Source organism: Oppia nitens, unplaced genomic scaffold, assembly GCF_028296485.1.
Source record: "Oppia nitens isolate AA-2021 unplaced genomic scaffold, nextdenovo-longstitch-racon4-pilon3 scaffold3_pilon_pilon_pilon, whole genome shotgun sequence".
Lineage (NCBI taxonomy): Eukaryota > Metazoa > Arthropoda > Arachnida > Sarcoptiformes > Oppiidae > Oppia > Oppia nitens.
In genome coordinates, this window is record NW_026533221.1 from 2,802,437 (window position 1) to 2,862,000 (window position 59,564).

A 59,564-nucleotide genomic window follows, 5' to 3' on the forward strand; every position below is an offset into this window, starting at 1 on the left:
CAGAAAAATTCAAACAAAATATTGGTATAATTTTTTTTAGATCTACTTAATGACTTCTAAACTATTTTCTAAACTATTACTTTACCTTTTTAAAAGGCCCTAAAATAATAGATATATAGAGTAACATATAATATATAAATAAAATTAAAAAAAAAGTTTCTTTTAATATAAACGTTTTCACCGATGAAAAGATTCATTAGTTTTTTTTGGAGCGCAAACTTTTTTTTTATATTTTAGTTTTATTTGATTACAGCAATCGTTTTCTCAATTGTTTTATATTTTTATTAATTTAATGACCACTACTTTATGGTCTTTCTAACACTTAAATATCGGGTCTCACATATATAATATATATGCCAAACACCACAACAACAACAAAAATTCAGTGAACTAATCGCTAATAAAGCTTTCAATCCTCTTTGTGTTAACTAAGCAAACTGAATACATACACACTAACACCACACACACACACTATATGGCACAATAAGGCATATGTATGAACAGTACGATGAAAAGTATGAATTCCTATGAATGACTATACATTTAATTCCGAGAAACCCATCAGAGAGTAGTATGTGTTTGGATTGTTGTATATGTTTGGGTCTATTTGTATGGCTCTCTGTTGGGCTCTCTCTTTCTCTCCCTCTCTTTAACAACAAAAAATTCATTAGTTATTTTTGTGTGAAAGCATTTTATGCATTCATTTTACGCGTATTGTGACCCAAATTGAAAATTAATTTTTGGCAAAATCTATTATTATTAAGAGAGAGAGAAAGAGAGAGAGAGAGAGAGATTCATATCTATTATGCGTGAAAATTGATAGTATTAATGAAAAATGGTAATAATGCACAACTATTTAACTATAAATAACTACTAATTATTAATCTCATATTGAATAAGTTAAATGTGCTAAATAACTTTTGATACCCAGAATATATATATATTATTTATCTAATAAACCTTGCTAATTTTATTAGAATCTTGAAGTTAATAAAATAATTATTAATATATGTAATTGAAAAAATAAATAAATTCATGTAAACAAATTATATAGATTAATTTAAATTACCAATTAAGTTAACTAATGGTCATTAATTGGATAATTTTTATAAATAAAAATCACAGATTTTTAAAAACTTTTTTTGTGTATACTTTCGGTCACTTTACTCGTAAGCTCGAAAAATAGGCCACACTTTTAACGATATATGTAGTATTGGGAGTTCAACTCTTTTTAAACAAACAAATTGATTACAAACAAAAACAAAACAAAATAACCAAAAGAGCAACAAAAAAATCAAAGAATCCGATGGCGTTTGCAAACCATTTGGTCCGTCTATCAGTCCAGTTGTCTGAACCTAATCACGATTTCTCCCAATCCTAGACCCATATGTGTTAGGCTATTATTTCAGACAACACTGAAAAAAGAGAGGAATCGGCACTTTTTTTCTTTTAATCTAAACGCTATAATAACATATTTTTTAATTGGTATATAATTACTTATTTTATTTTTTTTGTTTCTTTAAACTATTTTAGGATCTGTTGCGTGAATGTCAGCTCCAGATTGAGCGCATAATGTCATCTCATTTATCAGCTGACATCAAGAGTGCCAACTCTGAAAACTATCCGCAAAAGTTTACAGATACCAGAGTTAACAATATAGCCAATACCGGGCCGACGACAACAGAGATGGTGTACCCAATGAAACATCAAACATATATCGATACCGACGACTGTTCACTTAATAATAATAATAATGAGAAATCAATGGCTGAAGTCCGGGATATTCACTATTGAAAGGCATCGTGTGATCAGACATTTCAACAAATAAAAAAAAGAGGAAGAAAACAATTAATTTAATTTTCAATTTTTTTGTTGGTTGAATCGCAGCTCAATTTTGTTTGTTTGTTTTAATGATATATCTATATCTGGGATTTGTGCCAATAATTTCAATATTATTATTATTATTATTATTATTATATAATATATATTTATCAAATATATATATAAGACATCGACAAAAAAATATCAACGAAATTATCGTTTGAAGACATCGACGAAAAATTCCGGAAATTAGACACTAATATAACCAAACAATTCATATCATATTTCAAGTCATACTTTCAAGTAAATATAATTTCATGATTTTGTTTTATATACATATATTTTAAAATGTAAAAAACATACATACATACAAACACATACTTTTTTTTATTAAAAAAAATTGTAATCAAATTGTATGAATATTTTAAACAAAAAATACCATTACTTGAAACAAAAATCACACATACAATCAATATAACTAATGCACATAGAAATAGATTGAAACAAAATATTGCTAATCTAAGCACATTAATTAAAATTATATATTGATATAATAATTTAGGGACAAAATTGTTGAATAAGTTCATTGAAAAAAAAGCACAAGAAAAATGTTATATTTAAAAAAAATGTTTAAACAAAAAATATCGCAACTAGATAAAATTAAAGTTGACGATTTAAAAAAGATAGTAAAAAAATATTTTTTTTTTTTTTAAATAATTTTGTTGTGTAGAAGAAAACAAAAAGTTAACTGTAATGGACAAGAAAATTGTTTTGTATAAACAAACAAACAAAAAAAGATTTGATAAATTGATTCAATCAATTAATTTGATTTTTGTATGATATGAAAAATATGGTATAGAGAGAGAGAGAGAAAAAGAGAGATAGAGAGAAAAAATGATGAGTTATTTTATTTTTATTATTTTTTTTTTGATATGTTATATCCATATATAAATATATATGAATGAGATAATGCAGAGCTAGTCAGCCCTCAGACGCCTAAACCTAATATAAATGACACGAAAAAAATAAGAGAAAAATTAAATGAAAAAATAAACTCAATTTAATATTTCCGCTGTCAATGTGTGCACACAATTGAGAGGACATACAGACCATAATGAAGTCTATTCATTCATTCATTCATTTTTTTGTATTTAATTAATTAATTAATTATATTTTTTAAAAACCAAATAATTTTCGGCAAACATTCATTCAATTTTAGATAATTTTCGATACTATTTGCTCCACTATTCTTGCCCCCAATCCTCCACCCCTCCCTACCCCCCAACTAATAAAACAAACACATATATACACACAAACATTTGTTGTCATAAAAAAACTACTGTAAAATAATCTCTGAAAATATTTGTTTTTTGTCAGTTTGTTTTATAACTGCTATTAAATTGTATAAATAGTTTATTTATAGTTTTTTTCTTTCTTTCTTTTTTTTAAAGAGAAAGCGATAATTTAAATTTAATTAATTAATTGACACAATAGTAGACTGTTGTAATATCAAAGATTTTTTTTAAAACAAAAAATGTTTTTATAAATAAGACATTATTTTTTTGGAAAAATAAATAAATAACAAATTTGTTATAATATAGTTATAGATAGAGAAAAAATAATATTTTTGAAACACATTCCTTGAGTGAACAAAAAAAAATAGTTACTAAAAATGAGGTCTTGTTTTGGTCTGAAAATAATGATTATTATATTGCAGTCAATATAAGTCAGTCAGTCTTACATACGGTTTGTTCCCATATAATGGAGTTTTAACTATAAGGAGAAACTTATGGTGCAAATCGTGTAAAACTGTGTGAAAGGGTCACAAAAAATACACTTTTAATAAAAATAATTATTATTAATAATAATATTTTTGTAATAATGATAATGTTTTTTTATCAGATTTTTTTTAAGAAACTATTTTTATATATTTTATAAGAGAAAATAAATTTTATTATTATAAATATTATGCCATTTGTAAATGTATTCAATTTTTTCAACATTGAATGAAAAATTGATTTAAAATTCACTTTAAGTCAATGAAAATAATTAAAATAAATAATAGTATTTTTTGATGTGTAAATTGTTTAGATAAGAGACTAAATGTTTTAATTTGAGAGCTAAAAGAAATCTAATATTTGATAATAAAATTAGTTGAACACATTGTCATAACTTTTCGTTCAATTTTTTAAAATAAAATATAATTTTTATAAATATATGTATTTTATTAATAATATTAATATTCTTTATTATTGATATATAAAAAAATGTATAATTTAAATATAAATATATATATAAATATAAATATGTTATTATAAAACTTATGTGATTTTACTTTTTTTTTAATTAATTTGTATAATAAAAAATTCAATTTATTTTTTCAAAATAACTTCAATAACTAAAATAATTTTTTTCAAACACCAACCACTACCACTTCAGTCATTAGCACATCTATCGGTTCGGCGACAAAGCAATCACTACCACTTCAGACATTAGCATAAAAATAAATAAATAATAGTTTTGAAAGAGTTTTCAAAATATCTAATAAAGAATAAATTAATATTACTATAAATATATCTAAACAAAAGTTTAAGCAAAAAAAGTGTAAATTGGGGGGTATGACCATTGATAACGATCATCAGTCAGCTCCCAGTCGACCTTTAAGGATATACCACTTATGAATACGACTACTATTACCCGACACATATCTTGCACTCGTTGACCGGTAATCTTTAATCTATCGTCACTCTGGTTATGGATTTCATTGACGACATTCATATATTTGATATCCCGATCGTCATTAATGATCACATTTTTGTTGTTATTTATTTTTAAAATCACCGCTTAGTTGTCATTATTTAGTTTTAATTACAATTATCACTAAATTCAATGAAATTAATTAACTATTTTATATATTAAATTTTATATTAAATTGAAGTTTATTAATATTGAACACAACATTTGGCGAAACTGTCAGAAATATGTTTGGACTATAAAACAGATCACTAAATAATTAGCAAACTATCGATTAATAGATTTAATTAAATTAGTTATTATTGTTAACTACTTATTATTCAAATATAATCTGAATTTTAAAACATTTTTTTAATTAAAACTTTTTTTTAACGACAAATGCTATCATTAGATGTCATGACATATGTATTAATACTTTATAAGTAATTCATGTGTTGTTTGGTTTTGAAACCCAACACAACATTGCATTGCATTTGTGTTTCAATTGATTACTATATTAACCGTTAAATAATAGTTTAAATAGCAATCAATTAATTGAATTGTTTTTCAATCTATTAATCAATTATTATTATATTTTAAACAAACAATTGAATCATTTATTTGTTAAATAAGTTTTGAATGACATTTGATTTTTATTGTCTGAATGTTGACATCAAGTGATGAAACACTGAATGAAGTGGTGGTGAGTGTTGTGTTTGACACTCAAAGACAGGCAACCATTGCCTACAAGACATTGATTGTCGACAAAGAAGTCCGAAGTGATGGTGTGATTGTCGACAGAGATATCAAAGTTGACAACAATTTACTGACAATTGAAGTGAAGAGCAATCGATTGAAACGATTGAGAGTTTGTGTCAAATCATTGCTTCAGTCGTTGGACTTAATCATTGAAACGATAGACAAGTTTGACATCAAAGATAAAACCGAAGACAAAGCAAACAATGAGTGATTGGTTGCCGACATCCGATACAAGCAGTGGTCATCCGAACGGCCAGAACGGGGACTCGCGTTCACCGAATCCGAGTCCAAACACCGGTCGTTGTATTTATGGTTTTGTATTGTTTTTGGTCTCAATTTTGATGTTTTTGTTGTACTTCTTGTACGCCATAATCACAACACAAGTGTTTCAAAGCATAGGTTTGACTTATTTTGAGCGCAAGTATTGGTCGCTCGCAATCCCGACACAGATATTGGTCTCAATTGTGATGTTTGCTGTCTGTCTCTACCCATCGGTTAACTATCTGTTCACTCCATCACTGAATCACTGCAACACTTTGTTTGACTCAAACACTCGCAACACATCATCAGTGAAGACATCATCGATGGACACAATGGAGACAAAAGAAGAGAAAAGTCATCGCAAAGCTATTCCTCCGATTCAAGACTTGAAACCAGACTTTGTTTCACAACAATTATATTTAAACTAATTGTCGATTCAATTAATATTAAATTTTTTTATATGAATTACAGCAAAGTTTTAAGTTATGTTAACTAATTAGAAATAGTTTAATAAAAAAAAATTATTGATTGAAATGTTTGTAAAAAATTATTAACAAATTGTTAATACAGTCTGTTTAGTGAAAACATATTTTAGATCCAAAACATTACAAATAATTATTTTATGAATTCACGCGATATTTATCCATCCATTTGAATGATTTTTATTGAATTCAAATTCAATACAATTTTCTACATTTAGTTCTAAACTATATTTAAACTAAAAGAAAAAATATTATCAAATAATTGTTTAATAAGACAACAATTTGTGTATTAATGTGTAAAATATTCTTAACTTTTTATTTATTCAATTGTTATTTGATTTAATTTTGTTAATCAAAACTAAGATAATGATCACAACAACAACTGTACAGTTGATATGTTTGATTCAATTAGTCGTATGGATGGTCAGTGCCGACACAAACAGCACATCTCAATATGACATAAAGTTATGCAATTTATTGTACGGTAATTACCGGGTATTTGAAGCTTTTTTCTACAAGAAAGGCTTAGCAGTACTGTTGGAGGACAGAAACGCCGTCCGACCGGATGATCCGTTCAGTAATAAGAAATACTATTATTATATCGAAGACTTGGATACATCACAACTGGAAACTGGAGGTCTGGTTAGGTTTACAAAGATGTATGAGTTGGCAGAGAAAAACATATGGAGAAAGCGATTAATCGGTAATAACTTGTTTTGGATGAAACACTTCTTCTGGATGCGAACTAATGAAAAATATGAAACTAAAATTGATGGCAAACAAAGAATTCTTGTCGGATTGAATCAGACAATAGTATGTATTTATATCTAAGAAATTACAGTAAATTTATATATTTATTTAATATTGTTGTCATTGTGTCTTATATTTAGTCTGATGGCAAAACATTGTTAAGTACTCATCTGTTTGTTATATACGATGTCGAAGGAATTAAATATCCGGATCCGTGGTATTATAAAGAGATCAATACAGACATCTATAAGTACATACCGGGCGAAGATCCCATGAATTTGATGACATTGTTTACTAAGTTTCCGCAAAAAGATTTAGTCGATCGCATACATTCGATACTTGTGCTGCCAGTCCTTCCCGATGTGCTACCTGTGCGACTATTTGTTTATTATATGGGTAAAACAAACTATAGAAATATTATGGTTTATTAAAATAATGATAATAGCAATAACATTGTGTGTTGTGTTTGATTTTTTTTCCAGAGAAGCCACCAAAGAGCCAGGAAAATGTCGGTAATAATTGGAATTATTTTAAGAGACACGTAATGGAGGCCAAGTATGTTGACTATGGGACGCGCCGGGAGATAGACTGGAACTATCTGCCAGTAAACGACAGCTCCAATTGTGTGGACAATGAGATCGTCAACGCAACGGCTCTTCTCAGCGATGAATACGAAAAGGTTGGAAATCAGTATTCATTTAAACTGATTGAGTTCCGCGACGACAAGTATGTCATTAAGTATGGACACCAAAACAAGACATATGCCGGAAATACATTAATGGAAATCAAACGCGGATTTGTTTATCAACTGTTCAATTGTCCGGTACCCTCGCCGCCGCGTCCAACATTCCCATCAATATAGCATCTTTTGATACCCGACCCATATCGAGCCGAAATCTTTAAGTTGTCGTCACTCTGGTTATGGATCTCATTGACGACATTCATATACTTGATATACCGATAACAATAAAGATCACATTTTTTTCTACTTATTTTTAAAACACCGCTTATTATCATTTATTTAGACATAATTACAAATACAACTAAATTCTATGATTATCTAATAATTTAATTCATTATACTGTAACTTAGCTACTATTACATTATACTGTATATCAAAAAAAAAGTTGATTAATAACATTATTTTAATACTTGTATTTAGATATAAATAGAGTTTTATAATACTTTATTTTATGTTATTATTTTATAAATTAGAAATAACAATTTTTTACATAAATATATTTATATTAAACATTATTTTATATATAAATTTTTATACTATCCATGGATACAACAGGTATATATACCCAACAGATATCGAGCACTCGTTGACCGGAAATCTTTAAGTTATAGTCACTCTGGTTGTGAATCTCATTGACGACATTCATATACTTGATATCCCGATCCCAATATTGATAATAATTTTTAAAATCTTATTTTTAAAGCATTGCTTAATTGTCATTATGTAGTTTTAAATACAAATATCACTAAATTGTATAAATGAATGTAATAATTACTTATTTTAAAGATATCATATCAAAGTTTTTAATAACATTATATTATTGAATATTTTATATATAATTTATATACTTGTATTTTATATATATATACCGTTTATTATTATTAATGTAGACTAATTATTACTTATTAGTGTATTAATTTACAACTAAAAAAAATTATTTTGTCGGTTCAAAGCTTATAACTGGGACTTAGTATGTCCACCGAAGTTGACCAGTGGACGCTATTTCCGAAATTTTATTATAACTATAAATAACTATTTGTTGGGTTAGCAACTATAAAAACTTATAAATACTGTAACTATTTCAATTATTTTTAAAATATAAGCATTAAATTGTAAAATATTGTACAAATATATTTAAAAACAAAAAGTAATAGTTATATAATTGATATAAAATGTGTAAACTGTTATCAACTCATATTACTTTTTTAACAATAGAAATAATTAGTTTATTTGTACATCATTTTTGTAGATATGCTGAAAACAAGTGAAATGTTGGAAATCAGTTGGAAATATTTATAAGAAAATAAATAACTATTTCAATAACTATTTGGTTTTTTTTGGCAACTATATACAACTATTTAATACAGTTTAAATAACTAATAATCAATGCTTTAATTATTATTTATAACTTTTGTTTAACTAGTATTTTATCGATAAGAGATATATTTCATATGTAAATTGTATAATACTTTATTTTAAATTAAATTAAACACGACTTAGAAACAAAAAAAAACTTTATTCACAACAAATTTTAACTTTATTTGAATTAACATTTAGAAGAAGTTTTTTTTAAGTTTAACTGTAATTTTCACAATAAATGTTATTATAATTAGAAGTTAAATTATTGTGTTTTTTTAAAAATAAAATATAGTTTTCTAATAAGATCATGGTTAATTATATAATTATTTATAATAGATAAAATAAATAGCAATGATAAATAATATATAACATATTAAACTAAATATGTTACAGTATGTTAATAGAAATCAAAACTGTTTTTGCATAAATTATTATTTATAAAACACTAATATATATTACTTTTAGCGTAAAATTGTTATAAAATGTTGTAATTTTTGGGTAAGTTTACTAACAATTGTTTCGCTAAATTTTAAATAATATTTTCAAATAAAAAACCAAACAATTAATCATTTAATGAACGGTACTTTTCTTTACATTAAATTATGTCAGATATGTACTGTATTTGTTAAACAATTAATTGAAACCAAATATTTTATATTTATATTTAGTTTAGAAAATAACAATTAGAAAATTATTAACTAATGGTAGAAATAATGAAAAAAAAATTATATAACATATTATTGCATTGATTTGATTGACTAGTTATTGAATTAAAGAATATTTTTACTTTGATATATTCAACATACAGTATATATATAACTTTAAGTATAGGTTTGGCGATAAATACAATGATTGTTATATTTTTGTTATAATGTTAAATATATGGATAATATTGAGGACTCTTTTATGTTTCAAAGCAATACATATATACAGACAATTGAATTAGTTTTTGATGGTTGCGCTCACAGAATATATTTGAATAGCAATTTCTAAAAGTAAAATAACAATAAAAAAAAGTTTATATTTGATTGCATTGTATGTGTTATTGCTATTCATTCATAATATAAAAATTATATACAGTATTATTGGTATTCAAAACTATGTGTTAGTGTTAGCGATTTTAACATCACATTTACCAATATATTATGATCTCTCTCTCTCTCTCTCTCTCTCTCTCTCTCTCTCTCTCTCTCTCTCTCTCTCTCTAAGTTACGATGCGATCCATTTAACGCCTTTTCTGACCGCATCTCTTAAAACTAGTCAAAGGGCGGACCAAATAATAATAAAAATATAAAAAGTTTAAGATAAGTGAGTGAGTGAGTGAGTGAGTGAGTGAGTGAGTGAGTGAGTGAGTGAGTGTGTGTGTGTGTGTGTGTGTGTGTGTGTGTGTGTGTGTGTGTGTGTGTGTGTGTGTGTGTGTGTGTGTGTGTGTGTGTGTGTGTGTGTGTGTGTGTGTGTGTGTGTGTGTGTGTGTGTGTGTGTGTGAGAGAGAGAGAGAGAGAGAGAGAGAGAGAGAGAGAGAGAGAGAGAGAGAGAGAGATGAGAGCTTAAGTGTTCACTTCTTCCGCCAACATTGTGTACATTATCTTTCGCTCCAATGATTGTTTAAAACATTTTTTTTTTTGAAAGAGAGACCCAATACTACAGTATTGTTATTGTAATATAGTATATGTGGTGAACACACATACTGTATACTACTATATATCACAAATGCAGGTGTGAGGAGATGTATTAAAAACCACTGTCTATCTAATACTACTACTAATACAATATTTAACATAAGACATACCAAACATAGACTGCACACATTTATATACTATAGTTTAGACCGCATTTGTGACCAGTATTTTGTTGGCTCCGATTTCAACTAATTTTTTTTGTAACACTTATTATTGCATCAAATGGTAATGCATTTACAAGAATACCATTTACTTTAAATACATATATAAATTATATACAATGAAATGGTCACTAAAGCGTGAATATCCACTCACCAGAGATTTACACATTTTTTCGGGGAAAGAGAGAGAGAGACCTCCCATTGCTTATCGCTAACACTTCCATCATTGCAATCCAATCCTAGATGAAGAAGAAGATACAATTTTACCACTAAAAAACCCACACAAAGATATATATATATAATTTTTGTTGATTTTTTTATGAGAAACCTGTTTTAGCAAAAAAAAAATTCCTAACCATTTAATAGGAGACAAGAAAAGTCGGCTCTCATCTCATCAATTGTATTGCATATGAATTGATTGACCCCTTGATTGAGTGAGTGATGGACTGATAAAGTGATGGCATATGGGATGAGCACCTAATTGTCTTATTAGAGGCCCGTGTATTAACATGTTATTACATGTCTTTATTTAGCTACAGGTGTGCCTATTTATAGTAGATGTAGTAGTTTTTAGTACTCTATGGTTTTGTTATACAATTGTTCTCAAACCCATAATAACAATAATAATGTTAACAATTATTTGTTGGCAATAAAAAAGGTGTTTCAATAAAGCAAAACAAACCGATTCAATATATTATTTAATTAAATAATTTTATTTTGTGTGCCAACACCTTTGAATTAGTATTTTATTATATTTTATAAATGATTAATAATTTAACTTTAATTTTTGTGATTAGGGAAATAAAAATTCAGTGCATATTATTGTTAAGTACAGTATATATTAATATATGCGTTTAAGTATTGATTTAATTGTTTGATTTAATAATATGATACTTAATGCGATAATGATGTAGTGATTTATTGCAGTAATTAATAATTTGTCTCTTTTGAATATTACATAAAATATATTGTTATAAAATTAAATATTATTCAGATTATTACATTTTAATATATATAATATATATTAGAATTATTAGTAATAAATACATAAATTAAAATAAATTAGTAGTAAATAAATAAATTTATTATAATTAAGAAAACTATTAGTTTTAAATATAAATATAATATTTTAGTATTTGTAACAATAATATTAGTTATTAGTAACTATTACTTACTTAACTTTTACCTTTTTTTACTGTTAGCTATTACTTAACTTATTACTTAATATTAATTATTATAGTTAGCTATAAATTGTTACAAAATAAATTTATTAACTTTTCTATTATAAATTATTTTTTGTTGACTAGTTTTTATTGTAATTTTACTAACATTACTGATAACTAGAAAAAAGTTAATAGAAATTTGTTGTTGTTAATAATTATTGTCAATCATTAGATAATTTTAAAAAAGCAAATGTAAAAAATAAATTAATGTTTATTAAAAAAAAAATATTTTACAACCAATTATCACATTTGTTAAGCAAAGTTTGTCAAGAGTTTTATTGATTAAACAACTCTATAAGAGAGAGAGAGAGAGAGAGAGAGAGAGAGAGAGAGAGAGAGAGAGAGAGAGAGAGAGAGAGAGAGAGAGAAAATTAACTTATTATATAAATACACAACGCTTGGCATTTGTAGTCTGTGGTTGTACTGTACCAGTAATATAGGAGTTGTTATTATATATACAAAATGTACAAATGTATAGACAATGTTTAACTCAAATATTTATAAAAGTGTTGTTAAGAGCATAACATAACATAACATTTACAATAAACACCAACAAAACTGAGAGATACAGAAAACCCATGTATGATGTGTTGTTCTGTTCAATGGGTCGGACATTCAATAATTATTTTTATGAGTTTAAAATTTTTTTTTTATTTGAAACCCGCATTACATTAATTGAAATGCTTGTGTAATGTGTTGTGTGTGTGTTTGACGAGTGGCTAACAAAAATGCACTCAATTTTCTCTCACTTTATTTTTATGTCTTCAAACTATATTTTGCTTTAAAACCAATCACTGGTTGACTTAAAGGTTAATAGCATAGGTATATAATAAAAAACTATTAACAAAAAGCGCAAATTGAAAATAAATTTATAATGTAATGTGCGATCACCTGAAAAATGGTGCTTCAATTAAATAAAGGGAAAGGTCTTTCTCTAATAGGAGGGCCCAACATATATAAGCTTTAATAATGTATTGATATATAAAAAAGTCCATTTCGTTGATTGATTAATACATTTTGAAGTACTACACAACTAACTCTCTACAGGTATTGCTTTCCAAATGCACTTAATGTTAATCTATGTTTAGACATATGAAAGCAAAAACATTGAGAGTGTTAAGTGGTTTTTTGCAAAGCGCTATACAATCAATAAAAATAACTTATAAACCAAAATAGCTGTCATATACTGTATATAAGAATATATATATATATATATATATATATATTTTTAAAAATAAAAATATTTTCAAATTGTTTATAATTATTTGTTGAAACATCTTTTCATTTTTCTCAAGTCATTGTACTACAGTAACTGTACTGTTAATATATAAATATATAGATTTAATATTTATTTTTTTATACAAATCATATATTGTTTATTAGAAACTATATAGTAGTATAAAACATCATATACCAATACAGTATCAATAAACTGTTTATTTTCAAATATTTTCATATTAAAATAGTAGTTCATAAGTAATATGAAAAAATGATTCATATATAATTTATATACAAGATATATAGGTGCATGATTTAATAGTGAAATCATATAAGTATTAAGCGTAGTCTATGATATATCGTGTTATACAATAAAATCATACAATAATTAACTATATTATTATGATAGTAAATACAGTAAAAGCTTTAAATATTTTGATCCTCTCTCTCTCTCTCTCTCTCTCTCTCTCTATTATTGTTAAATAATCAAACAAAATATTAAATATTTATTGAAACCTAAAACTTATAAACTGCACAGAAAGACTACCTATTCAATGATAAATGTTTTTTTACTATTATTATTATTATTTATGATTTATTTGTCAAATGACTGTACAAACATATGGATAATGTACTGTACTATAGTATACCTGAAAATATTGTTCACCAAAAAAATAAAACTCAATTTCAAATCTCAAATTACAGATAATTCATGTTTACATCTTTGTATTTGTCAAAACCAACCAAAACATACAATCAATGCAAACACTTTTGTGTGCCTTTTTGTAAAATAAATTCAGAAACCAGTGTCTAAATGTTGAAAAAATAACTAAGTGGTTGACCAATGTTTTTATATAAAAAGTATACAATAAAATATATACTAATATATATATATATTTCTATTAATAAATTTTAATTGAGCCTTTAATGTAAACATTATTATTATTATACAGTAGTAGTATTATTGCTATTTAATACAAATATTTGTAATATACTTGTAATTAAGATAATGCTTAATTAAAATTTAATATTATAATTTTGTAATATTGTAAATATTATATGGAAATAGATTAAAATTTGAAATAATATTTAATACAGTATACAATTGTGGAAAAATACTGTAAAAATTATTAATAATTATCGTATTTGAGTTTAATTAAATATAGTATTAATATAAGTTATACAATATGGTAATAATTGTAATGATTGTAATTTATTTGATGCCAAAAGCGGATTATGCGGTCTATAGACTCTATAAGCCTTTATAATATAGTTTTAGTATTATTTGCTTTGATTACATACAGCTAAGAGGCTTATAATATATATACTTGTATTATAAATCCATACAATAAAAATGTAATACTTGTTTCAATACAATAGTTTGGAAAATCCATACAAATTATTTTGAATATATTATTATTATTATTATTATTTGTGATTATACTGAATATTCTAATATACTGTGAATCATAGATAATATTTTAAATATTGTTCAATATTATAGTCAATAGATTTGTGTGTTTCAGGAGTCTATTAGTTGTAATGTTTTTGCATTTTCTAGTTTCCCATCACTGCCTCTATTGATGTTTGAAGAGTTGAAGACTACTCGATCCTAAAAAAGTAGATTATGTGGCAAATGGTCTGTAAAGAAAACAAACACTCCTTTTTGTATGACTGTATGGGTGCGTCCCATACAAAACAAATGGACGGCTATTTTATAGGCCAAAAACTTATTGTACAATACATAAGAAAATATGCAATACATGTAGAGGACTATATATATAAATGTGTGTATGTGTGTGGTGCGATTATATGCAACTAAATATATCTCATAGACATACCAGTGTATCCACCACACTGGTTGGTATGGTTTTTATGGAGGATTCAGCACTTTCAACCATATTTTTAATACAATAGCTGGTTTCCCAATCATTTGCATCCCTGAGCGCTGTTTAAGTATGCACTCAAGCCCTACTCGATTTTAAATCCATAATATGGATTCCATATACTGTTTATAGAAATAATGTATGCATATGTGTGTGTGTGTGTGTGTGTGTGTGTGTGTGTGTGTGTGTGTGTGTGTGTGTAACAGTTTTTAACAATACATAAGTGCTACAATAATATTATAATAATAACAATAATAATGATAATAATAATAATTTTTATAAAAAAAAATGTTATATCCATGTGATTCCGAGTAGTTTCATGGGATCGGTATATTTGCTTATATTTACTATATTCTAATGGAGTGAAGTTGTTATTCAAAAGACATTTTATTGGGTATACCTTATACCCCCTCACCTCTCATTCATACACTAAAGTATGCCTAAGCTATCGGTGCGGCTGTAAAAACAACAATCATCTCAATCACATACAAAATACATTTCAATCTGTGCTTAAAACATCATTTTATTTATTTATTTATAAATTATTATTATTTTTATTATTTTCATTTATAAGTGTTTTAAAAATAATATTATATATATATATATATATATATATATAAACTGTTTCAAATCGTTTGCTTTCATTTGTATCACACAAATAAACTATAAGATTATTATTTACTGTATATTAAAATAACAATAAATTAGAAACAAATGAAAATATTTTGATTAAAACGTTTTGCCTCTCTATTTGATTGTCATTCAATTAAGGAGCTGAGAGTTTTTATTATTATGATTATTTTTTTAGTATATATAACTTATATATCTTAGAGTACTGGGATGTGTACAGTGCTGTGCACAGCCTCTTAGTTAGAAAACAATGTTAGCTGAGCTGCCGTTCAAAATAAATGTAAGGCATCATACAATCACACACACACAGTACCTTATAAAGCATATGTAGTTTTATAGCACTTAAACATATAGTAATTATAGTGTTTAGGAGGCAACACATATACATTGATAAACATTAACAAAATGAACAATACATTTATAGTTTGTACTGTATGTGTGTATTGAAGTTTATATTCAAACACAAACTGCAAACTGTTTGACTACTATTACTATTTCAATACAATATATGACATTTATAATAGAAGCCGAAAGTGTCGGTAATTATTGGCGGTCCCCCACACCTCCCCAATAACCTCCCGATATGCCATTGAATTTTTGGGTGAACTGCACACAACCACACAATAATTGTGTGATCTTTATTTATTATTTTGAGGGCGTACTGTATATCTTTATATCAGAGATGCAAAGTTGGTTTCAACTTAATGGACATTTCAATCTTTTAACGACAACAACAATAGAGAAACGTCAAACACACACACATAAGACATGTATGTCCACTAATGTATAGTACAGTAGTACTACTCAACCGTTTAGACCTTACATGAGTTTGGTTGACCCAAAACATTAATGTCAATAATGTATACAATCAACACTACAGAATAATGCACTTTATTTACTGTATTTATATATACGGTATATAATAAATACATATTTATACAGTATATGTTCAGTAGTATACAACCCCATAAACACTCTCATACAGTAGAGAAATAGATAGATAGACCCAACAAACTCATTGTCCCAAAAATAAATGGTGAGTTTAGGTCTTCAAAAATTTTGTGGTCAATCAATTCATTGATGAAAAACTTTTAACACCACAAATAATAGTGCACTTCATCTCTCAAACAACAAATTTGTTTTAAAAACACTTTTTCTTTTTGTCCATTCATTCATTCAATCAATTCATTCAAACATTCATTCATTCATTCATTTATTTATGGACCAACACCACCACCGGGAAGGCCACACTATTAAACAGTAGTGTAGTAATAGTAGTAGTAATACCTATTACTAACCAACATCAATGCTACCAGTGCTGACCAGTAAATCAACGATTCATTATTATTATGTCTTTTCCTCCATTCAGATCACACAACCATTTGAGAGATGCTTTTTTCTACGGCTAACTTCCGGTGTTTTTATTGGTATTTATTGGTATTTGTATTGTTGGAGCACTTATTTGTTGCAAATTTGTCGCACTTTTTTCTGGCACCTGATTATTACTTTTAACACTGTCTTTCCTATTTGAAACATAACAACACATTCACACAACTGACTTAACTCAGTTAGGCTCAGCATTTCAATTGATATTTGATTTATTTGTGTTAAACTCAATATACTAGATATCTATCAATAATATATATATATATCTTTACAACTATCAGACAATCTACTGTCTAAACACATACTGTATATATTATCACCAACTGAAACAAACAACAACAATGAAAAAATAGTATTTTATGAATAAATCAATAATTATTTTAGTAAATGAAATATAAAATCTCTATATTTGTATTTAAAATATTTTCACTGTAAGCAATCAGATATAATGTAAAAGTTTTAACAATAATTTTATTATTATCATAACCAGTATAACTGTACAATAATAATAATAATAATAAAAAGTAAAGTGAACTATTAGAACATTTGAACTAAAATTAAACCAATTTTAAGCCCTGCATGAATGCTAAAATTAAATTATATTTTACAGTAATAGAATATATTAGGAATCATACAAAATTTGATTAAAAATAAAGTTTTTTTTTTGAAAATGTATTATCTAAAACATTAAATAATATTTTGATAACTATTTTAAAAATCGAGAGTTGATATATAAAATAATATAGTATATGTACTATACATATGTATTATAAAATATATATAAAAAATATTTTATTAAGTATATAATATAGTGTTCCTCTAAAACCTAATAATTATCATCTCTTTTGAAGTTACCGTTTGATATAAAATATTTTTATGCTGTTGTGTTGAAAACTCAATTCAATTGTACAATCAAAGCGTATATATATTTATAATACAGTCCAATATCTGTATAATATAAAACTACATTTATATTAAATAAGAGTACAAATCCCATACAAACCAGAGCTCAAATATCAGCAGATTTTCTACAATTATATGTTTGCCAGTGCTTTGTTCACAACGAACGGGTCGCGTGTCATATATATATATATATATATATATATATATATATATATATATATATATATATAGCTAACTGAATCTAATGTCTTCATCGACACTGTCATTATGTCATGCGCTCCCGATTTCGAGTTAGTGAGTGAGTGAGTGAGTGAGAGAGAGAGAGAGAGAGAGAGAGAGAGAGAGAGAGAGAAAGAAAGAGAGATTAGCTAAGTTTTGATGACAACAGTGCAATATCATTGAATTTTGTCATCTATTTGAACGATTTGTGTTCAATATACACTACAAATATATATTATAAATATATATATATACATACATACATATACTGTTATAGTAATATACTGTATACTGTATAAAGTTTTCATACTGTTGTGCATCAAATATATGGTAACATTAACTGGTAATCTCCGCCTCTCACAGAGAGCTGGCAACCAACCGGTGCACACATCATGTATAGGTTCGCTCCGTAAGGTAATTGTTGTCTATGGGCTATCCAAACCTACCACACAGTTTATAAAAATCATTATCATCCAAATAAATATATATTTATAAAACCATTCAATCTAGAAAAACCAACCAAATGTTAAACATATACATACCGTATATAAAGTAGTTTTAAGTGAGACATATTGTTTAATATATTTATTATATATGTCATCAATATTTGCTAAAAAGTTTTTATCTGTATAACAGTTTATAACTTTAATTCCTTACAACAAATATATTAAATGCAAACTTAAAATAATTTGCTTATATTGTATTATATATTTATATATTACAACTAATAATATTACATCTGTTTATATAAATCAAAATTTCCTAATATATAATAAATAAATAATAATAATAATAATAATAATAATAATAATAATAATAATAAATATGTGTGAATCAAATAGCAATGGTTCGGCACAGGCTATGATAGCACTCCGTATGAAAACATCGACAGTTAATCCGTTTTTAGACAATCCGTTGCCAAACGAGGCGACGACAGCACCGCATATCACGTCCTCATCAGTTAATAACATCAATGCTGTTAGCAATGCATTTTCATTGGCCAATTTTGCCGGCCATCGGTTAGGTTTGCCGACACCAAACGGTAGTCCCAATTTTAATTTAGCCGACTATCAGAGACTACAGTTCTACGATTACACTTCCCAGGCATCGGTTCGCTTGCGATTAGGTCCATCCGCACCGTTCGCCAACACGGCCTACAACATGCCACCCGGTTATGGTCATCCAGCCTTTGCTGACGGCACACCGTTTGGAGCTATGACTCCTTTTGCGAGATTTGATCCGCGGTTTCGTTTCATGCATGAAGAGCCCAAACCGCAGCACAGTTATATCGGACTCATTGCTATCGCTATATTAAGCATGAGTGACCAGAAAATGGTATTAAGCGATATATATCAGCACATACTCGACAACTATCCCTACTTCAGAAACCGGGGGCCCGGTTGGAGAAACAGTATCCGACATAACCTATCACTGAACGACTGTTTTGTTAAATCCGGTCGCAGTGCTAATGGAAAAGGACATTATTGGGCTATACATCCGGCAAATTTGGACGACTTCAAGAAAGGAGACTTTAGACGCCGAAAAGCCCAGCGAAAGGTTCGAAAACATATGGGACTATCGGTTCCCGACGACGATGACAGTCCCAGTCCGACACCGCCACCAATGCCACCGACGGGTTTAGTCAATCCGTTTGGACACCACTCAGCAGCACTAATGGCATCGTCAGGATTTAGATTACATGCAAATCAAGCTATCTGTGCAAATGATATCAATATTTTCAATGATCTCCGCTTTTCTCTGCCAAACAAGTTATCGGCTAATCCAGACCTGAAGGCAATCGAAGACTGTCGCACTCATGAGGACAGCCTATTGCCATCCGTATCGCATACAAACATAAAAGCAATAAAACGACAGTTTGATGTCGAAAGCCTATTAGCTCCCGATTGTGATTCAACTGTCGACGACAACATCAATCGTATCGTATCGGAAAACAAGTCGTCGTCAAACAACTCGGTTGAATGCATTGAACAGTTGGATGACAACAACCGGCGAAGTACTACACCACCATCGATGGGATCGCAAAACGATTTTATTATCAACAAAACAATCGACAGTTACGACAGCAACAGCTCGTCGCCGTCGATCTCGTCGACCGCCGAACGCCATCATTCGCCACCAATGATTCATCCGAGACAACCGATTATACCGACACTGTCGCCGGGATCGTGGCGTGCGGCCCAACTTCAGTCGCTGCAAAACTTACATCAGATGAACGCCGGTCTAATCAACCAATCGCTACAATCGGTAGGTCCCGGAGCGGCCTTCCCTGTCAACCTGCCGTGGGCCATGTCGGCCGCCGCACTGTCCAACGCCCAAATGGCAGCCACTATACTCGGCTACGCGTCGGTCGCTAACCAAGCGTTTGATTTGACATCGGATGCAAATAAACGATAATTTTTATTTTATAGTTATATTATATTTCGGTAAATATTTAATACACACTTTAGATAAATAGATGACTATAAATGATAGACATTGTGTTAGTTCTTTATTAGACTATTAATGATATTATTATAGGTTTTATTTTATCTGATTTAGTATAATATATGTAATCGTAATTTAATATGATTTCTAGATAGAGATAACAAAATGTATATTAACTTAGTATTATATAGTAATATGTAAACGTTTAATTCTGCTAATAATAAAATAGCTAAAAAAGTTTTTAACAGTTATTACTATTATATAATAAAACAAATTATAATATAAATTATATATTCATTTATATAATATAATAAAATTTATAATATAACATTACATTACATTAATTTAAAGTAAATATAATTAAAATATATAGTAATATTAACTATTATTATAATAGAATTAACAAGCAGCTTATGTACAGTAATTATTGAAAATGTTAATTAGCAATGTATAATAAATTGAGTTTAAATTATGATTAAATTGTTTCAATAATGACAATAAATGATATTTGTTGTACAAAAAATAAAATCATATATAAATTAATACAAAACTTGAAAGTTAAATACAATAATAGACTAAAACTTACAAACTGTGTGGAAATAAATCTATTGATTTTACATTTCAATTGCTTGTATGTTATCTCAATTAGATATTCTAACAAAAACATGCTTTTATGATTTAAATTATATATAAATATCCCGTATATATATATGTTAGGCATAGAAATAAATAGCTCACTCATGTTATCAGTAATTGATTGGCAATGGAGAGGGCACTCGGATGTGTGAATGTGTGGATCAATTTGCACCTCCAGTTACTATCGGTAATAATGAATAGGGTGTCATATAACATCTCTCTCTCTCTCTCTCTCTCTCTCTCTCTCTCTCTCTCTCTCTCTCTCTCTTTCACTGTTCCCGAGCGGCGACTTATTTACTAATAAATATTACACTCATTTGTGTGCCTCTCATATTGTATAATAGATTCACAATTTGCCGAACCATTTGAGTGCTATTTTTTATAGTGTACTGTATAGCCAACCTAACAGTGCTCACAGCGATTACTATTGCAGGTCGGGTACAAGTGTTGTCTATGGATTGGGCTGACTATACAGTACTATATTTATATGTAAAAGTGAGCCAATTTGTGTCTGAAATAGCACTGAGAGTTAGCTGAGGCAACAGCTAATTCACATTCAATTCAAGTATATATATATATATATATATAATATTTTTAGTTATACAGTATGAGAGGCCACAGGCTTTAGTTATATACAGTATATATAAATTTACAGTAAATAATTTATATATACATTATGATGACTGTGCTTTACAACGGATGTTAGGGATGTTAGATCAACACTTACCGGTGATGGTGTTGATGATGAGCTTATGTATATAAATACTAGTGTATATACTGTGTGTGTATATATATATAAGCCTTAAGAGGCAATCAATGGCCCTAAAATTGTGTGACATTTGATCGCACTAACTATTTATATGAATTAAATTAAATGGTGAGCTTTATATAAAAATTTTATTGTAACAACACTACTGTATTAATAATAAGGCATAGGTTTTGAATACTGTATAAATGTAAGAATAATTTACATATCTGTTCCCCTAAATAGAGATCCCATTTCCACTCTCTCTCTCTCTCTCTCTCTCTCTCTCTCTCTCTCTCTCTCTCTCTCTCTCTCTCTCTCTCTCTCTCTCTCTCTCTCTCTCTCTCTCTCTCTCTCTCTCTCTCTCTCTCTCTCTCTCTCTCTCTCTCTCTCTCTCTCTCTCTCAGTCACCCATGAGATGCATATAATTATTATTCATTGGCTTTTAAATAATTGACTCGTTTTAATAGGTCTTTCACTTTCTCTAACTTTCTCTCTTTTATAGTAATTTTCAACTAATATAAATCGTATATTGAGATTATAATTGAATATTATATGTAAATTTTTTTTGAGAGACTATTTGAAAATAAAATTATAAAATTGTCACAAATGATTCACTTTTTTGTGTCATACATAAGAAAAACAGATTTTTTTTTTGTTATAAATAAATTGTTATTTACTGTATATGTTATTATAATAATAAAAACTTTTTAAAAATAATTTTCCAAACTGTTATACTATGTATTTCAAGTAAATACTGTATATAATATATATTTCATCTAAACGTCAGAAAACATTTTTTGTTAAAGCATTACATATTTGCATATGTATTAGTGTCGCTTATATTATATTGTATACTATGAATTGTATGATTAAAAAGTAAATTGTATCGGAATTGAAAACTTTTTATTTTATTTTTTGTGTGTTGAAAACCAATTTTTTCAATACATTTATTTAAAATGCTGAACAAAACACCACTCTATATATAAATGTGTGTATGTGTGAACTCAAATATTGTTATAAAATAACTCCCAAAACAATTTCAAGTGTGTGTGTGTGTGTGTGTGTGGATATATATTTATAAAAGAGTAGCAAATGATTGTAATGTATGACTGTATGATTGTATGATTTTCTTTGTCATCCACGACTACTACTACTATTATAGTCTATAACACATTATGGCCTCAGGGGTGATGTAAAAGGTGTCGTGAAATAAGTTGTGTGTTTCACACAATTTGTTTGCTACACATCAAGGCGTTCCTTCAAATAAACTGATAATAATGTATACATTTAAATGTTATGTTGTGTTAGTCCATTACAATAAAGCAATAGCAAGACATATGTATATAAATGTATTGTATTTATAATGGTATATAAATTTATATATATATATATATATATATATATACTTTATATGTATATGTGTGGACACTCGGCATACTCGGGCAACAATTGAGAGGACACACACTTTACTACTTGTTTTATTCTCTCTCTCTCTCTCTCTCTCTCTCTCTCTCTCTCTCTCTTTAATAGAATATTCTTGACAAAGAAATAAAAACTATTGTAGAGTTATATTAACATTATATGCATCGATAACTTTATTTAGTAAATATCATTGACTGCTTTCTACAATACATATTATAACATAAATATATATGCCGTATATACCGTAAATTTATAACCTATTACTACCATTATTTCCACCACTCAATGCACTAGTATAGCAGTACATACTGTATTATAGTTATTTATATATGTAATATATAGTTAAATATAATATAGTGATCATATATATAGTGTACTTCAGACTCTTTATTTTATTGATGTGTTTTACATATATAGTGACTATTATAGCTAAGCACTAGTCGTTTTTTATTAGGAGAGATCGAGTAAGTGCCAAGAGGTTGGTGTGTCGGCAAATCACACAATTTAGTCATTCAAAGGGAACGTATATCTAAATGAATGTTCACTTAGAGCTACAATTGGTTTATATTTTTGGCCGATAAAATTTTTTTTGTTGATAACTCATGAAATTTCTGAGCATTTATTTTGTTGTTAAATACAGGAAAGCAATAAAATATTACATAACTATAGATAATATCATTTTATATATAAAGTATATTGTGATGCCTTTTGCGTTTGCCAACAGTATATAAAAATACTACTATTATATATCATCTTTTTAATACACATATGGTATGTTATATAACAGTATATATATATATACAGAATATATACAGTATATATAGTTATACAATAAATAAAAAATATATTTTTGTTGTGTTTAGCATCCAATGTTATGTTGCAATAATAAACTATACAAAACACTACCCAAAGGCTAATTTATTGTATAGTTGTTTGTATTGAAAGCTATAGAGAAAGCCTATGTGTCTGTGTGTGTATGTATGTATGTATGTATGTATGTATGTATGTATGTGTGTGTGTGTGTGTGTGTGTGTGTGTGTGTGTGTGTGTGTGTGTGTGTGTGTGTGTGTGTGTGTGTGTGTAATGCCTTCAAACCATTACATGAATTATTTTAAGGGTATATATAAAGTCCGCCAACAATTACCAATCTTTTTGAATCTCTAGTGAACTACAGTACTGTACAGTACAGTATGGGGGGAACTGTATGTTTTCAGCGCCGGAATCTAGTTTTCAGTACATTATTTAGCAAATGTGCTGTTAAGCCAACATTTGACAGGTTATATACAGTATATAATGCAACTTTTATTTATCAGTTTTGATGAAAAATGTGATACATATATGAAAATATAATTAAAAGCAAAATGTTGTCGAAATGTTGACAACAAATTTTGCTTTCAATATGTCTAATAATAAGCACAAAAATATTGCCCGAAAAATACATTAAATTTTTGTGTAAGCGTTGAACAAAATATGATTATTACACGCAATAATATCATCAAAACATATATAACTTTTATGTATTATTATTATTTCCTTTTATCTTATTTATCAATTCAATTGCAATCACTGTTTACTCTGATTTTAACAATTATCTCTTAAAACAAATAATAAATTATAACAACTGTTGTGTTTTGTTTTTAATGCTATAGTAACTATTTAACAATCAGTAAAATATACTGTATATACGGTACAGTATATGTATAAATATATTGATTTAACTATAATTATTGTTTAAACAATGATTTGCTTACTATATTTTAGTTGATTGTTAAATATAAATTATTTTTATAAAATAGTAAATACATTATAAAGTTTAATATTTATATTGTGTATTAGTGACAGGCATTTGTACTCAACAAACACATAAATACTTAAGTAAATAAATACAGATAAAAGGATTAATATTAAACATAGAAACATTTATATCAAATTTTAATATTAGTATTAAATAAAATGTATTATAATTTTTGATAAAAGCAAATATTAAAATTATTTTTGTTGTAATAGTAATAGTAATAGTAATAGTAATAGTAATAGTAATAGTAATAGTAATAGTAATAGTAATAGTAATAATAGTAATAATAGTAATAATAGTAATAATAGTAAAAATAGTAATAGTAATAGTAATAGTAATAGTAATAGTAATAGTAATAGTAATAGTAATAGTAATAGTAATAGTAATAATAATAATAGTAATAATAGTAATAATAGTAATAATAGTAATAATAGTAATAATAATAATAGTAATAATAGTAATAGTAATAGTAATAATAGTAATAGTAATAGTAATAGTAATAGTAATAGTAATAATAGTAATAATAGTAATAATAGTAATAGTAATAGTAATAGTAATAGTAATAATAGTAATAATAGTAATAGTAATAGTAATAGTAATAGTAATAGTAATAGTAATAGTAATAGTAATAGTAATAGTAATAGTAATAGTAATAGTAATAGTAATAGTAATAGTAATAGTAATAGTAATAGTGATAGTAATAGTAATAGTAATAGTAATAGTAATAGTAATAGTAATAGTAATAGTAATAGTAATAGTAATAGTAATAGTAATAGTAATAGTAAAGTTTAGTGCATATAAAAATAAATCTTTGAAAAAAATAAATTTTTGTATACTTAAAATTTACATGTATTGTATATATTGAAATAAATAATTTTGTTATAACTTGAGTACTTTGCCTGTCTGTATTGTGTATATATACAGTATAAGTATAATTTTATAAGTTAAATATTATTAGTAATAGTTTGGATACAATCTAGTGATATTTGATAAAAAAATATTACTAAATAATACTATAAGTACTGTACATTAACTCAATATAATTATTTGCAAATAAATTGTAATAACTGATTATAATTGTGTGTACCTAATAGTAATATACTAACAAAATTTTAATAATCAATAGTGTAGAAAATGTATAAATAAATATCCACAAAAAATATTGATCATCAATTGGATCTCAAATAGCGAAGTAGTTATCTATTATTATTATGATCATCATTGACATAGTTGTTATGCAACCTATTAACTGAACAGATAGATAAATATATCAATAAAAGACAAGTGATACGGCAAAAGGCAATCCCTGTTATATACAATACAGTAAATTACTGTACGGTATGTATATAAGCATTGAAATCATTTGTTTGAGTGTTTCAGTGGATAAAATAGTTTCTCTCATTATTGAAAGGAAACGGCGTTTTCGGAAACAAACGGAAACTTATCGACAAAAAAGGGCACACAATGTATATATACATATCGTATGTGCACTCTCTCTCTCTCTCTCTCTCTCTCTCTCTCTCTATATATATATATATATATATATATATATATATATATATATATATATATAAAAGGTATATAAAAGCAGAGACCTATCGACATGTAGTCATCCAAATGATGACAGAGAGAGAGAGAGAGAGAGAGAGAGAGAGAGAGAGAGAGAGAGAGCTGATGCCACCGATATATTTGACTATTTATATGTTGAGATGACACACAAGTACTCTAGAGTAGCGGATGATTGCTATGTTAAGCGCATCTCAATTGTGCACTCATTTGTGTTTATTTTTTGGTGATTACCGATAATATCTGTATATAATATTGTTCACAATACCGGAACTTATCATTCAATTTATGCTTCAATTTATATATTATACAATATATATAATTATTACTGTACTACAGTATATACTTTATAATAACTATTGAATACAATGTTGAAATATATCAGTGCTCAACAAATATATTTTGTATAATGAGTCGGAAAAAGAAAAGGTTTTCTACAAAAAAAATTAATAGCAAATTTAATAATAAAATGAGATATATATATATATATAATATATTTTATTTAATAAATAGGCAACAATTTTGTAAAAAAATAATTAGTCTATTTGTTGTACAATTATTTAATGCAACATTGAATCTCAATTAATATTTTTTTCTATTATTTACTGTAAAATGATAATCTTATATAAAAATAAGTCTAATTATACTAAATTATTAGAAAAATACAATTGAATTTCTAGTAACAATTTTTTGAATACATATAAATTTATATTGCTATTAGTATGAAATTAATTGAAGTTCATATTGTATTGATAAAATAACTTAAATAACAAAGTAAATACAATATCTAAAATAACAATTATTTATATTATTAGTATTATTGATATTTACCCATAATTTAGAAATAAAGTTTACATTAACTATAAAAATCATTTTTATAATTATTTAGATAAAATTATATATTTATACGAAAAAAATAATCATGTTAATAATATGTTAACTAAAAAAATTTGTAACATTAGTTAGATTTTTGAAGTGGAGTGATATTATAATTTTTATAAATTAGTTTTACTAATATTATATCAACAACTACTGTATATAAAGTTGACAAATAATTTATTGATGATATCTTTATTTGATAAAAATTTACTAATGATTTACTTATTGACTAATACTTAGTGTTGTTTATTGTAATTAATTTTTGTTTTAAATTTCAAATAACTAATGATTTTTATTTTATTTTTTTTATTAATCTGTTAAACATTAAAGCCAACTAAAGGCATTATATTACATAATAAATACTGTACAACAAATATAACTTTAAATTATCTAATACTGTATTATTAATATATTATAATATTATAATATTTTACTAAATGTCCACTAATGCCCTCTTTGGCCAACATTTAAATAAGCTCTGTATTAGATTTATAGAAACTATATTTTAAATTATAAATTATAGTACTTAAGCAAATTAAATTAACATTTATAATTTACAATATAATTTACAAAGTGGTAATAGTTTTGAAAAATTTATTAAACATTTTTATAGACTTATCTAATAAATGCTAAATCAAATTAATGGTTATTTTATATATATTTTCGTATCGCAATTAAATTATTAAAAAATAGATTATCGATTAAGCGGTATTTTATTTTATTTTTTTAATTATTAAGGTAATTAACTAACGAGATATAAATAAATTGATTAATAATTTCTATATACTGTATATTTCTATTTTATAATAACTTGAAATAAAAATAACTTAAATATTGTAATATTATTAATAAACTAATACTTATAATATTACTGTATATAAATTCGTTAAAAACAAATAAAACAAATTATTAAATATTCGTAGAATTTAGTGATAATTTTAATTAAAACTAAATAATGACAACTAAGCGGTGATTTGAAAATAAGTATTAAATTATTATTCTTAATGGAATCGGGATATGAAATATATGAATGTTGTCAATGAATACCATAACCAAAGTGAAGATATTGTAATGAATTTCTGTGAACGAGTGCTGGAAATCGGAAGTTTTGAAGAAGTAGTTGTCGTATTGATAGATGTGCTATTGTCTGAAATGGTAGTGTTTGTTGTTGTTGTCACCGAATCGATAGATGTGCTGATGTCTGAAATGGTAGTGATAGTGGTTGGCGTCATCGACGTACCGATAGATGTAGTAATGGTGGCAATGGTGGTGGTTGTTGTTGTCGTCGTCGTCGTCATCGGTTTGGGACAATTGAAGAGTTGATAAACAAATCCGCGTTTGATTTCCATTAACTTTTCTCCGACATATGTCTTGTTTTGATGTCCATACTTAATGACATACTTGTCGTCGCTGAACTCAATTAGTTTAAATGAATAATAATTACCAACCATTTCGTATTCATCGCTTAGAAGAGCTGTTGCGTTGACGATCTCATTGTCCACACAATTGGAGCTGTCGTTTACTGGCAGATAGTTCCAGTCGATCTCCCGGCGCTTATCATAGTCAACATACTTGGCCTCCATTACGTGTCGCTTAAAATAAATCCTATTATTACCGCTATTTTCTTGACTCTTTGGTGGCTTCTCTACAAAAATTAAAAAACAACAAACTATGGTATTATTTTTAAAAAAATATATTTTAATACAATTATTATATTTTTAATAAAGTTTTATTCATTTATATTTTAATAAACCATTTTATTTGAATAGTTTTATCTTATTTACCCATATAATAGACAAACAGTCGCACAGGTAGTACATCGGGAAGTATTGGCAAAACCAGTATAGAGTGTATACGATCGACCAAATCTTGTTGCGGAAACTTAATAAACAGTGTCATTAAATTCATGGGATCGTCGCCCGGTCTGTATTTATAGATATTTGTTTTAATCTCTTTACGAAAATATAGATCCGGAAATACAGTGCCTTCGGGATCGTAAAGACCAAACAGCATACCGTGTATCATATCTATGCCATCCTCCTAAGTACGACACAATACAGTAATGATATGAAAATTAATAACTAATCATTTGTTAGACAAATACATACAAATGTGTGATTGATTGCCACAAGAACTCTCTGTTTGCCATCAATTTTAGATCCGAAGTTTTCATCGGTTCGTAACCAGAAAAAGTGTTTCATCCAAAACATGTCTCCTATTAGTAATGCTCTCCATTTGCCTAATTCTGTCAACTCATATATATTTTTAAACCCAACCGAACCTCCAGTTTCCAGTTGTGTTGTATCAAAATCTTCGATGAAATAATAACGTCTCTTATAGGCGAACGGGTCATCCGGTCGGACGGCGTTTCGGTCCTCCAACAGTAGTGTTAAACCTTTTTTGAATATAAAAGCTTCAAACACCCGGTAATTGCCCGACAAATCTTTGCATAAATTGTTGTTTGTGTCGGCACTGACCATACATACAATTAATTGCACAAAATATATCAACTGTAAAGTTGCTGTTGTGATCATTGTCTTAGTTTTGATCAACAAAATTAAGTCAAAAATCGACGATTAAATTGAATTTAATTTAATTCATTTAATTTGATCGGATTATAGCGTGATTTAACAAAATAAATTCAACAATTACTGGTAATACTATATATGCAATATATTATTATATTTTATATCAATAAAATACTAATGAATAAAAGAGTTTTAAAAAACTAATATATAAAATTTATGTATAAATATGTAATAAATTAATGAATTATTACAATCATTCATAAAATTTAGTGGTATTTATAATTAAAATTAAATAATGACAACTAAGTAATGTTTGAAAGTAAGTAAACAAAAATTATGATCGTTATTGGGAACGGGATATTAAATATATGAATGTCGTCAATGAATACCACAACCAAAGCGAAGATAGCATTAAAATTTCCGGTGAATGAGTGCTTGAAACCGGAGGTTTTGAAGTAGTCATCGCTGTACCGATAGATGTATCGGTAGCGGTGGTTAGCGTCGACGGTTCAGAACAATTGAACAGTTGATAAATAGATCCGCGTTTGACTTCATTTAACTTTTCGGAAACGTATGTCTCGTTTAATTGTCCTGTTTTAATGACAAACTCAATGTCGCGAAACTCAATCAGTTTAAAAACATACTGATTGTCAACTTTCGTGTATTCTTCGCTGAGAAGTGCCGTTGCGTTGACGATCTCATTGTCCACACATTTGGCGCTATCATTGACTGGCAGATAGTTCCAGTCGATCTCCCGGCGCGTCTCATAATCAATATACGTGGCCTGCATTACGTGTCGCTTAAAGTAAAAGCTATTATCGCTACTATTTTCTTGATTTGATTTCCGGATATTCTCTGATATAATTCAAACAAAAAAAAACAATAAAGTATTATTCATTTTTTATTTTAATAAATCATATTATTTGTATAGTTTTATCCTATTTACCCATATAATAGAAAAACAGTCGCACAGGTAGTACATCGGGAAGTACTGGCAAAACCAGTATAGAGTGTATACGATCGACCAAATCTTGTTGCGGAAACTTAATAAACAGTGTCATCAAATTCATGGGATCGTCGCCCGGTATGTACTTATAGATGTCTGTCCTAATCCGTCTACAAATATTTAACGCATTAATTATTGTAGTTTCACGCGCGCTGTTATAACCGTTTTTAACATTATAATCGGTTATAACAAATGCAGTACTATTTTATTATTTTTGGTTAGGTTAGGGTGGGTGTGTGTGTGTGGAGGGTTTAGTAAGTAGTGTGTGGGGATGGAAGTAACGGGTGGTGAGAGCTAGTGTCTTATATTATCTAAAACTTGTATAACTTTTAAAACTAAAACAACAAATGCTTTACAATTACCGAATCACTTCCAAATCCGGATATTCAGTATCATTGGAATCCTTAAGACGAAACAGTAAACCTTTTATCATATCCAAGCCGTACTCCTAAATAGGACACAAAGACAACAATAATAAAATGACAATTAATTTATTATACATTCATTAGATATATAACATTACATACTATAGTGTTATTGACTGCCACAAGAACTCTCTGTTTGCCATCAATTTTAGATCCGAAGTTTTCATCGGTTCGTAACCAGAAAAAGTGTTTCATCCAAAACATGTCTCCTATTAGTAATGCTCTCCATTTGCCTAATTCTGTTAACTCATATATATTTTTAAATCCAACCGAACCTCCAGTTTCCAGTTGTGTTGTATCAAAATCTTCGATAAAATAATAACGTCTCTTATAGGCGAACGGGTCGTCCGGTCGGACAGCGTTTCGGTCCTCCAACAGTAGTGTTAAACCTTTTTTGAATATAAAAGCTTCAAATACCCGGTAATTGCCCGACAAATCTTTGCACAAATTGTTGTTTGTGTCGGCACTGACCATACATACAATTAATTGCACAAAATATATCAACTGTAAAGTTGCTGTTGTGATCATTGTCTTAAATTTGATTAACAAAATTAAGTCAAATAACAGTTAAAAAATCAAAATTCTTTACTTTATAAACAAATTATATCGTAATATTTATATTTAATTTTAGTTTAAATTAATTTAAAAAATTGTTTAAAAATGAAATAATTTTAATTGAAATCATTCAAATTGATGGATAAGCTCGTTATTTAAAAAAAATTTATTATATTAAAAGAACTAATTTATACCCATTTTTCAAAACCTATAGATTTTACGCGCGCTGTTTAACTTTTTGTGTAAAATTTTACTTTAAATCATATTTTAATTATTATTAGATTTGATTCAATAAAATGATATTAATATTAATCAATTTTTTTGATAAACAGTATAATGTAATAGTAGCTAAGTTACAGTATAATGAATTAAATTATTAGATAATCATAGAATTTAGTTGTATTTGTAATTATGTCTAAATAAATGATAATAAGCGGTGTTTTAAAAATAAGTAGAAAAAAATGTGATCCTTATTGTTATCGGTATATCAAGTATATGAATGTCGTCAATGAGATCCATAACCAGAGTGACGACAACTTAAAGATTTCGGCTCGATATGGGTCGGGTATCAAAAAACACTATATTGGTGGGAATGTTGGACGCGGGGGCGGGTGTGCCGGACAATTGAACAGTTGATAAACAAATCCGCGTTTGATTTCCATTAACGTATTTCCGACATATGTCTTGTTTTGGTGTCCATACTTAATGACAAACTTGTCGTCGCGGAACTCAATCAGTTTAAATGAATACTGATTTCCAACCTTTTCGTATTCATCGCTGAGAAGAGCCGTTGCGTTGACGATCTCATTGTCCACACAATTGGAGCTGTCGTTTACTGGCAGATAGTTCCAGTCGATCTCCCGGCGCGTCCCATAGTCAACATACTTGGCCTCCATTACGTGTCGCTTAAATAGTTTCATATTTTTCATTAGTTCGCATCCAAAACAAGTGTTTCATCCAAAACAAGTTATTACCGATTAATCGCTTTCTCCATATGTTTTTCTCTGCCAACTCATACATCTTTGTAAACCTAACCAGACCTCCAGTTTCCAGTTGTGATGTATCCAAGTCTTCGATATAATAATAGTATTTCTTATTACTGAACGGATCTAAAATATGTTTTCACTAAACAGACTGTATTAACAATTTGTTAATAATTTTTTACAAACATTTCAATCAATAATTTTTTTTTATTAAACTATTTCTAATTAGTTAACATAACTTAAAACTTTGCTGTAATTCATATAAAAAAATTTAATATTAATTGAATCGACAATTAGTTTAAATATAATTGTTGTGAAACAAAGTCTGGTTTCAAGTCTTGAATCGGAGGAATAGCTTTGCGATGACTTTTCTCTTCTTTTGTCTCCATTGTGTCCATCGATGATGTCTTCATTGATGATGTGTTGCGAGTGTTTGAGTCAAACAAAGTGTTGCAGTGATTGAGTGATGGAGTGAACAGATAGTTAACCGATGGGTAGAGACAGACAGCAAACATCACAATTGAGACCAATATCTGTGTCGGGATTGCGAGCGACCAATACTTGCGCTCAAAATAAGTCAAACCTATGCTTTGAAACACTTGTGTTGTGATTATGGCGTACAAGAAGTACAACAAAAACATCAAAATTGAGACCAAAAACAATACAAAACCATAAATACAACGACCGGTGTTTGGACTCGGATTCGGTGAACGCGAGTCCCCGTTCTGGCCGTTCGGATGACCACTGCTTGTATCGGATGTCGGCAACCAATCACTCATTGTTTGCTTTGTCTTCGGCTTTATCTTTGATGTCAAACTTGTCTATCGTTTCAATGATTAAGTCCAACGACTGAAGCAATGATTTGACACAAACTCTCAATCGTTTCAATCGATTGCTCTTCACTTCAATTGTCAGTAAATTGTTGTCAACTTTGATATGTTTGTCGACAATCACACCATCACTTCGGACTTCTTTGTCGACAATCAATGTCTTGTAGGCAATGGTTGCCTGTCTTTGAGTGTCAAACACAACACTCACCACCACTTCATTCAGTGTTTCATCACTTGATGTCAACATTCAGACAATAAAAATCAAATGTCATTCAAAACTTATTTAACAAATAAATGATTCAATTGTTTGTTTAAAATATAATAATAATTGATTAATAGATTGAAAAACAATTCAATTAATTGATTGCTATTTAAACTATTATTTAACGGTTAATATAGTAATCAATTGAAACACAAATGCAATGCAATGTTGTGTTGGGTTTTCAAAACCAAACAACACATGAATTACTTATAATGTATTAATACATATGTCATGACATCTAATGATAGCATTTGTTGTTAAAAAAAAAGTTTTAAACTAAAAAATGTTTTAAAATTCAGATTATATTTGAATAATAAGTAGTTAACAATAATAACTAATTTAATTAAATGTATTAATCGATAGTTTGCTAATTATTTAGTGATCTGTTTTATAGTCTAAACACATTTCTGACAGTTTCGCCAAATGTTTTGTTCAATATTAATAAACTTCAATTTAATATAAAATTTAATATATAAAATAGTTAATTAATTTAATTCATTGAATTTAGTGATAATTGTAATTAAAACTTAATAATGACAACTAAGCGGTGATTTTTAAAAAATAAATAACAACAAAAATTGTGATCATTATTGGGATCGGGATATCAAATATATGAATGTTGTCAATGAGATCCATAACCAAAGTGACGATAGATTAAAGATTACCGGTCAACGAGTGGTCGATATGTGTCGGGTAATAGTTGTCGTATTCATAAGTGGTATATCCTTAAAGGTCGACTGGGAGCTGACTGATGATCGTTATCAATGGTAATACCCCCACAATTTACCATTTTCTTTGCTTAAACTTTTGTTTAGATATATTTATAGTAATATTAATTTATACTTTATTAGATATTTTTCAAATTCTTTCAAAACTATTATTTATTTATTATTTTTTATTATTTGGCAAAACTTTTACCTGTATATTAATACTTAATAAATATTTTACAAATAACTTATAACACTATAATACTTAGTAAACCTATTGTTACACAGAGACCACTACTAACATCATTAAGTTAACTTATATTTGTATTATGTATTGTACGGTACAGTTACTGTACAGTATATTAGTATATGATCCGGTAAAGTATTGTATTATTTTTATTATTACATTTTAACAAAATTATGATTTAATATTTAATAATCACTTTATAATTTTCTCAATATTTTATATTATTCGTTTAATTAAACATCCATTGATTTAATATTAACAATTATAGATATATTATAGATTATTAATTAAATTTAAATTATATATAGATTATGTAATGCAAGTTAAATATAAAATAAATCTTTATTTAATACCTTATTTAATTGTTTTTTAAAATTTGTAAGTAATAATTAATGATTTACACAAATTTAACGTACAAAACATGTTTAATATTATATACTGTATATATATATATATATAATTATATTTATTATATTATATATTTATATTTAATTATATAGTACTTGACTATACAATTCATTATAAATACATTTTTTAATTATTTGTTGTTTAAATATTGGTATACAATTTATTATCTTTAAAAATCTGATTTTATATACAGTTAAATATCTAAAAAATAACTAAAAGTAACTAAAATAATATATAAATTTTACTAAAATTTGTTTTAATTCAATTTAGAATAAAATTGTTTAATTTATAGGTACTTCAAACAAATATAAATTAAAATATTTTCCAATTGATTTTTTAGTTAATTTACAAAATAATTAAATCTATCCTAGGTTATTTTTTATTAATCAATCTAACAAACACATACACATACACACACACACTCACTTATAAAAGTAGATATCATTGAAAAAAAATATATAAATAACTTATTAAATATTAATGGTTGAAACAAAAAACAGAAAACTAGTAAAAAAATATCAAAGCAATGGTACAATCATTTGTAATGTCATATCTATGAGGGTTTAAATTATTGATGATATCAACCAATTTCACGTTTTTTCAAAATTGTTATTTTCTTGAAGACATTTACTAAATTGTTTTGTCATTATTTTATTTTTTGTTGTAGTTAATCTAAAAGCAAAATGATATTAAATTATATTTTTCTTATACAGTATATATATATATACTATATATACACAGAATATATAGAAAATATTATTGTAAATATAAAACATTGGTTTTTTCTTAAAGTAATCACATGTATGTGATGAAACAAAACTAAAAAACATTTTAATTTAATTAATTAGTTTCTTATTAATATAAAAATAATAAATTATTATTTGCTTAGTTAACGTTGTTTAAATAATTTCTCATTTTTAAGTCCTAATAATAATTCAATATTATATATCAATATTTGATAATAATCAAATTTTGACAATTAGTTTTTTATGTGTGGATGTAATTTCAATCATTGATTTGAAATATTTGATTGATTTATAAATGCAAAATACCCATAATATTGTAATCAAAGTTTGGTTAGGTATCAAAATATGGGTGTGCGATATTTACAGAATATACAGTATATATATATATATATATATATATTTAAATAAATTTTATACAATACTTGTTACAACAATATAAAGTTTAAATACTATTTTATATATGCATTTATCTTAATTATAAAGCACAGTTTTTTACATTGATTTTATCAATACATTACAGTAAATAATATTTAAGCTTATAAGAAAAAATAAATAAAAACAATTTGCTTTTGTATTTAAATATACTAATATAACAATTATTAAAACTATTGTTTCTGTAAATTTAATTAATAATAATAATAATAATTAGAAAAACGAGATAAAAGAGTTGAGTTGTCGACCACTTGTCTGTATTTGCTGTGGTTTTGTTACGATTTGAAGAAAACTAAATTTTTTTATTTGATGACTAATTTATGTACAGTAATGGTATCTTCAAATAGATTGTTATATCACATAATATGTAATGTACCTTATGATACTGGCATATATTGGTGTGATAGGCATAGTCAGTGAGTGTGTGTGTGTGTGTGTGTGTGAGAGAGAGAGAGAGAGAGAGAGAGAGAGAGAGACTAATCAAATAAAAGTGAAAAGAAGTGTAATAAACATTATATGGTTTGTGTATGAACTCGATATACAATATTAGAGATGAGAGACTAAATGGCAGACATTATATGATAACACAGAATCTCACACATCACACACACACACACACACACATACATATTGTACTTACTGTGCTGTACTGTACTGTACATACACTTTTACATACAGGAGCGTTTCGCAATTGACTAAGAGGACAATTTATAACAACATGTAAGCGGTCTCTGCAATAGTCAGTTAAAAAGTTCATAAATCTGTATTAGCGGCACATTTGGGGGCTTTCACTGTTGCCGGTGTCTCTTAAAACTATATATTTATTTAATATACAATATACTACTACTACTACTACTACTACTACTACTACTACTACTACTACTACTACTACTACTACGATTACTACAGTATAAATATATGACTGTTTCTTTTTAAACTTTACTTATGGATTAAATTTTGATAATTTTTTTTTCAAAATAAAAAAAACTATTTACACATTCTTTAGTATGACTTCTTTCATTACACACAATACACAGAATCTACAGAATCTAACAATTTTTATGCATTAAATTCTTTGCTCTTTTAGAGACTATTATATAATAATATGGATTATTGTTGTCTACAATATATATACTTATAGTTTGCTGTTTTCCAAATAATAGCTGTATGTATGTGTACTACACTGTATGTGTAATCAATAATAACAGTGCCTTAATAGAGAGTTGACTTTATATAAATTATATAAATTTTCTTATATATATTAAAAATTTTGTTTAAGTAAAAGGGGCACAAAATTAATAAATAAAACCTAATGTTGTAATGTATAAATGTATGTATATAAATTTGTGTGTGTGTGTGTGTGTGTGTGTGTGTGTGTGTGTATGAAAAATGAGTTAATATATGGAAAATAAGTATAAATATAGTAAATTATGTATTGCATGAATGCATTTAATTCAATCAAATAGCCATTTGGTGTTTGGGTGGAAAAAGATGACAAACTATTTGTAGATTGAATTGTTTTTGAGAGCATTTGGTGTCGCATTTTAGATAAGACATGATATCCACTCAAATATCATATCGTATAATCTCTCTCTCTCTCTCTCTCTCTCTCTCTCTCTCACTCACACACACACACACTTCCTCTCTATCTTTATCTAACAGTTTGCTATACAGTTATATCAATAGTAATAAGTGAAGAGCACTTGTAATATCAATATTATATATACAGTATATATATATAGCCAGAGATGATTGGGTCGGAGCATAGCATAACATTTTGCAATGCATTTGTCTTTTAGCAGAGCCTTAATTCATGTATTATTCATTACTTCTTTATTAGAGTCGGTATATCATGTGTTCATAAGAGAGACGCTTTTCCCTGCAGTCAGAAGGAGAAGGAGAGAGAGAGAGAGAGAGAGAGAGAGAGAGAGAGAGAGAGAGAGAGAGATGGCTCTAATCAGATCAGTTGTTTGGATGCACTTATATGTGACCGCATATAACACTCCGGCAATCACTGGAAAAGGCTCTCAAATGTTCAGAGAAAGCCATTATTATAAGGTGTGATGCGTTTGCATTAGCATTACATACACTTATATTATATATTATATATACATTGGTCTACAGTTTCCACAATAACTTATTTCAGTTATGGAAGTGTTTGGATAAAACTTTTGTACAAATGAATCCAATTCACTGGATATATATGACCTGTAATATGCCTGTGCTCTTACACATACATCACATATACTAACATTTACACCACACACACACACATTTTCCATAAGCACTAGTAGTATCTTTTAGAGAGTTCATGTTTGCTGATATGTATATGTGTGTATGTGATTGTATGAGTTCCTCAAAAGCTATTACTAGATGATGGAGAGGACAACGGGAGAGAGTAGTGTCTAAAAAAAATTACTTAAAGAAAGACTGAATCAATCCTTCATTTTATTTACTTTTCTCCTAACTATTCATTGCATTTACTGTTAGTTTATATATTTTTTTGTGAAAAAAATAAAAGTAATTTTTGCTGCACTTTAGTCCTCACAAAGTCTCTCTCTCTCTCTCTCTCTCTCTCTCTCTCTCTCTCTCTCTCTCTCTCACTCACTCACTCACTCACTCACTCACTCACTCACTTTTATTCACTATTGAGAGCCAACAATAAATAATATATTTTCCATAAATGAAAGAGAAAACTAATGTTTTGTGTGATGATGTAGTAGTGTTTGTATCAACATGTTATAGACACCTACAGAAGCACATAGAGTACATACGATACACTCACACATATTTATACAGTATATATATATATATATATATATATATATATATATATATATATAGGTATTTAAGGTGATAGTGGTCAGCGTGCGACACATACCATATGCCTAATACCCTATTTGTCGACACCTTTTTGATAAAGCATTTTGTGGAACAAAAAAATAAAATAAATATTTTGTAAATATTTTGTGTGATCCATAAGTGTTGCACTTTTATTTTATTGTTATAAAATTTTTGTTGTTGTTATTGTTGATGTTATAACACATTATATACTTGAATGCAATGATTTTGACAATTCATAGCCTACCGGTGCTATATATATATATATATATATATATATATACTGTATATAATGAGTAGTGTTCCTTAATTTCATTCTAACATTCATGTCGTGCAAAATACATTTTATATAGAAAATACATTTATATAAATACATATACAATATATACTTTATATATAACTGCGATATAAACCGTTTAAATATACGGAACAATAGTCGAGTTTTGTTTGATAGCAATTGAAAGAATTGAAACACAAATTTATTATTTTTTTCATAACTTTTCTCACGAAAGTCCAATCAAATGGCACACAAAAAAATACTTATTATCTCTCTCTCTCTCTCTCTCTCTCTCTCTCTCTCTCTCTCTCTCTCTCTCTCTCTCATTTTTATTACACTTGTAGTGTAATCCTATCAAATGATGGGCACTGAAAGAGTAGGCACACTATGTATGCATTGATGATGGACTGGTAGTGGATACCCACTCTGTTATTATTACTCATCTCCACTACTCATTACTGGAATACATATACAGTATATTGATATATATTTATTGTGTTATATGTTATATGTTATATGTTATACAACATTTTTCTTAAATAACGTTAATTATGCTATCAATTGATTTAATGTTCAAAAAAGACATTATTATATATTATATTCAATTCTTCATATATTGCGAGAATAGGTGCACACAATTCAATATATATTATTATTATATTTCACATTAACATTTGTGTCATATATTTTGTATGTATGTATGTGTATGTGTATGTGTATGTGTATGTGTATGTGTATGTGTATGTGTATGTGTATGTGTATGTGTATGTGTATGTGTATGTGTATGTGTATGTGTATGTGTATGTGTATGTGTATGTGTATGTGTATGTGTATGTGTATGTGTATGTGTATGTGTATGTGTATGTGTATATGTATGTGTATGTGTATGTGTGTGTGTGTGTGTGTGTGTGTGTGTGTGTGTGTGTGTGTGTGTGTGTGTGTGTGTGTGTGTGTGTGTGTGTGTGTGTTAGTAATAAAATTTTGTTAGAATAAAAATTAAACCATTAAAATTGTTGATTATGATTATTAATGCTATAACCATTATTTCCCCCTTTTTAAATGAAATTAGTTTTTTTGAGTAATTATATACAGTTTTTATATAATACTAAAAGTTATGGGCATTACTCGACTATACGTGAGAATATCTGATGAAAAAAATTATTATTATTTTTTGCAAAAATATTTCCCTAAGTCAAGGAATGTTTAATCATTTATTTGTTTAGTGTATATATTAATTATAGCGTGACGTGGGATCTATTGGACCAAACTGTATAATCATGATATCGAGTGTATATATATATCTCCCTCCATATAATAGTAAATATACGGTAGTATATTAAATATATATATATATATAAGTTATACAAACAAGTTGTTGGGGTTTAAAAAATCTGAAGTTATAGAGATTAGTGTCCAACAAAAAATAAATAAATATCAGTATCAACAACAACGACGACGATGATGATGCTGTTGGTACCGGACATTAATGAGAAGATAAATACTGGTAGATGTCTCTCGAGTACTTACTATCTCAGAGGAACTGGTGGTTCTTGTAAATGGATAGTCAAAAGAGTAAAAAGCACTGTTAGGCTAAGTAGTACTACTATTTGGTTATTATTCTCTGATTGTATACTTCACTCACATTGAAGAATTGGGTTGCAATCAGTGTGTGTGTGTGTGTGTGTGTGTGTGTGTGTGTGTGTGTGTGTGTGTGTGTGTGTGTGTGTGTGTGTGTGTGTGTGTGTGTGTGTGTGTGTGTGTGTGTGTGTGTGTATGTATGTATGTATGTATGTATGTATGTATATGTCTATGCTGTTAGAGTATTGAGGGACTGGTGGTTTATAGTGAAAAAAGCAAACATATCGATATGTTAGCCAAATAAAAGCAGTGCCGATGAGAATGAATTGGTTGATCAGTTGGTTAGCCCCCGAGGAAACGGATACATTATAATGTTGGACAACAAGGCTAATGACGGAACACTATGAAAGGGAGAGAGAGAGAGAGAGGAGATGTATGTGTAAAACATAAATTAGCTGACCGTTTGACCATTTATTCTCCGCTAAAATAATGTTTTCCAACATGAAAGACAGCTAATTAGTTGGTCGGAGCTCTCTCTCTCTCTTTCTTTCTTTCTTCTCACTCACTTCGCTTACTCACTCACTCACTAAACACATATAACCTTTACATTGGCTTTAAGTAAACTTCCAGTTAATGAATCACTTCATAATAAATAATACAAAAAAAAACTTATTTTCAGTCAACTCTACTCTACAATTTTGGAAACTACGGGTATATTATACTGTATATATTGTTTTAATAAGTATAGTGTGCTTAACAATGAGTTTATTGTCTAATACTTAATACAAAATTCATTGAATCACCAAATCTATTGTAATTTTGATGAATTGCTACAACATATATAACATAAAATATAAATAATCTCTCTCTCTCTCTCTCTCTCTCTCTCTCTCTCTTTATGAGTTTATATTATAAAATAAAGTCAAACTTAGTTTTTGATAATAATATTGAAAAATTTAATTAATTAGATTCAAAGTACAGGATATGATAGCACATAGTATTGGAAAACAAAACGCGATTTTCATTAAATAAACACACAATTTGTGGCCTATTTTAGAGGGTTCTCATGTTTTTTGTGGTTTTAGTCACACATATACAGTGGAAATGATCGGATTAGTGATATATCACACATACATATAAAAGTATATTGTATTGTAGTTTTATATGCAATCAAATATATATATATTATTTGTGCCAACATTTGTACCAAAAAAGCCGCTAATAAGTCGTCCAAATCCCACACACATTCATCACACGAATTACTAGTGAAAAGCGATGTCGCGATCAAATAGCAAACTACTGATTACAACATAACAATATGATAGAGAGGAAAGGGAGCATAGTTTTCAAACAATCAACTAAAATATAAGAATGGTTTGAGTGAGTGAGTGAGTGAGTGTGAGTGWGTGAGTGTGTGTGTGTGTGTGTGTGTGTGTGTGTGAGTGAGTGAGTGAGTGAGTGAGTGAGTGAGTGAGTGAGTGAGTGAGTGAGTGAGTGAGTGAGTGAGTGAGTGAGTGAGTTAGTGAGAGAGAGAGACTGGAAGATCTTATTTGTTTAGCATTTTTATTGGCATCACATATAACTACACCCTATCTTCACGTTTTTATATAAATTGTTAAACTTTTATTTTGTGATATCTATTGTACAGAAAAATATAAAACCTAAATAAATATCTTTTGCTTTTGAAATTCTTGTTCATCACAACCGTCTTTATGATAGTTTTGTTGATCCATAACTCAGAAATGAAATGATTGTGTTTTTAGTGTGTGTTTGGTTGTGTGTGCACTCATACCTCATCTAACAAGTGACTGCTCATACATAACAAACAATACATAATAGATTTGAGGGCACAAAATGTTTGGATGTTTGTGTGTGTGTGTGTGTAGAGAGAGAGAGAAAAAAAGGAGATCTCTTAGATATAGCTGCTAACGATAAATGAGAAAACATATATTAAGCACATGTATAGTGTATGTGTATAGCGAGTGAAAAATGTCCCAAAAAATGTGAAACACAACTAATAAGTGCACGACTAGTGTATTGGTGATCACGAGTCACGAATAGCCCCCGAGTAGGTACCGGACTGACAACTGAGTATATTTATATTATATATACAGTGCTCATACCTATTGCTGGCGTAATAAGTTGTGCACAAATAGTTATGAAGACTAACAATAAGATTTATTCATGTAATTGCACGATGAGATGGGGCATCAATTTAAGGAGCACTGGCAATGCCATAAACGGCACAACCATTTACTAAATATATATATATATATTCAATACATTCAGTATATCGTATATATTGCTACATATATTATATCTATCTTTTCTCAACTTTATATACACTATATTTCATTTCACGCGAGACATGTTTAGTGGTAGTGTCTGCTTATATATATAAGCTGTTGTATTATTATATGACTATAGTTATGGCACTTCATAATAATGATTGCAATGATTGTAATTTCATAAATATCTGCAACAAAGATATGTGTGAATATATGAAATGCATGAGAGAGAGAGAGAGAGAGAGAGAGAGAGAGAGAGAGAGAGAGAGAGAGCGTGCCTTATGTTGCCCTCAAAGACATAACCAAAGCTTACATTTTGAGTCCAAGTAGTAGTAAATGCTTTTATTTCATGATATGAACCAATATTTTAAAAGAAAATTTAAATTCCAAGTCCAACACAACCACACAAAACATGAATAATAACAAAACAAAAGATACAGTATTTTCATCCACAGCTCGACTATCCAATTGGTCTTTCTCTCTCTCTCTCTCTCTCTCTCTCTCTCTCTCTCTCTCTCTCTCTCTCTCTCTCTCTCTCTCTCTCTCTCTCTCTCTCTCTCTCTCTCTCTCTCTAACTTTAAGTCTTCGTTGGCTTCAAGACTCAAATAAAAAAGAAAAGAAAGTTAAAGTTATGTATCATAAGTATGTATGAGCTATAAATGAGTTTCTTGTGGCACATATATGTACCGTATATGTGATGGCGAGAGATAGCAGCTGCACGTCTGCCCTATCGGGTCCCATAAGGCCAGTCCGTTTGCCGGCGCTTTTGTCTCGATAACTGCCATCCAAATTATATCAACGAAAAAGAAAGAAAGAAAGAAAGAGARAGAGAGAGAGAGATGCCATAATGTGTGTGCTATGTGTGGGCACATCCCACTTGAATCTACCTTTTGATGTGAGACACCGCTTCTCATACAAACCGCAAATGAAATTCCGGAGCCAACAAAATTTTGTAGCGAACCAACCAATACATCCATTACCCCCATTGTAATTGAAGTCTTTAAATGCTATTATATAATAGAAATTATATTTTTGGTGCATATATAGTAATTTGTTATTTAGTCCCCTTTTTATCATTTTTGATGTCTCATTATATTGTTTTGTGTGAACAAGTTGCTTAAACCATACATTATATACCAGTGCTTGTATGTACTGTATTTGTGACTCATTGGCATTACTGTATATACTGTACATGTCGTTCCCAAATGATTACAATACAAGTATTATTAAATTATTAAGAAATTATTACTGTATTATATATAAATTTATATGCAATGCAATAAATATATATGAATGCAATGATAATTATAAATTACAATATATCACGACTAATAAAGCATTCATAGCACACAAACAACACAACACAATAAGACATTAAAACACAATATTGTTTATTTAATATTCAACAAAAAATATTACAGTAATATTGAAGTATATATTTGAAAATAATAAGATATAATTTTGTTGTTAAGTTATAAAAAATAAAAGAGGAAGAAATATATATTTGATTTTTTGGACAATGATTTACATATCTGTCTTGAGATCTGTTTTGGTGTTCATTAAATGCAATGGCATTCATATAAGCAATCATTGAATTGATGTTAAAGACGTGTTGGCATTCATTGGGAATCGTGAGGTGAGGCATAATAATAGCCCATATGAATGATGGTGTGTATGGATGTCGTCTCAATTGGGGACTCAGGTGTGTAATTAAAGTGCAGATATAATCAAGGATATGTATTTGCCAGGCAATGCCAGCCCTTTGCCCAACCAGTCATTGTCTTGTGTATGTGTTGTGTGTGTGTGTGTGTGTGTGTGTGTAGTGCCCGTCCAATGGCCTGTGAATCGCCGACTCTTACACACACATATCTGGTGGTGGCTGCTCTCGCCAGTCATATACATAGGTTCATGTCATGCACGGGTCAAATGTCAATAATCATCCATTAGTGAGACATTTTTGACATGAATTCCTTGTTGTTGTTGTAGTTGTATTTTTTAGTGGTTCCCTTTCCTACCCCCACCCCTCCCCACATAAGTGATCCGCAAAATTGGTTGAAACAAAAAATCTTTTAAAAAAGTGGGAGTCGACACATACTTTACATTACCCCGTGTACTACACATAGGCTTTTACACTGTATTAGCCCATTACCTACAGTCCATATAACTTATAATATATAAGTGAGTCGCCCATATAATGAGATACCGAGAGAACTTGTACAGTATATGTGGAGATACTGGAGATACTGATCTATCGGTGCAATCATTGTTTAGGTCGGTTTAGGGCTCAGTTGTATTTTTTATATTTTATTTACTGCGCTTTATTTCTTCTTCTTCTTCTACTTCAAAGGTATTATACCTTACTCTTACTGGTCGTGACTATCAAAAGCACCAGCCATTCAATGAAACACTGGTTTCACAACAGTTTACACGTTTTTTAGTGTATGTGTGTGTGTGTGTGTGTGTGTGTGTGTGTGTGTGTGTGTGTGTGTGTGTGTGTGTGTGTGTGTGTGTGTGTGTGTGTGTGTGTGTGTGTGTGTGTGTGTGTGTGTGTGTGTGTGTGTGTGTTGGGTACACACAAAACGGCATCTCATTTGCATTTTTCTGTTCAATAACTTATTATATTTATTATTATTTTTGCGAGTGTTTTAGACAATGAATTTTATATGCCATATAATTCAATAGAAAATTCAATTTTTTTTATCTTTTCCTTATCATTGATTATAATACCTATGCATCTCATTGCCTGATAATTTGACAAATGACTTTGATTGTGTTGTTTTTTAAATATTAGTAATTAACTTTATTACCATTATATACTGTATATACAGTATATACTATACTATATTTCATTGTATATCATGAATAAAACAAATATCAATATGTTTTTGCAAAATATTTATAAAATTAAATTATTACTGTATATTTAAATGATATTTAAACGAATATTATGATAAATGATTTTTGTTTTGTTGTTGTTGTTGTTGTTGTTGTAAACTTTTCCAACTAATTTAATACACAGTAACTTAGTTAATAATTATTGATAAAATTTTATATAAGCTACTTGGATTTTAAAGTTTTTATTATTATTATAATTACATTTTTATTAATAATTCAAATGTCGTAGAGATTAGGGGACAACACTTGACTTTGAAAATATATCTATATGTCAGCTCAGATACCAGTTTGATAATAAAAAACTTGTCTCATATTAGCTATACTCTGACAACTATTAACTTTGATTTATGCATAATATTAAAGTTTATAAACTATAAAATCACTAATACTTTTATTTTATTTTTTGTAATATTATTTTTTTTAATGTACAATAATCATATGAGATGCAACATTTTATGGTTAATTGCAATATTATTAATTTATTATTTTTTTTGAATAATTTTGTTTTAAGCTTAAAATTTGCTGTTATATGACATTTTTTAATATTAATAGATTGAGATATCAATCATCATATACTGTAAGCAAATATTATCCATCAAAATAATGTCAATGCATTTTTTTTGTCACTCAATTTGTTTTTTCTAGTTATCATAGACTCTTGTATATTAAATGTAATACAAAATATTTTTCAATAATATACGATACGTAAAAAAAATAATTTCAACAATTTTCTCCCAATATATTTGATAGAGTAATATTTGTAAAAATTATTTTTTTTGACAAATGTAATTGCCACTACAACATAATAAATTTAATTTTTAATATCGAATATAATTAAAATTCAATATAATTATGGAAATGTCAGTTATAATTATTTTTCTGTTTTTAATGTCCAATGTGTGTGTGTGTGTGTGTCTAAACGTCCGGGTATTTTTAATGCAAACAAAATAAATTGCATTGCTATCTAAAAATAATATCTAAACGCACGCCTCCCTTACGGATATATACAGATTGATATTATGGTGTATTGTATATTGCATTATAAAAATGATTTGTCTTTTACTATCAAATACCGACAATCAAACAATAAAAAAAATTGTATGTTTAAATCAATAGTCAAATATGAGTTATTATTAAATAAAAAGCGTTTTTTTACTATAAGTATTTCAAAAAAGAAATCATATTTCAGATATTTAATTATTTTGTTTTAAAGCGAAACCGTAATAATAAAATTGTTTGCTTTAATTTTCTAGGTATTATACCTGGGGCATTTTTTTAGGAAGTACTGTTTACACTATAGCACAGTTAGCAATTTTGGCAAATTTTACTCTAAAAAGTTGTTTAACGTTGCGTATATTTAATATACTATTATATGTATACAGTGTACAGTATATTAGATGCCCGTAAAATGATAATTATTAATGTGGCAATTTGAGAAACTATGTATTTATATCAAGGGTATATCTATATATCTATAGTTAAATTTATACAGTTAAATTGTGTATGGTAACCATGTATTTCAATTTAAGTCACTGGGAGTTGAATAAAGTTTGTATAATATTAATTATCTATAATATATCCCAAATTTTTTAAATTGTTAATTAAAACAATTTTCAAATTAGCTAATAAACAGTATTAGACGATATTTTATTAGTGGAATACAATTAAATTAAATACAATAAAATAACTTTAAAAAGATTACTAAAATAAAAAATATTAATTAAATTTTATTTTATTTTGTCATTTTTATTCAATAAAAAATAAATACTAAAAATTTCATTACTAATGTTACTTATCTATCATTTTAACAACTAAGATAAATGTATTTAAGTTTAAGTTTTGTTTTTTATTTCATGTGTATTACCTTTTTTTGTTGTTGTTAACACTAAAAAATAAAATTTAAATTATTAAAAAATTATGCATGATAAATTTTAAGTTGACAAATCTGATTTACTTAGATGATAATGTTTTTTTTGTAAATTAATCATTAAAGTATTAGACACATATATTGTATACACTTACATAAAGTATTTAGCAATAATAATAAATTAAATTATATATATTTATATCGCTAATGTCTCAATTGTATTCATTGATAATAATAATAATAATAACATCATTTTAGCATCAATTTTAAATTGTGGTAATCATTGTCATGTTATATATAATATATATATACAGTATATCGGAAGAAAACTGTTTAAATATATTTATTTAAAAAAATAGATAATTGTTTACATAATTTGAAAATTAAATGCATTTAATAAATATTTTTACAAATATTTCTATGTTATTATCGCCATTAAAATGTAACAACTGAGTCAAACATCAAAGTCAATCATTTGATTGCAATGTATATATACAGTATATTATGTATATAATATATAAATATATATATATTTAACTTATATCCTAATATTCAATATAATCTTATATATTTATATAATATTTATTTTGAGAGCAAAATATATGATATTTTGTGAAAAAGCCACAATTTGAATGATAGGCAAAAATTTTTAAATTACATGTAATTTACAAAATTGTCTATAATTTAAACATCGCCAGTGCTGGTGCTGGTGATGGTTGCAAATAATGGTGCTGTAATGCCAGCATAATATTGACGACCTCTCTCTCTCTCTCTCTCTCTCTCTCTCTCTCTCTCTCTCTCTCTCTCTCTCTATTTTGATCAATATTATGGGAAAAATCTATGTCTAAAAGTTTACTATGAATTACAAAGTGATAACTTCCAGATGTCCTCCTAATATACATAGACAGTGACTTCGGATAGAGAAAAAATAGCTAAACTTTGAGATCAAAGTTAATTTATTTTGTGGCAAAAAATTAGTTTAGAGTGTAGTTCACTATAAATCAGGGCTTCAGTCACGTTAATATAATATGTCTTTTATAATAATAATAATGAATTTTTAGTGATAAAACCTATGCTATGAACCCATGATCGATACCATACACTTAGAAAATTGTCATAAATTAAATTTCTAATTCAATTTTCCAGTTCGTAATTGTTTTGTGAAATATTATTAATTACAATTATTTACATGAAAAATATTTTACAATATTATTAAAAAAAATAATATATTAAATTGTAAAATTGTATTCAATTACTATAATATAAACAGCAAAATTAATCATATTAATTAATTAATTATTATTAATAGAAAAATTTTATAAAATTTATTATTTAAGTTAATTAAATAATTATATAGTTGTTTATATAGTTAGTTATATTAGTATATTATAATTTGACAAACAATTAAATTAGTATTTTTTAAACAACATTTATCTAATTATATTTACTATAATTTGATGTTTTTTAAAATAATATTTATTTAAAGTTACTAGTATAAAAGTGCTAATGTAGAAAATTAGTTTTATAAAATTTAATATACATATAATAATATACAGTATGTAATATTTGTAATAAAATTTAATATATTTGGTCCCAAATTCAAAACTTAAATCATTAAATTAAAAGTTTTTTTACTGACACGCGATCTGACAATTCAATAAATAAAATTTAATTAATTTATAATGTTTTGCAAACATTAAATAACTGAGAATTAACATTATATTAATATATACGTATAAATGCTTTCAATAATTAAATAAATTATGAAATAAATGTTTAAAAGCTTTTCAAATAAAATTTATATACTTAGGATAATATTGTCAAAAAAAATGTTTATTGATATAAAACGATTTATTTAATAATATCATAATTTTTAAATAAAATCATAAATTCTTTAAAAACTTTTGTTTTGATTGAGAGGACAGAAAGAGAGAGAGAGAGAGAGAGAGAGATTCAATGTTTGAAAACCGGTTAAAAGTATTTAAATTATATACATTTGAAATACAAATTGTTTAACAGTTTTACGAAAGCAAAGCATATTATTACATACAATACTTTTATTTGTTTAATTTATTAAGCAATTAAAACATAACAACAAATATCAATGCTTAACATAAAATTAAATAAAAAATTCTAGAAATTAATTATGGACTATAAAGGTAATTTTTTAATAAAATTTTTTAATTATATATTAAAAAATATTAAAAAATATTATCAAATACATTGCATTTAGTGTATTTAATCTAATATTTGGCTTAATATTGTATAATACTAATTATTATTATTATTAAATTTATAAAATGCTGCTATAAATTTATATTTTATTTTCAATTTTTAAATTCATTAACTAAAATGCTAAGTCTAATAATAATAAAATGACATAATAATTACAGTAGTTTTATGCAGCAAATAAATATTGACAATATATCATAATCTTATTTTAATTTATTAAACAACTTGTCTCATATAAATATACATAAAAATCATAATAAAATATTATATATATATATATTTAAAAATATTACTTAAAAGATATATACATTTTCATATTCATAACAAACAGAAACAGTAAATACTCATCAAAATAAATAAATACAAATATTTTTTTCCATAAATAAAACATGAATGAAGCTTTTGACAAAATTATAATTAAATAATTATTTATTACAATAGTGCATATCATATACTGTATATAATTTGTTTCAATGACAAATATTTTTATAAATTATAGTTTATGTATTATTTGAACGCAAACTACTTGTCGTATATTTGAATATAAAAAAGCTGTTGTAATTGACCAAAACTATTACTTAATAAAAATCAAAATTAACTATAAAATATTTGATTTAATATACAATAAAAATAAAATAAAAATTTAAAATTCAAAATCATAATTAATATAAATGATAAATTGTGGTCACAGAAACACTGCATACATTTCAATATTATATTTCGATAATATTATCTCAATTGTAAAAATATTACTTTTTAAAAAGCTAATAGTTAAAATACAATACATTATTGTATAAAAGATAAATATATACTATATTTGGTTTATATAATAATAACTATATACTGTATTTATTATTATTATTATTTAAAAAATTTATTTGTATAAAGACTGGGAGTTTTCATATTTAACTCTAAATATATAAATCTCTTATTTATTGCAAAGACATGTCATTTATAATAACTTTTTATTATTATTAATATATATTTATTATAAATATTATTGATTTAGTAGATTCTTAGCAAAATAAAATACAGGTCACAAATGCATAATAATAATAATATTGGCTTTTATAAGGTTAAAAGCAATTAATATACAGTATTTTTTATATTATAAATATATATATATATAACTTATAAGTCTTTGTTAATTTTTATTTATTTTACTATTTTGTGACACTTTTCCATATTTACACAATGGTATTATCAATAATCCTAATCATTAATAACATCTCTCTCTCTCTCTCTCTCTCTCTCTCAATATATTTTTGAGACACACTTTAATTAAGCAAAAAAAAAAAGAAGAGTCGGTATCTTTTCAGTTAACTCAATAACTGGTGTTTTTAAGCTCCAAAAGTTAATATGAATTTTTGTTTTGTTTTGTTTTTGTTTTTTGTATTAAGCAAAACAAAAGTCAATTTGAAATGTCATTCAAGTCATACATATTTCACTAAAAATAACTGCCAAAAGAAGAAGAAGAGAGAGAAGTAAAGTAATGTTTGACTTGTATTGACTGTACAGACAAGTGAATGCATGAAATGGTTAGTACTGTACAGTACTATGAGTTAAACCCAAAACAGTCGGTAATTGATGTGTTCATGAGCTCATGTACTTCATGTACTGTTTGTTTCACAAAAGCATTTTATATAACTGGCAAAATCCATGTCCAACCCTATCATTGGCATTGAGTGCTCTCAAGCAGTAAACCTATCATTATTTTCGGTCATTTCTTTGTCTCAATACATATATATATTATATTATATATATATATATATATATTGTTAAACAAGTGAACGAAAAAGGATTACCAGCCGTCGAGACCTACATATATATGAGACTCCGGGAGAAGTCTAACATTTGGTTTATTGTCGGAATACAAAAACTAATTATCGTTTTGTGTGAAGTCAGGACAGCAAAGAGTCAGCCCTTTAAATGGCAATGCAATGGCCAAAGGGATACCAATAAGAGATACCAAACACGCAAATATTGCCAAACAATTTTTGTTAAGAGAAAGAGAGAAAGAGAGAAAGAGAGAGAGAGAGATCATAAAAAGTGAACTCTGGAACCAATGTCTGTAAAAAGCCATTTAAGAGTCAACCCTTTCTGACTACAAATTATCACAAATATGTTTTTCGGGAGACTTCTTAAGGCAATATATATATACCTTATATATATATATATATATATATATATATATATATATATATGTATTGATTAGGCCTACGACCACAAAATACAGAAAATGTTTTACTGTACTGAAAAAAACATTTTGGGATCAATTGTACAACAATTTTGTAATTTTTTTTTTTGATGATGATTTAGGTGTTCACAAAACAAGACAAACCCATTGACGCGTTTATGATTTCTCTGTCTGCACTGTTAGCCCCCAATGTTGCCAGTGCTTTGCCAATGTTCACAAAACAGGACCACCACCTGGTTCTCAATGGCACATCTTTTTAGGCTCCTATGGAGACATCATACATATTACCACATTTATATATATATACTGTATTACATATATACATACATCATACACATATCATATCATATCATACACACACACACACAAACACTTGTATATGACTTATATAAGCAGCTCATGTATGTATTGATGCCTTTCTTTTATTTTATTATTATTATTATTTTCTGGGAATACATTACAAATGCTAATTAGTAGTTTATATTTTTATTGTTGTTGTTGTTTAAGAGCCCAATATATGACATTATGTTGTCTTTCCAGATAAAAATACATCTATTGTTTTCAGTTATAATATGACTACTTTTTAGCTCGTAATGCCATAACCCCCAAACATAAATAAGCTTTTTATATATAGTCATACATAATATTATATAATTTGTGGTGAAATCATCAAACATTACAAATATTATACAATAATAAAAATTATATATACAATAGGTTCTGCTGTTGTATAAGTGATTATATACGATAATTATATGTAAAGTGATGTAATCCTTTACTGGATTGTCCCCAAAAATAATCATCATTTGGAGACAAATGTTGTAAATGAGTAGTTAGGACAGTATGTATTTGTTGGCGGGTATTATGTGTGTGTATTTGGCGGACTAACTACTCTATGGGATCAACACTGGGAAGTGGGAAACGTTGGATAGCATAATGAGAGAGAAAGAGAGTAAAGTGACTGTTGTTTAGTAAAGTGCATAACAGTGGGGACACAGATGTCCAAAGATGAGGAATTAAGTCTTGTATGTGACGCAAACCATATAATATAATATAGTGACTATTGATGTACAATAGCAGCAATAATATTGGGTTAAAATTAAATATACAGAAAACGGTAACAATATTCTTTCTCTCTCTCTCTCTCTCTCTCTCTCTCTCTCTCTCTCTCTCTCTCTCTCTCTCTCTCTCTCTCTCTCTCTCTCTCTAATTCTTTCTCTTTATATTTATTGATTTATTAGCCGAAAAAAGTGCTGAGCATTACATTACTTGTGAATCATTAGGGATGTGAGTGAGTGAGTGATTGAATGAGAGAAAGAGAGAGAGAGAGAGAGAGAGAGATTAATATTAGCGATACAACAGCTGAATTAGTCTACATTTATACTATTATATGATATTTGACTCATATATATATAATATAACTTATATATATATTTTGGCACAAAGTGTCGCCCGACATATGCAATGAACTAAATGGACGATTTGTGTAACACTTGTGCCACTATATCGACGATATCACAAAACTTGTTGTATATATCTTTCTATGGTATATAACAATATGTTTTATGTGTAGTATATATTTATACTGTATATAATGTGTATATTGTTAGTGAAGTGCCACACATTTTGCAAACAATTATTATTACATAATATTAGTCCCTATTATATGTTTTACTCAAATAATAAATGAACAGATGATAAACAGCCACTTAATTGATGTCATCATTTTATTTCAGTCTCAATAATATTCACTCATATTTTCAAAATATGATGTGTCTGTATGTCTCTAATGAAGGCCAATATGCATAATATATATATATTAGATATATATATATATATACAGTAATAGCTTATATTATTTTGTATATACATATTGTCTCTTTCTTTCTCTTTCTCTCTCTCTCTCTCTCTCTCTCTCTCTCTATATATATATATATATATATATATATATATATATATATATATATAATTAACTTTAATTTTTGTGGTACTATTTTGTTTGAATGACAGCTAAAAATATTTTTGCTTATTGTTTGTAACAACACATTCAAATATATTTAATAATAATAAAAAAATAAAAACAAGTCCTGTAAAAGCTTTAAAATGCATTTAACAAATACGAGGCTGAGTTTGACTGAGTTTTTATTGTATTATTTAATATAAAATTTTTTTAAATATAATTTTTTTTAGTTTATGAATTAAATAAAAATAGTTGTTTTCCCCAAATAAAAATTTTACATATATTACAGTTATAAATAATAAAGTATTATATTTTAACATATCTTATATGCATTATATATGGTTATCTACCGGTAATAATATCTATATTATTGATATATTTCCTTGAACACTCAATCATATGTTTAGTAAATTTATTATTTTGTTTAATAATCAAAATGTTTGACTTAATTAAAAAATATATAGTGTAAATGTGTCATAAATATATATAATATATTGTTTGCTGAAACTAAAAAACATTTTATAATATATTTTAATAATTATGATAGGAAAAAGTTTCTGGGATATTTCTTATGAATAAATAAAAATTATCATTGTAAATTTATGCAATAAAATTTTTTAAAAATAATAAATTATTAATAATTTTACTAAATATACAAAATACATAACATTTGCTATTTAAATATATAAAATAATTTTCTAATAAATTATATAATAAATGCCATAAAATGTATTATTATTTTTTCAAAAAACCAACACATTTTGAAAATTATTTTTGTGTTGAAAAATCATCATAAAGTTTAATTCATAAATTTTCACAACCATTAGTTGTGTGTGAAAATATAAAATGCAGTCAATTTAAAAATAATTAACTTATCGTGTAATGTATTGGCTTTTATTATATAGTACTGTATATTCCTTTACTACAGTATTATAATAAATATATTACTATTGTATTACACAATAATTGTAGAGAAAATAACAATAATAAAAGAGGTAAATAAAGTGAAAATAGTTTATCAGTATTAGTGATAGAGAGAGACTAACATTGAATTATAAATTATTACTATTTATATATATATATAGTTTGAGATAAAGTATAGCCCAACAAAAAATATATGTTTGATATAATAAAGTATATTATATATAAAAAATGAGAGATGAGAGCTGTCTTTGTGTAGGAGATAGAGGAAGAAAAAAGATTTTTTGGGTCCAAAAGTATGCTCTCGACTGATAACAGACACGACTAAAGTAGACTTACATTAATTTAGAAAATTGTATAACAATTTTCAAGTGGATTATAGTGTGTGTGTGTGTGTGTGTGTGTGTGTGTGTGTGAGAGAGAGAGAGAGAGAGAGAGAGAGAGAGAGAGAGAGAGTGAGAGAGAGAGAAAGTCATGAAATATGAAACTCATCCACAAAACAGACACCCATCCAGAGTGTGTGTATGTATGTGTCATATAACAGACAATTTTTTACATACAATGCTTCGGTAGTATTCTCTCTCTCTCTCTTTAAAAGGCCTAACTATGCCCACTATTTAAGCCCTCTATACTAGTAATAATGGAATTTGGACTCTCTCTTTGATCTCCCTTTTCATAGACGAAACTTATATATATTTATAATATTACGGATAAGTAAGGGTTAGTTTGTATACTATTAATAATGTTGTGACAACATCTCTAAGTGAGAGTAAAAATAAATGAAGCGCTAGTTTTTGGTGAGCAATGAAAATAAATTGATATATTTGTTGATCACTTGTCGATGTCGTTAATGCCAATAAATGTTTCTAATAGTGTGTGTGTATCTAAATGTATGAAAAAGTTATCAATGAATAACAGTCGCTATAAATTATTAATAAACGACACACAATATTATAAAACTATACACTTATAAATATATATATACAGTGACAGACAGCACACTTGGCATTAGACAGACAGATCATACCATTGGGATATCATACCGTGTCATCAAAACATTTGTGGTAAACCATACATACTATTCATAATAATACCGTAGATATATACGGTATATATATATATATACAGTATAAATATATTGGAAATCGTGACTGAATAGTGTATTCATTAGAAAAGTGAAAAACCTCTTGAGATACCAATAATTTCATGATTTTCATTGACAGGACACAAGTCGATGCTTGTCGTCGACCTGATAGACAAAGTGCTCGACAATTCCCAATGGGATCTGATTTCAAGTCATAGGCAAACACTTTTATATTTATACGTTATATATATATATCAATAGTACAATATGTTGTAATAGTGTAATACATTGTAAAACACTAGGAAGTGATGTGTTGTCTGTGGCTAAACCATTGTATACACAAACATATTATCCGTGTTTTAGGGGTTAGCTCTATCAATGATCCCTGTGTTTCATATGTCAGACCCGACCAGACATTTAACATATTTTGACAATTCATACACAACTAAAACTTCACTCTCTCTTTCAGTAATCGATTCTAAGCTAAGATTTAGAGGAATAGAGGGATAGGGATGACAACATATGGAGCGCCAAAAATAAGAGGAATTGTTTACATTTGCAACTGATATGATGTGATCTGTGTTAGGAATCGCGTGTCTGTGTCTCGATTGGCACTCGTATATGAATAAATGAAAGTCCTTTACCTATATGTCTAATAAATGGCAATCAGCTATGTATGTATACAGTCATTGATGTCCGCATTCTTGTAGATGTAATCGACAGACAATTTTGTAACTCTTTTTATTTTTTTGGTCAAGAATTTGCCGATCAATGGTCTACAGAAAACTTCAATGAGATATCTGTCTGAGATATGAACTCCAAATGGCATTCCGTTTGTCAGTGAAAATCAAATGATTATTATTTGAGGAAAAGAAGAAGTCGTGTGCAGAACTCTTCCTGCTTTCACTTTAATCTATTGTCACTCAAATGGCAAAAATATTTGACCTAAAAGTAGAGCAAAAATCTTTCATTCATATTAGCAATTCATTCATTTACTACTGACCAGACGTTTACGGAAGAGTCAAATCAAAGATAATGACCATAAAGTTTGACAACTTCTCTCTCTCTCTCTCTCTCTCTCTCTCTTTCTCTCTCTGTCTGTTTTTCTTACTCTTTGCTATCATATAAACAGTCGATCCGAGAGAGAGAGAGAGAGAGAGAGAGAGAGAGAGAGAGAGAGAGAGAGAGAGAGAGAGAGAGAGAGAGAGAGAGAGAGAGAGAGAGAGAGAAAGACTTACTTAGTGTATGTTATGAATAAAAATGTGTGTTTTATTCAATAGTAACACATTTTCATATGGTTTTTAAGTGCTATTTTAAACACTATTACTACAATACAGTATAAAAGACTCGATTATTATTATAATTATTGTAGTGTACAATATATATATATATATACTGTATAAATATAATATTTGATATTTTTTCTGTAAATAAAATTAAGATTTTTTTATTGATAATTTTTATTTTTCTATAACAACTCAATGGAGTGCCACACAAAAGGAGACCCAAATTGTTGGGAAAAAATTGTGTATAAAATATTTGTTTAAAGTCTTGTTGTACCCATCTTTTAGTGTGTACTGTATATATATATTCACCTCACCCTTGAATGGCAGGCCTTTCAAATTGTTAGTAAAGTGTTTGCCAAATGATTTTTAGTTAAGCACTGGTGGCGTACAAAATCAAAATGGGACACTACTTTAATGTTTACAAAAAGGCACATTATATTTACAGACAGACAGCAAATATGGATCTGCTCTCTCTCTCTCTCTCTCTCTCTCTCTCTCTCTCTCTCTCTCTCTCTCTCTCTCTCTCGCAAAGTCAAGCCAATAGTCTTAATGTTAATTTTCATTGAGTGCCTTTCACACACACAATAAGGGGCACACAATAAGGCACCTGGAGTTTGGCATTTATCGAAGTCAAACGTCACACCAAATTCACGGGCCATTCGCCTGCCATCGACATCGCATACAATACTAATAATAATAATAATAATCATCACAATTATGTTTTTACAACCAAATCACTCAATCCAATAGGCATTCCTCCTCTTTATTTATCTAAAGCTTATGTATGCCATTAAAAAGTCACTTCAATATATACTGTATATATATAAAAGAGTGCCTTTAAAATGACAAAAAGTAATGGAAAGCCAATTATTAGCAATTTTTAGCTTATATACTGTACTTATTCTTTGGCATAACTGTGCCTTCATTTGTGGACTCAAAAGATTTTTTAAATAAAAAAAACTTATTGAATGGCACTTCAAGTTAAAAAAAAGTACATTACATTCTTGAAGTGTCAATATGTGCTCTCTCTCTCTCTCTCTCTCTCTCTCTCTTACTGTGTGTGTGTGTGTGTGTGTGCACTGCGCATCCCTGTCCTTCTTGACTGTCCGCATGAAAATTGCGTGACAAACCAGAAAAGGTGGTGTCACTATTGGTTGGCCACTCCTCAATGTGTGCCACCTTTTTCTAGTTTGTTAAGTCCTCTCTCTCTCTCTCTCTCTCTCTCTCTCTCTCTCTCTCTCTCTCTCTCTCTCTCTCTCTCTCTCTCTCTCTCTCTCTCTTGTGTTTCAAAAGTACTATTTTTCCT

General features: G+C 27.4%; 8 protein-coding genes across 8 annotated transcripts in view; 4 read left to right on the forward strand and 4 right to left on the reverse strand.

The window, feature by feature from the left end:
- LOC128957663 (G1/S-specific cyclin-D2-like) overlaps window positions 1-1,926 on the forward strand; it is a 15,335-nt gene extending 13,409 nt beyond the window's left edge. The window contains exon 5 of the mRNA XM_054303468.1: window positions 1,534-1,926. Coding sequence (XP_054159443.1) covers window positions 1,534-1,794 — 261 coding nt within the window. The 3' untranslated portion in view covers window positions 1,795-1,926. The remainder of the gene's footprint in view (window positions 1-1,533) is intronic.
- Window positions 1,927-5,203: 3,277 nt separating this feature from the next.
- LOC128957668 (phosphatidylinositol N-acetylglucosaminyltransferase subunit P-like) lies at window positions 5,204-6,044 on the forward strand. The gene has a single exon (XM_054303472.1). It carries the CDS (start codon window positions 5,517-5,519, stop codon window positions 6,000-6,002), a length of 486 nt encoding a protein of 161 aa, XP_054159447.1. The 5' UTR covers window positions 5,204-5,516; the 3' UTR covers window positions 6,003-6,044.
- Window positions 6,045-6,414: 370 nt separating this feature from the next.
- Window positions 6,415-7,808, forward strand: LOC128957662 (uncharacterized). Its single transcript, XM_054303467.1, has 3 exons — window positions 6,415-6,869; window positions 6,947-7,202; window positions 7,289-7,808. The coding sequence occupies exons 1-3, from the start codon at window positions 6,423-6,425 to the stop codon at window positions 7,666-7,668; spliced, it is 1,083 nt and encodes a 360-aa protein (XP_054159442.1). The 5' UTR covers window positions 6,415-6,422; the 3' UTR covers window positions 7,669-7,808.
- An 11,229-nt stretch (window positions 7,809-19,037) lies between these two features.
- On the forward strand, window positions 19,038-20,627 carry LOC128957790 (forkhead box protein I1-A-like). Its single transcript, XM_054303603.1, has one exon. It carries the CDS (start codon window positions 19,038-19,040, stop codon window positions 20,625-20,627), a length of 1,590 nt encoding a protein of 529 aa, XP_054159578.1.
- Window positions 20,628-28,704: 8,077 nt separating this feature from the next.
- On the reverse strand, window positions 28,705-30,299 carry LOC128957791 (uncharacterized). Its single transcript, XM_054303604.1, has 3 exons — window positions 29,812-30,299; window positions 29,488-29,743; window positions 28,705-29,348 (listed from the first exon to the last, which is right to left on the reverse strand). The coding sequence occupies exons 1-3, from the start codon at window positions 30,235-30,237 to the stop codon at window positions 28,705-28,707; spliced, it is 1,326 nt and encodes a 441-aa protein (XP_054159579.1). The 5' UTR covers window positions 30,238-30,299.
- Window positions 30,300-30,574: 275 nt separating this feature from the next.
- LOC128957792 (uncharacterized) lies at window positions 30,575-32,248 on the reverse strand. The gene is made up of 4 exons (XM_054303606.1): window positions 31,765-32,248; window positions 31,600-31,685; window positions 31,178-31,347; window positions 30,575-31,086 (listed from the first exon to the last, which is right to left on the reverse strand). The coding sequence occupies exons 1-4, from the start codon at window positions 32,188-32,190 to the stop codon at window positions 30,575-30,577; spliced, it is 1,194 nt and encodes a 397-aa protein (XP_054159581.1). The 5' UTR covers window positions 32,191-32,248.
- A 1,203-nt stretch (window positions 32,249-33,451) lies between these two features.
- On the reverse strand, window positions 33,452-33,979 carry LOC128957669 (phosphatidylinositol N-acetylglucosaminyltransferase subunit P-like). Its single transcript, XM_054303473.1, has one exon. The coding sequence runs from the start codon at window positions 33,977-33,979 to the stop codon at window positions 33,494-33,496; it is 486 nt and encodes a 161-aa protein (XP_054159448.1). The 3' UTR covers window positions 33,452-33,493.
- LOC128957670 (uncharacterized) lies at window positions 33,972-34,499 on the reverse strand. The gene has a single exon (XM_054303474.1). The coding sequence runs from the start codon at window positions 34,275-34,277 to the stop codon at window positions 33,972-33,974; it is 306 nt and encodes a 101-aa protein (XP_054159449.1). The 5' UTR covers window positions 34,278-34,499.
- Window positions 34,500-59,564: the final 25,065 nt, after the last annotated feature.

Coding starts and splice junctions, on each gene's coding strand:
- LOC128957668 (XM_054303472.1), top strand. CDS start 5,517: ATGAGTGATTGGTTGCCGACATCCGATACAAGCAGTGGTCATCCGAAC.
- LOC128957662 (XM_054303467.1), top strand. CDS start 6,423: ATGATCACAACAACAACTGTACAGTTGATATGTTTGATTCAATTAGTC. Junction 6,870..6,946: donor TCGGATTGAATCAGACAATA/GTATGTATTTAT, acceptor TCTTATATTTAG/TCTGATGGCAAAACATTGTT. Junction 7,203..7,288: donor ACTATTTGTTTATTATATGG/GTAAAACAAACT, acceptor TTTTTTTTCCAG/AGAAGCCACCAAAGAGCCAG.
- LOC128957790 (XM_054303603.1), top strand. CDS start 19,038: ATGTGTGAATCAAATAGCAATGGTTCGGCACAGGCTATGATAGCACTC.
- LOC128957791 (XM_054303604.1), bottom strand. CDS start 30,237: ATGATCACAACAGCAACTTTACAGTTGATATATTTTGTGCAATTAATT. Junction 29,744..29,811: donor TGGCAATCAATCACACATTT/GTATGTATTTGT, acceptor TGTCGTACTTAG/GAGGATGGCATAGATATGAT. Junction 29,349..29,487: donor ACTGTTTGTCTATTATATGG/GTAAATAAGATA, acceptor TAATTTTTGTAG/AGAAGCCACCAAAGAGTCAA.
- LOC128957792 (XM_054303606.1), bottom strand. CDS start 32,190: ATGATCACAACAGCAACTTTACAGTTGATATATTTTGTGCAATTAATT. Junction 31,348..31,599: donor CCGGATTTGGAAGTGATTCG/GTAATTGTAAAG, acceptor AAATATTTGTAG/ACGGATTAGGACAGACATCT. Junction 31,087..31,177: donor ACTGTTTTTCTATTATATGG/GTAAATAGGATA, acceptor GAATTATATCAG/AGAATATCCGGAAATCAAAT.
- LOC128957669 (XM_054303473.1), bottom strand. CDS start 33,979: ATGAGTGATTGGTTGCCGACATCCGATACAAGCAGTGGTCATCCGAAC.
- LOC128957670 (XM_054303474.1), bottom strand. CDS start 34,277: ATGTTGACATCAAGTGATGAAACACTGAATGAAGTGGTGGTGAGTGTT.